Here is a 72089-nt window from a genome sequence, read left to right on the forward strand (position 1 = left end):
GAAGAGGATCTGAGTCAGAATTGGGGTTTTCCTGTAAGGGTGCATTAATGGGGAGATTCCCTGATCCAGGACCAGTTGACTCGTCATCACTGTGGGAGATTCTGAGACTCACAAGGATTCCTGCTGACTCAGTGGTTGGCTCCATGGTTGTATTTGTTGTGGATTCTGAGCTGAGCTGGAAACACCAAAACCAGCTGCAACAGATCACGTGTCAGCTTGCCTCAACAAACTCAACAGGTGCACAGAAAAGATTTTAGATGTGAAGATGTGGCAAGAGACACAGCAAGAAGTGTGAGTCAGTGTTTGCTTGGACTGAAGTGCAGCGTTGTAACGAAACCCTGATGAATGAGGGAGCTGTGAACTCCCAGCTGTTCACGCCAAATCCTTAAATCTGTTATACCACGACGATCACGCCATCTTGATTCTAACTGCTTGATGCAGAACGTGCAAACCATAGACTGTATATAGAGATGGACGTAACCTCCGTGGCATCACCCATAGGTTTCTGAAGTGGTTCCTACCATTGCCATCTTGGCAGGGGCATGCGCGTCGTCTCACTCGGAAAATACAAATATGGGCAAAGAGGTGGAGCTGAGAGGCTGGGGGCTGTGAGCATCATGGTGGATGATTGACATCGAGCGAACTCCGAGCTAAGAGCTAACCGAGTTAACACCGATATAATGGGAGCTAACCAGCTAACGGAGGTAAGCGGGCTAAAGCTAAGTCACGTTGTTGTTGTTGTTCGCGGTTGTTCTACGTTCTTCTGACTTAAAGCAGGAGATTAGTGCCTGTCAATCAAAAGGACATGCCCCTATATATGCCGAACTTTGAGATTAAATTACTATTAAAAGGGCAAGTTAGAAAAAAATTCACTCCCCCCACAGTTGTAATGAAGGTAAACCTGACCTATTCAACCTAAAATGGATTTTTGTACCAGGCTGTAAGCATGTTTATTTCTGCCGTGAAGTTGGTCTTTTTAACATGGGAGTCTATGGGGATTTGCTCTGTTTTGGAGTCAGCCCCTAGCAGATGAAGGGGGAACTGCAGTTTTCTGTTTCTGTTTCTTTTTACCATCTTTCTTTTACAGTCTATGGTGCAACCTCTAGTGTCCATACAAGCAACTGCAGGCGAAGTACAGAAGTCTCCAACTCTGGTCCTCATGAGCTGCCATCCTGCAGGTTTTAGTGTTTCCCTGCTGCAACACACTCGACCCAAATCAATGGCTCAATACCAGGTGCAGAAGATGACAAGAAGATGCTGGTGAAGTTTTTTATTTGAATCAAGTATGTTGTAGCAGGAAGACACTAAAACCTGCAGGATGGTGGCTCATGAGGACTGCAGTGGGAGACCCCTGCAGTAGTACAACATATTACTAGTACTACTAAACTTTGGCAGATTTTTGTAGTTTGGTGCTAAACTGGTAAAGGCCTATTCATACTCATAGCCAAAAACAAATGCACTGGACAATTTTGTTGTTTATTTGCATAATTTGGCCCGTTGTCTGGGCCTTTAGGATCCGTTATGATGTTAATACTTGATAAGGTGGGAAAAAAAAGATTTTATTGAATGAATTAAATCAGGAAGTTTATATGTTTTCTTTGGTTCAGGATCCAAACATAGCATGTACTGATGTGAAAATTTTGGCCAATACCATAACCAATGCTAACTGATTATTTTCTACAGGTTAGGGGGATTAAATTGCATACAAGATGAAAGTTAATGTTAGCATCATTATCTTCTCACCATTGTTTGTAAATTTCTCAATGGTGGCTTTTCATGACATATCAAATTACAGGTGTTGAATGATTTGTCCTGGCATCATCCTTTCATTACTTTGAACTTGCAAGTATTGCACACTGCTTTTTGGGTTTCTTCTTTTAGCAGTGAAAAAACACAGCTCTGACATTGCTTCTTCTGCTTCATCCCACAATGATGTGTTGCATTACTATAATGGCAAATATGCAAATACCACAGAAACGGCTCTTGCAAACTGTATTTTGACATAACTAAAATGTCCTCCTTTCTTCAGACTTCCCCTGAAGCCACATCTCCAAAGCACAGAAATGAGCATTGCTTGTTCCCAAGGGTTCACGAGCGCTAGATAGAGTCCTTCACCATAATGTCCCTTAAGTTTAAGTGTGTACTTTCATTTCGATTAAGTGATTTGTGTAATTTAGCTAACCTAGCTCTGGCTCTCACTTTGTGGCCTTTACAAGTATTCCAAGCCTCTGAGAGCGCTCGTCATCCTGTTTTTTAGGGAGAGCCTGAGGAGGAGACTCATTTCGGCCACTTGTGTTTTTGATCTTGTTCTTTCAGTCACTACCCACAGTTCGTGACTGTAGGTGAGGATAGGAATGCAGATTGTCCAGTAAATTGAAAGCTTCCCCTTCTGGATCAGCTCCTTCTTCACACAATAGACCTTTGCTCCATCCTTCCTTCACTCGTGAACAGGACCCCGAGAAACTTAAACTCCTTCTCATTCTTATCTGGAGAGGACACCCCTCTTTTTATGCTGGGGACCATGGTCTTGGATTTGGAGGTTCTGAGACCCAATTCTGAGGTTACCAAACCAGATCCTCTAGAAATTCTGTCCAAAGAAGTTCTGAACAGAATTGGTGATAAATAGCAGCTTTGGCAGAGTCAAACCCTCACTGGACATAAAACCAACTTACTGCTGGCAATGCAAACCAAGCTCTGGCACCGGTCGTACAAGGACTGGAGCACTCCATGGAGCACTCCATGACCAGGATAAAAAGCCACACTGCTCCAGCTTTAAGCAGTATAGGACTAAATCGTCCTGGAAAACATCTCCTACCTTCAAGGTCAATATATTGGGAATCCCTACTTCAAATCGCTGCATAACGTCATTTGCATCTTCAGTTAAACCAGTAAGTCCTCGTTGAGGTATGTTCCTGACTAGTGGAAAGCTGTTACATCATGTTTACATTCAAAGACCAACAGATCAGTTGACAAGAGACCTGTTGTTTCCTTCTCAGATTAGCCGTTAATGACTTTCTTTGATAGTTAGTGTGTGAACAACTGCTGGTGGAGTGTTTTTAATGCCTGGAAAGGCAACAAACACCTGAGCAGGAAAGTCAAACATCCAGAAAGCAGAAAATATCTTGTACTAAATGAAAGCCTGTGCAAGCTTTAAACACACCTCTGTGCTGCTGGAAATGAAACACTGAGTCACACAAGCTGCAGGTCAGAGATCAGCTGTTTCCACCCAGAGCAGCAGGAACCAGAAACCAGAAATCACACAGAAACATGCAGTTAATATCAGGATTGCACACACCACCGAGGTCTCAAAGGACAAATACATAATACACCAACACAACCAGCCACAAATCATCATAAAGAGACGCCAATGTCCACCAGAGACAAAGACTTCAGAGATGGAGCTGCAGTAAAAAGACTGAGTCATTGTGAAAAGTCAATGCTGAACTGATTCTTCATCTCTGAAGCTCCACCCCTCACGCCAAGCTTGTTCTCACATGACGACCTTACAAAGCAAACACATCAGGTCTTCATTTAACTTCATCACATCCGGCGCTCAGGCCCCTGTATGAGCCACATGTAGCCAGAGAGTCTCATGAGTTCAAGCAAAAACCCAGCAGAGTTTCTTCCTGACGTCTCCTCAGACTCAGTTCCACCAACATGGACCTGAAGAAACCAGAAAAACCTGAACAAACAGATCTTTGAGGCTCCTCGTATGTAATCCATCCTGATGTGAACTTGCAGGGTGGTGGAGGTGGTGGGTGGGGCGGTCTGGAGAACATTACACTAAAACATCTCTGAGGGATCTGATGGGACCTCCTCTGACAGGAAACAGATGTGGAGTGGGGGGTGTGGTAGCTGTTAGTTTGGGGTCTAGCCTCCTCTGCATGAGTCTGATCAAAGTCTCAGAGTTCAGATCTCAGATTTCTTCGTCTACTCTGTGGTTTTACTGAGTTTTCTCTAATCCGTGGATCAGGTGGAGCTTTGAGTCATTGAACTTTCCTTCCTTCTGGACTGCAGTGTTTCCCATCATGCACCAGTCTCCATCACGTGTTCATCATATGATCTCCTCTTCTTAACACTGTTGATAAAGATGTGATCACGAGGAGAGAAAGATGGAGTGATGCAGGTCCAGAAAAGTTTCATTTCCATCTGCTCTCTAAACAGTTTTAGTTCCTCATATGCTGAAAAATTTGGTTTTCCTTCCCTGTGCAGCGATGCAGCATGGAAGGGAAAAATCCGACCATTGGTCAAACCAGCCCCCCCCCTCCTCACTTCCTGACCTTCATAGTCACACTAACCATTGTGTGGAAAGCAACACTTTACATGATACCTTCAGGGAAACTTGTCTGTAAAACAGGGAGTTTCCTCCATTATGAGAGTTCAATTTGACCCCAACAGTATGTCAGTATAATGAAAGTAAAGCTTTGTGGATTCAAGTCTTTTGTTAGTTGTTCATTATTTTCATTATCGCTAAGTTTCGTGTTTATACCAGACCTGATGAGGGAAAACTGAAGAAGAGGGAGCATAAAGAGACAAAGACATGACAGAAAGAAACCAAAAACAATTGTACAAGAGAAACCAGACAACCAGCTGATACACTTACCCGAATACTCAGCGGAAATCCTCCTGCTGCTTCTGGGAGACAACAAAGCAGGTAATCATCAGGAGCACCGATAACAAACTACCAAACCAGAAAAGAAATGAAAACATATCTGGTGATTAAACCTGCAGAATGACTCGGTAATGTTTGAGCGTCTGATTACTGGATGCAAAATATCATTTTCATGTTTAATGAGGTTGAACATCTGACTGGATTCCTGCAGGAAATGTGCCTCCATGACTTATGGCTCCTCAGAGGAGTGGGATTTTTTATGCATGTCATGGTAAAAGTGTGTTTTAGCTCTGGTTTGGTCTCCTCAGCTGCTAAATCTCCCACTTGCAGATAAAAGCAACAACAGATGGAACGCTGATGGCTTTTCAAGAGTCTTCTTCTGTGCGGTGACAACTCGCTGCCTGTTTGCTGGTTCCACCGATTAACGCTGTGTGTGTGTTCACTGGGACGAGGGCGTTTTCAGACATTCCTGTTTGTCCTCACCTGACTCTGGGCTCTCAGCCAATCAGCTCCGCAGCTCAGACACGCCAGGACCAATCGGCTGTGGTGCTTTCCAGGCCGATCCCGGTGGTTTGGATGGAGCCCCCCTCCTCAAGCACAGCTGCACCAAGCTGTAATTTAATTTTCTCTTTAATGATGGTGATGAGAGCAGCAGATTGGAAACATGTGGAGGTAATAGCGATGAGGGGACGAGCTGTCCATGAGAATAAAGACAGACAACAAAAACACACTTCTAGGTTACATGTACAAGCAGTCGCAGTTTCAAGGCTTCAAGTGTCGGTAAAAGACTTCATCTTGGTTCATTCTACATTATTTCTAAGAGAACAGTTCAGCTTAAATCCATTTTTACTGAGTCCAAAAACCATTAAAGATCTTCATTTAACGCTCGCTGCAGTCTGAGCATCTTTCTTTAAAATTAAAGCAGATCAAAACCCCAAAAATCGCCATGAGTACATGAGTTCCCATGCTGTTTTTACTTCTACTTCACCACATCTGACAGCTTTAGTTACTTTACAAGTGAACATTTCTGAACACAAACATGCAGAACATATACCGCATGGTTTGTAATAAATTCAACAATAAAACAGTTTATACAGAAACAAGCTAAACATAAGCTGATTATGCAGCAAAGTAACTGGAAACTATTTTAATAATTGTTTGGGGCTGTTAGAGGGACACACCAAATCAGATCGATCTCACTGAAGAACATGGAAAATGCTACAGTTGCCATGTGTTTAATGTGTTGTTTTCTTCTAGCTGCAGATTTGATCACATTTATGAGATGATTTTGATGTTTAATAGCAGAATTAACTGGTTCTGCCGATGCAAAACAAGCTAACATGCCACACACACATTAGCTTGTCATTAGGATCAATAATATGAAGGTTTTGTTTATGACTGGTGATATAAATTCTCTTTTAACTATGTAACAGTGTTTAACATGAAATTTGTACGGTACAACACACAGCTGAGCCAAAACACAGGAAATGAGTGGGAAACATCTGCCTGTTTCTCATTAAAATAAATTATTCCGAACTTGACATGAAACTTAATTTTAATGCACCGCACTTCATCTTACACAATTATGCTCATCATTGACTGGAGTTTGTGAAACTTCTCAGAGAGCTCGGGGCTGTTTCACTGTTAGAAAACCACAAACACAAGTTTTATGGTTGGATTTTACCGTCTGTATCTTCTTACATGAATAAACTCTCTGCTCTACAGATTCTCTCTGATAAAGGATGGATTTGTTTTGTCGTTGAATCTCCATCTGATAAGAGACAAGCTGGTTCCTGAAGTCAGCTGCTGGATCTTCATCACCAGCATTGGTTCTACATGCTAAAGTAAAGTATGAGGTGTTGGATCCCAGATTCCCCAAAAATCTCCAAACCTCCCATCAACCTGCCAAGAAACACAAAGCATCCCAGGAACTGGGCAGCAGGGCTGGGAAATTTCTGGACTGGCCACCCTCAGCTCCACACTTCATGTCCAGGCTCAGCAGGAGGATTTCAGCACATATTCACTCATTTTTCCACACAGAGCAGGTGAAGAGGATTGAAAGTGTTTCACGTCCAGTCTTCATGCATTTCCTCTGTGACTTCACTGGAAAATCCCAAACTGTTTTCGTAAATTTACTGAGCTCTAAAGCACTCTGACTTACTTTCCATGCTCCATAAAAACCAAAACCCTGCATAAAAACCGCAGAGTAGAAGAAATATTTACACATTTTTGTCTATTTCTGGCATTCATAGTATTTACACATCTCTTAAATGCTACAGAAATAATCAGTTTCGGGCAACTCATCTGTTGTGTCAGTCAAATATTTGTGGGGTTTGTCTTTCAGACTTCATAAAAACCAGTAACATGTATGAAACCTGCAGACATGCACAAGTATTTACATTACATATTGACGAGTTAAGGACAATCTGCATCAAGCCTATTTTATCTACATAATAAAAGTTTTTGGCAGTAAAGGAGACTAACGATTGTAGATTTAATGACATAGGCAGGATATGTACCACAGACCAGATGGTTAATATACAGCTGCTGTTTAATAAGGGTTAGGGTTAGGTATGGAATGAAATATATGTCTGCCTTACTGTGTGGAGTTTCCATGTTCTCCCTGTGTATGGGCGGGTTCTGTCAAGGTTCCCAAGACATGCATGTTGGGTTAATTGGTTAGTCTAAATCAGGAGTCTCTAACTCTGGTCCTTGTGAGCTACCATCCTGCAGGTTTTAGTTTTTTCCTGCTACAACACACTTCACTGAAATTAAATGGTTTTCCAGCAACTTGTTGTCACCTTCTGCACCTGCCTGGTAATAAGCCATTGATTGAAAATTGTCCCTAGGAGTAAGCGTGAATGGTTGTTTGTCTCTCTATGTTGGCCCTGTGATAGACTGGTGACCTGTCCAGATGTAACCTGTCTCTCACCCAATGATTGCTGGGGTAGACTTCAGGTCCTGCAACCCTGATTTGGACTAAGTGGTTTAAAAAATGGATGGATGGATATTTCTTTATTTTTTAATATAAATTATGATTTAAATGTGAATTGTTACATCTTGTTTTGACTGACATGAATGTGATTTTCTCTCTGATTGCATATCAAGACAAAAACCAGGTGGAATGACCCTTTAGAGAGGCAGCAGCTCTTCATGCCTTCATCGTGGAATGAAGCGATCAGCAGTGTACGTGAAGAGATTCCCGATGGGAACATGTTAATGTCTTCAGGATGCTGAAAGTTTCCAGTTCTGGTTTCCACACTGAGTGCTGATCATTTTCCTCTGACTCTCTGCTCTCTCCAATCCTCCGTCTGGTCTGAGAAGAGACATCCATCAGAAAGATGAGGCATCCATCTTGTGTGAGTGCAGGTTTTATAGGAGGAGAAACGGCGTAGTAAATCAGACCGAGGTGGTTAAATGGCCTGCAGGCGTCATTAATCTTCATTTCAACTGTGCTCTGAAAGGAACAGTTAACCTCAGATTCACCATCAGGAGGGACACCTTCTTTTTCTTTTACTTCTTCTGAGCAAAAACAGCTTCTTTTATTGTAAAATAATTCTGGTTTCACCTCATGGAGGCCTTTGTTCTGACGGCTTTTTGTAAATAAAGTTTCCTTCGCACCATGTGTCTTGAACAGGAGCTGTAAAGGTCGTGTTGACATTCGGAGCTCAGCTGATGCGTGAAAGGCGACCTGACTGACACCATGTTGAACTGCTGTGAATGCAGCTCTTTGTTTCTGCTCAACACCTTGAATCCACCTGAAACACTGTTTACAGTCAGAATCCTGACAGGTGATGCAGGAAAAGCAGCCAGATGAGGCTTCGCGTTCGGCCAACTGATGACAGCTGATGGAGCTTTATCTTTATAGAAACATGACAGGCATTTATTTGCAACTTCAGGATTTCTTCTGGCTCCAGTGTTTGTCCCAACTTGTCTCCATTTGACTCCCCCAAAAATTCACAACTAAGATATCTGTTTCATCCTTGCTGGGATGTGATAAAAGATTTAGTGACACTGAGGTGCTGAAATCTAAACTAAAACAGCATCATCTGGAGACATGATACAGATCTGACCAACAATGCTGTAGTTTCCATCGCAGGAGTTAGAAATCACCTCTGAAAACTGCAGTGAAATTGTGGGGAAAACGGACTCTTTACTGGCGCAAAGGGATCAAGAGGCGCAGCAGATCCTGAAGGTGTATGTTTAAACTCTGAACAGCTAATTCTTTAGAAAATAGCAAGCAGCTGACTTACAATCATCATCATCGTTCATGTTTGATGATGGCAAAGAAAATGCTTTTTCCTTCCAGTGTTTTTCTGGTTTAAAAACACTGTCAGGTGTTTGAAAGTCTTAAAGTCACTCCTAAAGCTGTCATTCTGATGGGATCTTCCGTGCAAATGATGTTTGTTCTCATTTAGCCAAGGAAAATTCCAGCGAACACAACCTTTATTGATACACAAAGATAACCTATGGACAAGGCATCCAGACATCCAGCATCTCAGATTCTGATCCCAGATTGGTTGGTGTGTACATTAATGAACTTTCAATTATATCATTCAAATGCTGGCAATAAAAAACACATATAGACTGTGCCAATCAAATGTTAATTACATTCAATTGTTGGTTATGTTGGTCAAATGTTGGTTATGACATCAACAGAGTTTGAAGTCAAACAGAATGGTCAAAGGTTATTTTTGGACCCAGATCAGTTCACTAGCTGCTGTTTATAAAGTCCTGGTGTTTGCTTTGGGATTACTTTGCTGTCTATATACAGTATCTGTGACTTCAGACCTAAACTAAAGAATCCAGAACAGAAAAAAGACAAATCCAACTCCACAGTTCAGTGAAACTTGTTTAAACTACCGTCTGACAAATGTTACTTACATCAATGAAAATGTGCAAATTTTCTTCAATCAGACATTATTCAATTCACTTCAGCTTTATTAGTATAGTGCCACTTCACAACAATGTTGGCACAGGGCACTTTACATACACATCTTTTCAAGCCAATTCATATATAGCCTCTAATAAAAACCAACTGATTGTATCGAATCAAGACTTCAATCCAATCCCCCATCCTGAGCATGTATGAGGCGGCAGTGGAAAGGAAAAACATCCCTTTTAACAGGAAGAAAACATCCGGCTGAACGCAGCTCAGGGAGGGCAGCCATCTGCCTCGAATGGTTGGGGTGGAGAGGACTTTGGAGGGGGTGTTATTGCGCCAGAAGTCTGGCACTGACATGGCTCTGCATAATTTGGTGCCAACATGTCAAAGTGTGTCTGTGAGGGCAGCACGAGCTGCCACACAGTAAAAGTCTTGTAACTTTTTTTCTCAATTATGTAAACACTTTAAAGATACACTTTATCATACACTTGGTTAACTTATTTTGTCACCTTGTCAATTTGCTTTGCTTTCAGTTAATATACTTCCAGTTCCTGTTTGGAGTTCCCAAGCCTGCCAAAGAAAAGAGTCCTGGCTGTACTAGAGCTCCTTAAATCAGGCTGAGGCCTAATTGGGCAATACCATCTTTTTTTAGGAGGGAAGTGTAGGAGAGGTTTAGGTTCTTCTATTGATTTGTCAGTTGTGCTTTGCATTATTTAGGAATTTCAGATTGTTCAGTTTATTGTCGTAACTGGTTACATGTAACACTTTTTTATAAGTTAAGTTTATGCTATAGTTGGTATAGAGTATTGTATTGTCTTCCCCCCTCGTGTGTCAAAATGGTCTGATCAGCCAGTGTATGTATGTGTCCCTTGTGCGTCAGTTAGGTAGGTCAGTTAGTATTTGAGTTCCTTATGTTAATGCCTAGGTTGATGTTTGTTTTCTTTGACCTCTTTTATGGGCCCAAAATTATTGAACTAAAAGATTTATTTTGACATTTTTGTTAAATAAATGTAGACATTATATTTTTCTAAAAAAATTCCTTGTGCTTCTCTGGTTTTTTCGGCTCGGTCCCTCACAGTGTCCAACAACAATGCTTCTACATCTGGACAGAGGAGAAGCATCACAGAAGTAAACCTAACCCGAAACCTGTTAAAATCACGTTCACCGAAAAAAATCACAGCTCCCAAAACGGACAGAATCAAACAGGAAGTTACATCGACAGCAACAGTCTGAAAGCAGCATGAGATGCCTCTGCTTGTGTCAGATTGTAACCAATCAGTGATCAAGACTGAGTTAAACCAGTGTTGGATCTCACATTGTTTGACCTGATCAATGCTTCTTTCTCTGGTTTTTATATTTGAACATCAGTTTCTTCAGCTCTAGATCTGTACATGAATGTTGTCTTCTTGTCCTCATTTGCTCTCGTACACTCAACAATTATTTAGGAAAAAAAAAACTACACAATATGTTTGACCATTTGAAAATCCTCCAACCAAACCTTAATCTTAGTGCATTTCCAGGTGACAGATCTGAATCAGTGATTGGGGATGTTTGGACGCCTCGCCCTTGGGCCATAATCGTGTTGTCTTCAGGCGGCAGATTGATAACGGCTGTGCTTGCTGGTATTTTCCTCTGCTAAATGAGAACCAGAGGACGTAGAACTGAGCCTCTGCAGTTCTTTTAAACACGGGTACAGCACACTCACGTGAGGCCTCATGTGGCTCTGAGGCCCTCGGGAAGCCAATTATATTTTAAAAGAGCTTTTTGAACAAATTCTTAGAGCTATAAAGAGCTCCGTGTGCTGCCCAGTTCAAGTTGGCTTCAGGTCGACGTATCATCTTGTAAAATAAGCTCAGAGACTGTCCTCGAGCCGAGATGTTTACTGCCCTTGTGTCGTCAGATCTGCCAGTTTACAAGCCAGAGCTGTGCAGAGGCATTCTGTCAGTGCAACGAAAACACTCCACATAAGTCCCCTATAAGCCTAATTACAACCACACACACCAATCGCACAGATGTTTTGGAAATGAACAAAGTTCTCGTCCTTCTGCACATCCAAAGACCTCCATTAAGACCCTCCTGCTGGGACTTTCAGCCCACTGATAACCACAGAGAAACCTCACTTACTGCTCAAAATGTCAGCTCAATCTCTCCTCAGCTGGCACTGCTTCATGTCTGTTTCAGTCATCAGCTTCCTGGACCCAGTGGACCGGTTTGGACTGGCCCCCGGCAGGAGATCCAAGGGCCAGCGCTGATTAAGTGATGTCTCTTGGCCGAGTTGGTTGGTTCAGGTTCAGGCTTTTGTTGGAAAGCAAGAGGAAAATCTCTGTGAGAGCAGATGCAGAGACATGCAAAGGAACAGAACAGCCGAGACACAAGTAAACAATATGGTAAAAACAAGTAAATAACATGACTGTTTTTCCTGTGAAAAACAGATTGCATTACACAGCTTTCTGTCTGTAACAGCAGCAGTGGATACTGATCCCACGCTTGAAATTCTGCTGGTTTTGATCAACAACTGATGCCTTTGTACATGTTTGTTATCTCAGTGCATGCTAGTTATGTCAGTCCCATGTAATTTATCTCAGTCACATGTTTATCTCAGCTTCATCATTAAAATGGCAGATAAGTCAATCAGTTATTGATTGTATCCGTCATGTTTGCAATATCAAATTATTATGTCATCATTATCATTATGTCATGTTTTGTTTAGGTTTTTTCGGCTTGTATCACTCAAACATTCATTATATCAGTAAAATTTCAGGTATGTCAGTTGCATATGGGGTATATCAATGAGTTGTAGGGCATGTCAGTCAAATGTTTTTTATGTCAATCAAATGTTATGTCTAACAATTATCAGGTATTCCAGTCACATGTTGTTTATTTTAGTCATGTTTGTATGTACATGAACTGTAAATCAGGTTAATCAAATTCTTGTTATGTCAGTGATATGTTCGCTATATCAGTCACATGTTAGCTATGTCTGTGACATGCCAGCTATGTCAGTCACGTGTTGATTATGCCAGTCACATGTTGCCTATGCCAGTCCCATGTTAGCCATGTCAGTGACATGTTAGCTATGTCAGTCACATGTTAGCTGTCAGTCACATGTTAGCTATGTCAGTCACATGTTAGCTGTAGCAATCACATGTTGCCTATGGCAGTCAAATGTTAGCTATGTCAATCACATGTTAGCTGTAGCAATCACATGTTGCCTGTGGCAGTCAAATGTTAGCTATGTCAATCACATGTTAGCTGTAGCAATCACATGTTGCCTATGGCAGTCAAATGTTAGCTATGTCAATCACATGTTAGCCTTGGCAGTCACATGTTGGTCATGTCACTTAAACATCAATCATATCAAACAGTTTTTGGTTCTTTTATTTAAATGTTGGTTATTTCAGTCACAATCTAAACAACTGACAGTTTAGTCTAATTTCTTTCTTATTTTGTTTCAGAAAAATTTCTGATAGTTTCTAAACTAGTTTTTCACTGCATACTTATGTCTATCAGCTGTGTTAAACTCCAGAGGTTTGATGTGCAGCTGATAAAGATTCTCTGTGTTATTTCTTGAAAGGGTGTTCAAAATAAAATGACGTCACCTTTGATCATGTGGGTATTGACCAGTGATCAAATCCGACATTTCACAAATGATTCCTGAATTTAGAAAAATTATAAAGCAGCACAGAGGAAGAAAGCAGATCAGGAATGAAGATGGCTGATTTTCCTTGGAATTCATGGGCAACAGATCCTGGACATGGACTTGTTAGTCTTGGATTATGTAACTTGGATTATGGTTTAGCTGGATACAGCTCTGCAGCTGAAGGACAAATGTCTCCTCAGGTTCTTCTGACACATGGACATCCTCCTGGTCCACGTGTTGCGATGTAAAGTGAGCTCCTCTCTGGTTTCTTGCGTCATCTCATAGATAAAATCAGCACCGGGATGAAGAGAAAGTACATTTGCTAGACACAAATATTCAGAAAGTTATGTTCTTGATGCAAACTATCAAGCATCTGTCAAACTCAAGTTGGTTCCAGGTGGTCTGGAGAGAAAACTGCTGTGAAACCTGAGCTGAGCTTCTCAAACACTGACTCAAGTTCCCCATATGGAGGGAATGTGCCTTTTACCAGGAGAAATTCTGTGAAATTTAGTGTTATGCCTGTTAAGGAGATGGAAACTAAGACAAACTAAATGCAGTTCCCAAACAACCCACAATCACTTTGGTTCCTGAATGCATCGGTTCTTTTGTGTAAGGCAGGAGAATAAGATGAGAATAAAACAAAGCTGCGCAGCGGTGCGTAAATCCTCTCACTTCTCTTGTTTCTGCAGAAATCCGGCTTCTCCTCCAGCCATGTGTGCCTGTCTTCTTCTTTTTCCACTGAGTGGCTCCATGTGTGCTTTGATGAACTGATCAGTATCAGTTTCTCACTGTCTTCCTTTGCTCTATATTTTCACCCTTTTAGCAAGTGTCAGCTTCAAGTTTTTCTGATTGATTTAAACCAAATTAATTTGTCTCAGTGCGGAACATTGCCTTTGCAGTCTGCCAGGTTTAAACTCTGGAGAAAGTTGCACCAATGAAACAGAGTTGCACAAATGGCAACTGTAATGTCATGTCGCTGTTTATTGGCTCTGGGAGGCCTCATTGCTGTAAAACTGTAAAGATTAGTTAAGATTAGACTCGACTTGAACTAAAATGTCTAAATTTAACGTAGTAAATGACAACAGGTCAGTTGCTGGTGTGATTTCCATAAAGATTCCCATAAAAACAGCCAGCTCTCTCAAAGAGTTTGATCTCTGACCCCAGCTGCCAGATTGTGATGGCCCCAAAGAGACACTTCACTTTCAGAAACTGAGAGTATGCTTCAGATTATGAAATAAATACCTGAAAAAGTGACAGAAGTGTTCTTAGTCCTAAAGAGAAGTGTCCTAAATATATGTGCTGCAGTGAGTCTGAGTCATGAATGAGTGATGAGGCGATCTGTGGCCTAATTTAAAGCCCTAAACTAACGCTGAGGCTAAATCTCCATGAACCACGACTCAAAGATGCAGAAAGCCCCTCACTGACTTCATGAAAACCTCTGCAAAAAATATTAGGTGGAAAAAATCATCACCTTCTGTAGCGTTATTAACCCTGGAGCCTCTCGCCTCCGCAGCATCCAGGGTTTCCCTGACTCACACAGTCCTTGTCCTTCATCACATCCTCCCATCATCCTCCTCTCAGCCCAGCCAAGTCTGAATTTCCTGAAACAAGGGAATCCCAGGCCAGATGAAGAAAGAGCTCCTCTGCATCATAACTCATCGGCAGAGAAACTTTGGGGAGGAAGATGGCAGAGAGAAATGAGGAAACAAAAGGACTTTGTTTCAGCCTCAGTTTTTCAAGTCCTCTGATCTGGAATCCAAATTAAAAGCCTGGACGAGTCCAAGAGGCCCATAAACTCACACATGATTCATTATCATGCAGATCTGACTTTGTTGCACCCCCAACTTTAACGTGACATGAAGCTACTGCTCAATTAAATCTGCAACTGATGACAAGGAAATAAACCTTTGACATCCAAAGTGAGGTCCAAAACAAAGCTTAAAGTAACCAGAAACATGCTTTCAGCTGAAAGAAGGACACGTTGCTGCTTTCTCTGGTTTCATGTTAAGCCTGACACATCCCACTCTGAGTCAAATAACATCATAAGACTGGGCCTGATGTCTGGCCCTTGTCAAGGACCCGCTTGTGGTTGTCCTGGTTGGTACCTCGCAGCTGACTTGGAACTGGTGTGGACCACTGGGTTGCGCACTGGGTTTCCTGTTATTCGTAGTCAATGATCTGAGTATCAATGTGTCGGGTGGTAATTTGCATTTTTAACAGGGAGACCAACTCTTTTATTGGGGACTGAGTCCCATAAAAACAGTCTTTGTTGCTGTCTAGTACACACAATGTCGCCTGAAATGTGTTGTACAGGCACAGAAACCTAAGTTTATGTTGTTTAAATCTAGGATGAGATCTGATCAGTGACCATCCTCGAGGAAAACGAAACACAGTGGTTTACACTTATCAATGGGTGTACAGACTGAGGATTTATTCGCTTTCATGTTGTATGCGAAGACCCTTTTGAAGAAACTTAAGAAAAGCGGCATTTGGCTGACAGCGCTGCCTGTGATTATGGAAATCCTCTCCATGCAAATAATTCTGCTGTGTTGTCAAATGACGGCTACTGTTTAACAAGTTTATTACAACTCACCACTATGAGTTAAACTCTTGGATGGGACACCTCTGATTATTGTTTAATGCTAGTTCTGCTGTACCCCAGCTTTCTTTGCTTGGTTATTAGAGGGAGGCAGAAACCAAACGGTCCTCTGGCCTTGCTATGGATTGTGGGCTGTTATATTTTCATGTACAAAGTATTGATATGGGTGAATGGTACTGATGTGAGATGTTAAACAACTCTAACAAGTCCTGGCGGAGTGGATCTTGTATACCTCATGGGACTACAGGAAACCTCTGAAAGGCTATCCTTTTGAAGATCATCCAAGGGAAGATCATGTGCCTTGTGCATCCCATTGTCTCTGCAAAGCCCTGGTTGTCTTTCCTTGGGCCATATCTGAATGATTTTGGCCAAATTCTGCATTTCAAACTAAAAAGATTTAATGAAGTACTCAAGCACCTTGTTCTAGATCATGAACAACAATGACAAAGTTTCCATTGACACATCAGAACCAGAGGAGGTCTAACTTCTACTAGGTGATCATGACAATGTTTTAGGACAGCAGAGATGCAGGCTTTTTCAACTTTCTACTGATAATAAGGTGGATGCTCCCTCTCTTCTTCGGTCTAAAGCTTGTTACATACTCCACGAGAAGCAAGAACTGAGTTTTCGTTCTCGACGCTGCAAGAACAAGAAAAAACGTCTTGTTCGGCAGGTCCATACATACTCCACGAGAAGCACGTCAGCAGTGGGGAGGGATCACTGCGGGGGGCAGATGTTTGCTTTCCTGTGCAATGAACCCCGTTGTTACCTCCGCCGAGAAGGTTGTTTTCCCTTTCGTCTTTTTGCTCAAGATAACTTAAAAGGTTACGGAGGGATTTTTATAAATATTTCAAGAGTTGTTGCAAATGTAAAAACGAAAAACTGATTAAATTCTGGTGGTGATCCGGATCACCGTTTGGATTCTTTAACATTGTGCTTGGCGTAGGTTTCCTCTATCCAAGTGCTTTTCTAGTTTCATATTTAACAAGCAACTTCGTCCGTGGCAAGGCGGGTTGTGCACGTGGCTGGCTCCGAGTGTCTTAATGCTACGTGTAAAAATGTTCGTATTTTCTCACCACCTTGATCAGCTGTTTTATCAAAACAATCCGTTTTGCCGGAAACAGCAAACACACGGAAGCAAAAACTCCGCTTCATGCTTTCTCTGTGTTAACGATGCCCACCTCCAATGTCCGACCAATCACACGATAATTCTCGCAGCCCCGCAAGAAAAAAGTTCTGCCAGCCCGGTGTGTCAAGAACTGTCCTCAAACATGTCCGTGAGAACAAAATGAGGTAATTTTCTTCTCGGAGCCTCGAGAACAAGAAAAAAGTTCTCGCTTCTCGTGGAGTATGGAACAGGCTTAAGACTGGCTTTTATTGCTGTGAATAATAATAGATGCCTGCTGCGACTTCGGGAACTGTATGCTCACATTTTCCTCCTTTGACACAAAAAACATGTTTGAATTGTTTTTTTATGTAACCGTATTTATGACAACAACCTATCCCAGTTTTGACTGCAGATTTGAGACAACCTCACAGTTTCACCCAGACCCCCCCTGTCTGGCCTCTAGGAACGACACAGAGCTGGTGAGTGTTTCCAGGTGACTCTATAACATCACTGTCACCTGCAGAAACACCTTTTTTTCATTTAATATAGCCAGCGCCAGCTTTCAGAGACCCTCTCTAATGTGGACTTGGTTGGGTTCTCAGAGACCAGGACCAGGTTTCAGACCAGTTTGATTGATGAAGTGTTTGGTGTTTCCTCTGTAGTTTGTCTTCTCCATGAGGCCCACCTTCTGCCTGTTCTGGGGGGATTTATTATTACTTAAGTCTAGTTTTGTGTAACTCTGCAGTGTAAATCCTCAGAACATAGTAGAAGACAAATGTAAACACTGCTGAGGACTGATCGCATAAAGCAAAACTCCAAAATGTTTGGAAAGCACTCAAGACAAGCAAAATCCAGCAAAAAGGTATGACGTGCTAGCTGATGTGGAGCAGTTTGTCTCAACAGAGAATCAGAAGTTTCTGCCTCTTATGTACATTTGTCTATCCTGACCTGCTACAGGCTTCCTTACAAATCTTCTCCACACCAAACTTTATAAAACACGGACCTTGTAAATCTTCCCAAAGCCTTTTAAAGATTTCTACAACCTTAAAAACAAAACAAAAAGAAACAAATAAAACCTGTAAGGAGCCTCTTTTATTGCTGTAGAACCTCTTTATCATCACAATGACTCATAAAAAGCTCATTATGTACTTCTTAAACCTCATTATTTAACTTTAAAACCTCCTCACAACCAATGAAATCTTTTTAATGACTCCTGGAGCTGCGTAAGCAGAACACAAACCTCTGAAGCACTCAACTTTCTTTAGACACTCCCCAAAGACCTGTAAATCTTCAACTCTTACACCTCTGTGACTATTCTCTAAAGCTCATTAAAAACTCCTCATCTTTGGATCCTTTTTAGATCTCTGAATCCTTAACAAAACCCACTAAAATCTCCTTAAATATTCATGGGCCCTCGTCAGATCTAAACAACCTCACGAGGGACCTTTGGAACGTCCTAAATTTTCTCTTGAATCTCTACAAGCTCAGTAAATACATCCTAAAGTCCCAGCGGGGCCTTTGTAAGGCTCCTAAATCCTCAATGAAGACTGGAGAATGAAAATCTAAATCCTCTGAAACTCCCTTATTACCTCTGGAAACTCTCCAACACTCTCTGGAACTCAAAGCTGAATGTTTTTTAAAAACCTGCATCCTCGAACCAACATCTCTTAAAGACGTCTACAAACCATTAAAACCTCCCAACCACAACATTTCAGGACCACCACGAGGCTTCTTTCCTGTGTTTCTCACCGCTGTTAATGACTCACATTTGTCAGTGCTGTCATGTTTTTGTTCTTCCAACCACCTCCCTCCTTACAGTTCAGCTTTCAGCCCAATGAATCCCTGAAATAAAACTCCTGAGCTCATGTAAAACAAGGTGGGTCTCCAAGATGGTGAGTTCAGCTGATCTCAGTACGGGATGTTTGATAATGCCAGGTTGGACTTCTTTTTTCTTTCAGAACTACAATAATTCTTGGTGTCAAAGACTCATTAAAGTGTTGGAAATATTCCTCAGAGATTATGCTGAATATTAACATAAAGCATTATACTGTTGTTGCGCATCCATTATGAGAATCTCCCGTTCCACCACATCACCATGAGAATCTCCCGTTCCACCACATCACCATGAGAATCTCCCGTTCCACCACATCACCATGAGAATCTCCCGTTCCACCACATCACCATGAGAATCTCCCGTTCCACCACATCACCATGAGAATCTCCCGTTCCACCACATCACCATGAGAATCTCCCGTTCCACCACATCACCATGAGAATCTCCCGTTCCACCACATCACCATGAGAATCTCCCGTTCCACCACATCACGATGCAGACGTTTCTACACCGGACGGCAGCAGAAAGTTTGTTTCACATTCAGACTCTGTCTCTACACCATTTATTCTGCATTGTTTGCAGCAGGAGCACATAAGTATCAAGCTGCTGCTTGAAAGTCCTGCAAAAACCACAACAAATGTGATCATCATTTTGTAGACTTCCCCATCTTGTAATATAAAGATCTTTCTGCACATGTCAGACTGGACCATTTTGCTTAAATGTCAGCGCATCTACACGCCAGATCTGAATAGATTAGTTCCCATGGAAACAGCTTCCCCTTAAACCAGGATGATTTTTAACCAAATGGGAAAAAAATTTCCATGGCTAGTGTTGGTCATTGTGTCAGGTTTGTCAGCATTTGGCTAAACCCTGACTTCCAAGTGAGGGTCTGACTTAAACTCAAACCTGTCACCTCTGTGGTGTCTGGCGGAGGCATGGCCTGTGGTTAAGGCCGCACAGCTGAGCAGAATCGGGATCATGCTCCTCACCTGCTTATAAGCCCCAAGCTGTTCACCAGTCGACGCTGGATCGTTGCCTCTCCTAGGTGTAAACCTCACCTGAGACAATCCACAGCCCTGCCCTGCCTTGCCAGCTCGGACCATCTCCCAGCCAGTCCTGTCTGCCAGCCTGGATCATTCCCTGCCTCCCCAGATTCTGCCAAGAACCTCGGACGTCAGCCATCTGGTCTATTTGGTGATTGCTCAATTAAACAGTTAAAACTGCTAACCTGTTCCGTGGGTTCATTATCTTTTGTGACAGAACCATTAACAGCAGCCTGAAGTGTTGATCGGAGGCAGGATAGATTCATGTTTTCATTATGTTTGTGTGTTCAGAGATGATATTCCACATCTTGGTTGGAAACAGCGCCTATTGGACTGCCTGCTGCTTTCTAATCATCTACAACCCGTCTGTCCATTCAGCCATGAGTCTCTTAAATCCTGGTTGAGCTTCACAATGTCTATGTGGCTAAACGCTGCCATGTGATTGGCTGATTAGATATATGTATTAATAGTACGTTGAACAGGTTATAGTGATAGATAGTAAAGCAGAGGGGTCAGTCAGGTGTTTCTTCTGATGAGAGGAGCTTCTCTTGATGAAAACTGATTTTTGTAACTACAAATCATTGTTATGGCGAAAAGCTCAAGAAAGAGGGAATCTTTGTGCAGGGCAGAGCTACATCTGGTTGCAGCCACATTCATCTCTGATCAGCCAGATTTGTGGGGATTCTGCTGGAGGACAGCTGGGCTTCTCTTCAGAGTTTTCATCACCACTTTTCAAAAGGCTAAAACCATTCTTTGCTGCATTTTGACTGTTTTTATCTGTTTCCCATCCTGGCATAAGTCATTCTTTATCTTCCTGCAGCTCTGATTAAAATGTTTCCAAGACTTTTTGACGATGAAACCTGAAACAGAGAACTATCTTGGCTTTTAAAGAGACAGGGAGCTCCTGCAGCTTTCTGAGACGATCCTGCTGAGCTGCAGAAAGCCGCTGGGTTTTTCTGTTATGTAACAAATCTTCAGGTTTCCTGCAGCTCTTCTTGGATCCTTCATGAGTTCTCAGAGTTCAGAAAGACTGCACATGTGACATCATTTCCAGTTGAACTGGTTTTACTGGTTTCAGAAAACTAGTTTTAATGAACAACCCTGCAGTTCTTCACCATCTGACCCAATTTAACAAATATGCAAACTCATTTTTGTGATAAAAGCAGGATCTTGACATCATTTTGTTCAGTGGAGGAAGAGACTGTAAGACATATGGGCTATGGAAGCATGAAGCTTGAGGTTAATCATTTTATCATCAGAGCTACTTACGATGTCCTCCCAACACCAACCAGCTGTACTCTGCTCCAGACCAGCCTCTCCCTGGCAAACACTCATTGGATGTAAGACTAGTCTCACCCAAAGATGACACACTTGTTGCCATAACCAAATCCTAAAGTGCCTTGTGGCCACTCTGTATAACAGATGAATTGCCATCAACTCCCTACCACCACAGGGAGCCAGACCCCCCCTTGGAGAAAGCTCTTCGTTGGTGAGGGGACCAAAGCAGGAGCTCCACACCATTGAAGAGAGAGAGGTCATCTGTGCTTAGCATGCAACTGGAAACTGCTTGCGGATACTGGTCAGTCGGATCTGGATAGTTTTAAATACTCCATCCCTCCAGTCTCTGCTGGGTGGGGAAGTTCCTCTTTTTTAAGTCACTGGGACTGGAGGTGGCGGAGATCTGAACTGCTGGTCTATTCAGTAGCACTTCAGGAGTCTTCAGGAGCGTGTAAATGAACAGATCTTGCTCAAGTTCAAACCCTGAACCATAGAAAGGGATTCAGTCTTTCCTAAATGAAATGATGATTTGTTCACAATGACATAAGTGTGTCTTCCTCTCACTATCATCCTCACGTTTAAAGTACTAAGAGACGTGCAGAGGCTGTGAGCAGCAACCCGAACCCAAACATCTCCTTTGCAGAAGGTACTGGGTGTTTGTGGTCCAAACTCCTGACAGGTTTGGACGGATGAGTTGGTGCTCAAGAAAAGACAGAATCAGTTTAATTTAGATGCAAACAGGAAAAACATTAACTTACAACAGTTTTCCTGAAGTGAGCTTGATTTAATTCTTGGTTCAACACCATTTTCCTTCAGGTTGTCTGGAATCATTCCTGCTCTATATCAAGCGGCTTGATATATATGGTTTCTGAGACATTTTGCATCCCTTTATTTTAGAAACTTAACTCAAAACCCTGTTGGTCACCATACTGGTCTCCTGCCCCCTGGTGGACACCAGAAAACAAGATTACTAGCAGTAATCATGGTGTTTATCTTCTACTGGGAAGAACATACGTGTTGGAAAGCAGAAGCAGATTTTGTCAAACGGCCAAATAAAGACTTTAGAAAAAAAAACAAAAAGCAAAAACCTTTTCTGCCTAGTGGTTGGGCTTTAAAGGGTCATGTGTTCTTGGCGGTTCGCCGCCAATTTCAGGACGCAGAAGCGTGGAGACAGAGGAAGTAAGCATCAAGCTAGTTTATAAGTTTAGAGATGAAAGCTGAATGTTCAGATAGAAAACAGAATGGGACGCATCATATAGCATTGCATATAAAACACTTTGCTGCAAAAGGTGGCAGGGCCACGTGAAATGTCATTTTCTACAACATAGATGTCTCTAACGCCAGATTGCCTCAACTTTTCCTGCGACAATGTCACCTGCCTTAAAGCAAATTATCTAAATGTAAAGAGATAACAGCTGCAATAAAACACGCAGCCAGATGTGGTTTCAGTTTGCCTCATTCCCATTAACTAAATTATTCTACTGTTGTTTCTTAGGCATTATGAATGGCGGCATTATGAATGTTTATGAAGTGATTTAGAGGCGATTTCAGAACATTTAGTTTCAGGTCATATCTTGCATCTCCAGAAACAATAATCCTTCTGAGAGACTCTGCCTCTCTGAAAAGCCTCTGTAACACCCAACCTTGTTATTGACCTGTTGCCAGGACACCTGATTAGTTGTTTAATGATCCTCCAGATGTTTGTTGCTCCTGTTCCAGTTGTTTATTGATGTGTTGCTGTATCAGATTAATAGTTTCCATCAGATAATAAAATGTTTCAGTTTCATCGTCTGAAGGTTTTTTTTTTGTTTTTATCTTCTACTGGGAAGAAAATATGTGTTGGAAATAATCAAATTCTGTTTTCATTGACATTTTTCACAGCGTAACAACCTTCTTTGGAACTGGAATCATAGATGACTTGATTTAATAATCAATGAGTTGTTAACATTGATCCAAGCTGGAAATCTGGATCAATACTGTAACAGAGACGTGGAAATATTTCCATTTACCAAAACGTCTTCATTGAATTTGATGAGGACCTAAATGCTTTGTCTCCCTGCCAGCTGATGGCTGGTCATTACCTCACCAACCAGTTGTCCCATTTCTCATAACTGGAGCGGTCTGGTTCCCAGTGGGAAAGCTGCTTTGTTACATAATGGTGCATTTCTCCTGCAGGCTGAAATTACAGCAGAGCTGGCTGTGCTGTGCTTATCCTGGTTATCCTGCTCACAGAGTCAAGAACCTGTCAGTGTTTCCCTCCCGGCTAAAACACTGCCCCTGGTTGCCACGGAGACACCCTGTGGTTTCAGAGCTGGAAAATGATGTAATCCATCACATCGCTGCTGGTGTTTCTAAGTCAGGATGTGGTCGAAGCTGGGACTCTGGGAGTGTGTGGGTAATATGAGGATAGATGATCCACTCTGCACATAGAGTTGATGTCAGGAACCTGGAATCAGGAAACACTGAAGAAGTGGTCTGGAGAGGCTGATGAGGACAAATATAAAATCATCAGATTTTTTGTAGATTTCAACCACATCGGGAGGTGAAAGCAACCTGCTGCAGAAGACATTGTCCAGCTCTTGAATCTAACTTCCTGCTGGATCTTCACGACATTTTAAAGTCAGATTTTGGCATAAAAAACAGGCCCAACATTCCCAGTGCTGGAAGATTTTACTCATCGTTTTCTATCTGTTTCATAAAGTAGCAAACTTCATTTACAGCTTCACGAATCTCTGGATGATTTAATTCTTCTCTACAGGAGACATGGCTGAAGCTTCTCTCTTGGGGTGAATCCATCACACATGTTCATCCATCACCAGACCAGCATCACAGTAAACATCATCGAGGCTCGTAAATAGATCACATGGCCTTCACATGTGGTCAAGCTTTGTTTCCAACTTGTTTTCCAGCTTGACCTGCTCGCTTTATAATACCAACCAAACTCCAGCTGAGCTATTTTCCCTTCCTGGAGCCTGGCCTGGAACAGCCTTTTCCTGATCCTATCTAACTTGATTGCACCTGCTGCAGCTTCTCTCTGCAAATGCTGCAGAAGAAGGATGTTAAAAGTGAAGCACTACAAAAGTCAAACACTTACCTGATGAAGGCTCTTAATCTCTGTAAGCTACATATTCTGTTCATATTTGCCCAAGTCTTGGAAATTTTCTGGTCCACTTTCTAGATCAGTTGCATCGATTTGCTTTTGGCAGATACATCAAGACACATCAGATAAAGATACCTCAAGAAGAAAAATTTTGTGGAAATGCAACAGAGATCAAGGTTCACCACCCAGTATCAACCTAGAAACCCCCAGTGGTAACAGAAATCTACTCAAGTAAAAGTAAAAAGTTAGCAAACCTACTTAGAAGGACTTTTTTTCTTTCAAAAACTTACTCAAGTAAATGTAACCTATTACTTGGCCTCACTTTGACCATATCACATAACCTAGCTACTGTATTTCAACACATTGGCCTTTTTGTGCATTATGGCTGCTTCATCAAAGAAATGCAAGAGGACATATTAAGGGAGGAGATCAAAGAGATAGAACAGGACAGAAGACAACAGTTGACATCTCATGACTTTTGCAGGCTAAAGAGGTCTCAGAGAAGAGACAGGCTCAATATGGATGCTAAATTAGCTTTCATTAAGGTTCTGGAAAACGTTATTTCAAAATAAATGGATTCTGGCCTTCAGACTTCAGACCAGAAAGTTGAATAAATTTAGACTAAAAGTGAAATTTGGAACAAATGGTGTTTAGAAATTATTTAGTTTTTGAAAGTGATCAATGGCATCTATAAGCATGTGATCTGGTGTTGTCTCCTGTCTAATAAGAGAAAAACAGAAAATTCTAATTTCTTCTCTGTTTATTGCATTTTGCACAGGTTTAGTAACAGATGTTACCACTTTGTCACTAGAAAAATATTCTCTAAAGTTTTAGATGTTCACCAAAAACACAAAAAATGCTACTTTTTTCACATAATGGTATGATCTTGGTGTGTGCTTGAATGTGATTGGCTGAATGGATTCTCTCTTTTCATTCAGTAAAAAGAATCAGCTTGTTGGTGAACCCCACTGAGTCATGTGATTGATGAAAGTTACTCATCTGACCCGGCAGCAGGAATGAAGAACCATGTTGGATATCGGATTTACATGATGACAGCTTAAGTGATTGCACTTGTGAGGCACTTTGCTGAGAAATATCTTGCTAATGTTGAACACTAATGAAAACCGGACGATACTTTGTCAGTGAAGCTCACAAACATCCGATCAGAACCAAAAAGAGAATTTCTACTTGTTGTCTGAAAGTATTTTTGCTTTTTTGTTTGACTTTCTTTTCCCTTGGCAAGCCCTGTTTACTTACTTTTCACAGAGTATTAAAAGCATCAGATTTCTTCTCAGTTCATTGCTCTGTGCATGTTCAGAGCTCTCAGAGGGATAATTCTGTTTTACGACTGAGTTGCTCCTCATCATTGTTGGCTTCATACATGAATGAGCATGTTTGGATCAGGTGGTTTATGCCTGTAAGGTTACCTGTTGTAGGCTTCTTTTACTAGAACTCAGTGACTTGTTTTCATAAATCTGCTTTCTCTCAAGAGGACTGCTAAAGATATTTCACAATGGAAACTATGATTACGGTTACAGTTCTCCTTTGATATATTAAATTAAACCTGTCAGAAAAGCTCTGGAAAATATCTGCAGCCCTTTTTATTCTTCCAGTTCAACCACAAATGTGTTTATACTGCAAAATGATGAAGTCTTTGCAAAGAGAAGGTCAAATAAAGACACATTTCTTTTTAAAAAAGGAATCAAAACTTCTTTATTGTTGAAAAATCAAGACAGAAACAAACATATGTAGAAAATCATCACCAGCAATACATTCTCATTTTCATACAAAGCACTCCTCTGTATTTTAAATGCTCCCTGCTGTATAATAAAGGCTCTATACATGAGTACAGTCAAGGCTGCAGCCGAAATTTAAAGACACAGTACACTGTTTTATGGTCAGGAAGCAGCGTTCCAGCAGGACTGTGCTACAACATATAGAGGCATGAGAAAACACCTTGCATCACTTTATTATTAAACCACGACGCACCGCTTCAAAGCATACTCCATCGCCCTCCACAGTACAGTTTTTACAGGACAGGAAATTAACAGCAGCCGCAAGCATTATATGAGATGTGTTGGAAAGCATTAGCGTGTTAGCTAGGAACTGTAATTTAGCTGAGTCATACCTGCGTCATTTCCTCCAAGATGATTGAGCTCGAACTACTGGACTGCGTTTCTTTTAGCTTGGTGGAAAAGTAAAGCTCTTATAAAGAAGAGAGGCCGTTTCGGTGCTAATTCAGACTAGTTATTTTAAACTGAGGACATCTTATTTATCGAACATTAGCCTGAAAAACAAGCCGTTTCAGTTCCTGTCTCTTTAGGAGTCAGTTTTATTATGAATTGTTAACTTCTGGAAGCCTCTACTCTTAAGTTGTAAAAGTCATCCAATATCATTTTGTTGTAAATGTTTATAGACATATAAAAAAATGCTATTAATGCCTTGCTAGCAGGCTGCATTGTTAGCATCCCATCCTGATTTAGCATGAAGCAAAACAAATTAGCAGAAGAGGAAGATTGTGTATACAGATTTGAAGCTGTGGTGAGAGAAATGCATCTGTAAAAATCCACTGAAAACAAACGTACATATACATATAAATACATTTCTGCTGTGCAAATTGCAAGTGTATAGGAGCTTCCACTGAAGCTTGGCATTGGAGCAACACATCTGATGTGTCGTCCTGTAACTATTGAGTTTGGGCAAAAACATCCCTAAAAACACAGATTTAAGCACCAAAACACTCCTGCATGTTATATAGTAAAGCTGCATCGACTCATCCGTTAATGGATTAGGAAAATCGATGAGCCTTTTTTGACACTTTTGTTTTCTTAAAAATAAATGTTACATGACATATTTACAAATGAATGAAAATAATCTGCTGATTAATCCGCAACGTTAGGTTGAAGAAGATCCTGATGTGAAAACGTCAGCCAACATTTCCAACACAGATTTGCTGTATTTACGTATTTTCAGTATTTTTAACATCAACATCGAGGTGCACGAAGAGAAAAATACCTAAAAAGAAAACCAAATCCCACCCCTACAAAAAAAACCCTGTGATGTCTCGCCTGTGGCCCTCATGAAGCAATGTAATCAAAGACCTATTGATAAATAACATCTCACAAGTTATGAAAATAGTAATCTAGGGAGCCAGCTTCCCATCATTTTACACAAAATAAAATTTATTTAACATGACTTTGAGCAAATGTCCTGTTCTAACATCACTGCAGCCTTGTTGCTTGATAAATAGTAGCGATGAGGCATGTTTGTTATATCTGAAAACACTCTCTCCATATGCTTCCCTGATGAGTATGTCCTCTATATGTTTTTACAGCACTGGGTAACACGATAAAGTGGAGGGGTGTTGGGGTCCAGCTGGTTTTAACCCCTACCCCTTGCTGCCGTCGCCATCCCAGCCGAGGCAACCCTTCCCTTCTTGGGTTTTTACGAAAGCAGCTGAGAGGCTGTGTCTACCATTTGCCGGGGATGGGTGTTCCACACTCATACCAGGAGACATAGTTGACGTGGGAATGTCCTCCAATCTGACCAAAGTGGACGGGCTCCTGACGAAGGGCTCTGAAGAAACCTGGACCAGATCGGAGACTTCACAGTTAATCGGCATATTGGGATGAGGTAAGTTATTAGAGATGATCACAATTATTAATAACTTCCTGTTTCTTATCCTAGAGCTGAATAATAACACCATAAGGAGGTGTGGGAGTGTTTACCAGTTCTGGAGGGAAGCTGGTCGGCTCTGAGCTGCCGGCCCGTTCGCCCATCAAGGAATGAATCCACAAATTGACAGTGGTCCTCTCCGAAGCCGCTTTGATCTCCAATATTGTGGAATTTACCTGCAGGGTAGAAATAAAAGGAGAAAACTGAGCAGCAGAACCGACATTGCTGTGAATCCAGGCCATTGATCTGCTGTCTGAACTCACCGTTGAGCGAGTCGCTCAGGTAGATCTTGTACCTGAGTGAGTTGCACAGCTGGACACCCACAAACTTGCGGTACCAGGTCCTCTTCACGTACTGCTTGCCGTGGCAGTCAGAGTATGAGTCTGTCTTGAAAGGGAACTGAGTCCAGATGGCGTCTTTTCCTGGACAGAGAAAAAGTTGTAACTTCTGCTTCGTGATGATGCTTCAAATGGAAACAGTGAGGTTTTATTTACCTGAAACATTCTCGCTCACTCGAGGGTCAGCTGCAGAAAGAGAAACAGCAGGTTTAACAGATTTTTATGTGAAAAAACACTGTGTTAACTGCATTGGTTTGAAGCTCTAACCATATAACAAATAAACTAACCATCTTATAAGGAACAATGTCGCATCTGTAATCTAACAAACTGTAACTAATTCAGTTTTACAGTCTGCAAAGAGTAAAACTGAATCAGCAAAAACAATCACATAAATGATGTTCTTGCATCCATCAGTTCCTTCATCTAAGCGGGTGATTTGGTTTTATATTGTAATATGGTGAAAGCACAGCTGGAAATTTTACAGTTCCTGAGCTGTTGGCTGATGGTCTGAAAGCCACAGAGAGGATGTGGACCAGGAGGACAGAAGTAAAATGTTACCATACCAGACTCTGTGTTGAAGGAAACTGGTTCGCTAGGAGGACCTGCACCATGTTCATTCTTTGGCTTCACTGTGAATTCATATCTGTGGGAAACAGAAAGATATTTCATTTAGAAGCATCATTTTTACAGATAAAGTCAATTAAAGACAGAGAACATGTTACTGGAGGATTCTTCAACATGCAGATTAACTGGTGACTGGCATGAAAGGAGCCTTTAGCAAGGATTTAGTCTTTTCGAGCGTTGATGGGTCATAAGTCACCAAAATATGTCCATCAGAGAATCATCAAGAAGTTCAACAAATATCAATGACTGATGTGATATGAAGAACTTCTGTCTTTCAGCATCTACAGAGCTGAATGTTTGGAACGATCAAGAAAGTCTGGAGAAATCTCAGAGTAGAAAGGACAAATGTTGGATGATCGGGATCTGCCAGCCCTCAGCAGCGCTACAGGAGAAACCATCAAAACACCATGATCAGTACAGACATGTGGACTCAGGAGAACCAAGAGAACCATTTTCGCGCAACAAAGTCCACCTCTGGATGCAGAATCACAACCTGAAACTAGAGGACACACAAGAAAGAATACTCATGAATTCTCTGGACACCAGATCATCTCAGATGGACAGAAAGACAATGGACACGTCTTTCAGACAGACAAGTCCACATTTCAGATGCCGTTTGGGAAAAGCTGATGTCTGGTTCTACATTCCAAAGATGAGAAAATTCATCCAGGTGGGACAGTTTAGTGGACCAGCTGTGTCCATGGAGGACTTCCTGTGTAGGACCGTACTGATGCAGAGGTGAATGATGAACAGGGACACGAAGGTTTGGAAAACCAGGCATTGGACAGTAAAGTAAAGCAGAGTGAATCCCTTCAAAACAGCAGATCTGATGGTTCTGAACAGATAAAGGCGGGGACTTTTCTGTCTCTTTACGCCCTTTTGATCCAACATACAGTCAGCTGGTCTCACCTGCTCTCAGGAATCAGGTTCTCCACAGCGGTGTGAGTCTGGTTGGTGGTCAGGATGGAAACCTGTTCTCCATCAGGGCTTTTAGCCGTGGAAATGACTTCGTACTCTGAGGAGAAGATGACAGATCATGAGACAGCGCTGCTGAAAATGTGTCATGGGACATTGTTACAACACAGCATCTTTATACCGGTGGTGTCATTATCAGTTTTCTGCCAGTCCAGGATGATGAAGGATGGACATCCCTCCACTGTCACTACGGTGAGGTTGGACGGAGCATTCTTGGGGACAGACGTCACGTTTGTCTCTTCGGGATCATCTTTGGGGAAGTAGTTAAGGGAGGAAGTAATGGAGCATGGCTCATCCGGCTTCTTGCCCGTTTGGTAGATGACATGAGGTGCTGTGAGCAGAGATGGGTGTCCATTGGTCAACATCACATTAAACATTGCACAGCTAATAATCGGGTGAAAATGGCCATTGCAGCTTACCGATGTAACGTTTCTTCCCCATGGCGTCGATGTCAGAGGTCGGGTGTGACTTGAATAGGTCCGACTCTTCCCAGGACTCCTGTCGAGTTGCTGAAAGTTGAAAGAAAACGCTGATCTCATAAAATGACAAAAAAAACAAAATCCACAAAATAAATAAGTTGGTGGGAATCATGAAAATCCTCCTCAGCTGCAAATGGGGTTACTGTGGCATCAAGCAACGTGTCATTCACCAATGAGCCGACTCAAAGAGATGAATCTTTGTTGTGTGTGAGAAGAACTAACTCACAACAGGAGCCAAATCTTTAGAAGGGGTGGGCTTTACTTTGATTGGCCATGCACCATGCAGCCAACAGACCCTTTTTATAACTTATACTATTTACATATTTATGATGAAAAATGCATAAAATAATAAAAGATATGTAAGTCGCTTTGGATAAAAGCATCTGGTAAATGACTGTAGAGTAGAATAGAATTAATATTCGCTTGCCAATGTACAAACCATTCATTTTAGCTAAATTAAGTTCAAGTTCTATTAGCAGAGACAAATCCTTGAATGCAGCCAGATTTTCCATCTCCAGTTTAATAATAACAAGAGTAGGAGGAATTCTGGTACCGGGAGTGGTTGGAGCAGCGGTCGTGGTCTTTCTCCTCTCCTGTTTGGTTGGCTTGGCGGTCACTGTCTGGATTTTGTCTTTCAGGATCTGCAGTTTGTCATTTTGTTTGAAGGTGTTCACCTTATCTGAAAAAAAGCCTAAACTTTAAACATTATTCACAAAAATGACCATTTCTCATCGACCATTTCTCTGCTGACTTCTCACCTGTTTCTCCAGGTTTTCCCACCTGGTTCGGCTTCTTGTTGATGGATGGACGGGCAGGAGATCCTGATCAACAAGACAACAGACATTAAACTAGAATATAGCATTATGAAAAGGGCTGTTTAATGGAAACAGTATGAAACGCTTTTTTTTTTTTTTTTTTTTTTGATGTGGAACATGGTAGAAATGTCTGCTGTAATCAGAGTCAGGTGGGATTTTAGCCCCCCGTCTCAACAAGGCAGTAAGCTGCACCTGAACAGCCACTTTGGATCTGGTTTCTACCCAGGTGCTTCTTAATCTCCTGGAAAATCTTCCTTTTTTATCCCAGGGTAGAACTTCTAACTTATTTCCAAATGCCAAATGAACCTGAAAACATAAACAATCTTGTGTAATTCCACAAGGTCTCATGTGTTTTTCATGCTAAATTCCAGAATCTGCAGCGAATTAAACCCCCCTCTCCTCCTCCTCCTCCTCCTCCTCCTCCTCCTCCTCCAGTTAAGATGAAGCCAAATTCTTCACAATCAGGGAATTGAATTGGTTCCAGAACTAAATGGAATAAATGCAAAAGCAGAAACATGAAAGATGATGGAGTCCTGCAACATTTTAGCTGGAAACTTGAAACAACAGAGTTTCATTCCTTTCAATCAGTTTAATGTAAATATGACAGTCAATCAAAATATTCAGTTTGCTTGACTTATTCCCACTTCTGAGAACTCTCATGCTTTCTTGGATTAAATTAGAAGTCTTGTAAACAAAAACCTGGAGGCATAAACTAAAACTGTGTACTGAACAGGATTGATTCAAATAAATATTGGTATGAATTCATATTTTAACACACAAACAGTCCTAAAATAAAAAAGAAAAAGAAAAAAAAAGCTGTTTCCATATTCTAATAAAAATTGCTAGATGCACACCATGCCGCTCGGGTTCGTACGAGGCGATCCCAAACACGCCGACATGTCTGCAGCTTATTGTGCTCACATTCAAGCAAGAAGCCCAGGCTGAAGCATTTGAACCTTGCTCAGGAAAATCAGACTGACACCAAACGGTCCAATCCAGACTTCAGTTTCATCACAAGCTAATCAGAAGCAGCCTCTTCCTTCAGTTTATGTGGCGGGAAAAAGCGCAAAGATCTGCACACTGAGGTTCTCTAAAGTAAGCTAACAATCGGGGGAGCTCATTCTTTCCGAGAAGAAAGTATTTTCCACTGGCTGTGCTGAAGACTTGGGCCAAAGCTTTCAAGCTGGCAGCCAGTATTTCCCTTCCTGGTTCCTTCAAAGATTCATTAGAGGATGCATACACCACCAAACCATGCAGCTGAAGCACTTGGCACAGGTTGGATATTCATATTGTTACCAACCATGAAGCCGTTCCTCTATAATCAGCCTCAAATGGCCAATTACGTCGGGAAGTTTGGACTTGCTCTCCAGCAGTGAGTTGTGGACTGCTGCCGGAGAGGCAATGCCATTAAAACTGGTCTCATCTTTGTTTTCATCGCAACAATGAAGCCTGACAGGGACTCTTGAGCTCTTCAAGCTTCCCAATGCTTTACATTTTTAACACAGACTCCAGAGGCTGCTGTGAAAATATCCAGAAATGACTGTTTCCAGATGTTAACTCTCAGAAAGACAAAGAAACACAAAACACTGAGCATGACTGCTACAAATCTGCATGCAGGATTTAATTTTTCATCTTTCAGCACGTGGATCTACTTCTGATTCTGGCTCAACACAAACATATACAGCTCAGATCCTGCTATAGGGTTCATGTAAATTGATGGGGGTCCATGCTGTAGTGTGGGTTGGTAGATTCTCAGGAGGGCTCAACAATGTACACAGCCAGAGCAAAGCAGGTTTTCAGTTTGCATGGGGCCCTCAAGGTATAACCCCAACTTTAAACAACTGAATTGTAACAAATGTACTGTGCACGCTGGGCTTTACTAACGTGCATAAATGTAAAATAATTCACCATCTAAAGTAATCAAAGAACACAGACCACACTACCTTAATTTAGGCATGTTTGCACAGCATGATCTGCTGTTAACTGGTGCATAAAATATTGCACAGGGTGAGACATGGTTTTCCAGCATAGAATTAACTCCCGAAGTGTCAAAACTGTAATACTACACCAAGCAACGTTATTGAATGAAATAGGCCATACCTGGAAATGTGCAAAAACTAAATATTGTGATAAAAAATTCAAATGAGAACACCTACATTAAAAAAAAAAAAGACTGAAATATTGCTAAAACGTTTTTATGCTCCCATTAGGTGTTTTTTCAGATGTTTCAATATAGAAATATATCGCAAAAGTGTAATGGAAACACTTTTTTCACATTTACGAGTCCCCGGACGTGACGTGGGAGATCGTGACCAGAACATTTCCGGTAAAGATTGCAAGGTGTGAAACAAACAACAGCGACTTTCAGAGTTACTAAAAAAATATGAGGGAGAAAAGCTTCAAAAGGCCATGGCAAATTCTCTGCAGCAACTAGAAAACCCCAAAATAGTGCTACGGCTACCTTGCATAAGCCACAATTCTTGCAAAATCTCATCACCCAAATGAAATTTTACGAGAACTGAGGCTAATGTGCTAAACACTGTTCAATGGAAACACCTGCAGATCGCAATTGTTGTTTGTTAAAACTAATGGTACTAAATTTGGCCACAGGTCATCAGTGATTAACTGGAAAATTCTCTTATTTATATCTCAAACCAACCTTATTCTTTCTAATACAGCATGATTACCATCATTATCATTTACATTAGTTCTTTGGAGGGGTCATAGGATGTTTCTTGACATATAAACATGTTGACAGACATTTTATAGGCCATGGAGACGTAAAAGGGATAAAATTAAGACAAGAGGGCAGAGGCTGTAACCTTGTTGAAGCCTGGATGGACTGAAACCTCAGCTGACATTTGTATCCACACCCTCATGGTGAAGACATACCACAGTGTTTGACAGTTTTGGAGAAAACATTCTTTATCCGTGCAGACCTCACAGAGCCTGGCAAAGTACAAACTGAAACCAGACAGCAAGATATCCACCACCATCAGCACATGAAGCACAGGCTGATCCCAGTTACTGTTGTTAATGGACTAATAACTCAAATAATCAAGCTCCACCAGCCGCTTGATTAAAGAAAGAAGCACTGCTGATGCTCTGCAAAAGCTCCCCTTGAGACAGTAACACAACAAGACAATGTAGACAAAGGAAACAATGAATGAATGAAAGGATGAATTGATGGCTGGATGGACAGATGGATAGATAGATGTGATGGTAGGATGAGAGGATGAACATAAAAAGTATTAATAAACACAATGAATGTGGACAAGAACACCAACAGGAGCTGCAGTGGAGATGAAGATGCTGCGAAAGCGACTGAAGGGTTAATGATGGTACACAGAAGGACAAACAAGGTCTGTTTTTACCCAGTCGAGGTCTGGACCATAAAGCCGGTTTGGGCAGGGAAATGCCCCGGTGTGGCTGTCCGTTTACTGTTGGGAGAAAAATGAGTGTTATGACGTAAAAGGAAGCTGTTTCTGGAAACTGAACCTGACACAAGAAGAACCAAACAAGGCCTTTTCCTGTCACCTTCAGTTGATTTTTTGATCTGAACCAAAGCAGAACGTTTACAGTTTTTTTGTCGTTCAGTCCCAGCAAATGCCCAATAACAGACCACAACCTGATAGGAAAGCATTCCTATCTTAATAATCGTAATGAAGCTCATAAACCTCAGCTACAGGGTTGTGTCCTCATTAAAATGTGCAAACTTTGTGTATCAATGTGCAATCATTACCTTTAAAGAATCTACTACCTCTAGTGGTCATGACAGGAACTGCATGTGAAGGGGAAAAATGACATTGTTGATTCTAATCCAATCAAGCTGCATGTAACCATAGCAACCTGAAATGGAGTTCATAGTTGTGATAGCATGAAGTAGTGCGCGTTAACTTCTACACGGCGATGCAACCAGATTTTCATTTAGTCAGATCTAGTCGGTAATGCGTGATCGCAGTTTTCTCAGGTATCTGGGAAAGTTTTGTTAGATTTGAGACAAACTATATGTCATGCATGGTCAGAATTTTGAAAACCAAGGACTTTCAGCTGCCATCAGAGACATATTCTGGGACTTTAGCTGATGCTTCTCACGCATCCTCACACTTTTAATACTCTGAATGGTTGTTTGATTATTCCAATCACATCCAAAGGCATTGTAGTATGCCGAGGGGCAGAAAACCAAGTCATCTGTTGAAGAGGTATTATTCATGGAAGTGATTTGTCTCAGAATACAGCCTCATTTATGCTCCCTTTTCCTATGTAAATAAGAAATGTTGAATGTTGTAAAATGTCACAGCCCTCATAACATAATTTACATTGGTTGTCCAGCAATACATCTAGGGCCGTGCGGCATTCAGAGCTTACTTCTGAGTGATGAAACCAGTTTCAGTCAATAGCAAACATGGCAACTGTTGTGGAGATTAGCATAGACAGAATGCAGACGTGAGTCTTCGTGGCCTTTAAACACATTGCAGCTTCTTCTTTTGAAGGCCACATGCCAGCAATATCACACAACACTACCCTTGTGTTTTCCAATGGTAGCTCTCTGTTTGTTGTGTAGAACATAATAAGACCTCAGGCACTAATGTGAATATGGCTAATGTACATAACTGTAAACAACTGTGTTGGGTGATACATCAGAAGTGTAAGGAGTAAAGGAGCATGGGACGGGATGGGGTTTTTGAGTTGTGAATGTTAAATTATATCACAATTGAAGGTAATTTCTGGATTGTTGATTTATATGTGGAAAACTATAGGGGGAGACTTGAAACAAATAATTTTTCTACTTTGATTCTCTGTTAGATCCATCTGTTGCATTTCCTGTCTGGTAGGAGAGCCCAAATCACAATAAGTCACGTTGGTTTGGATGTATCTATCTTTTATAGACAGTCCTTAGAACTGTAGAGACATTGGAGGTTCCAAACCAATTTACTCTGTTCTGCCATGAATTAGTTAGAACATGTACAAATATGCCCCCAACATGCTGAAGTTCTAAAAATTCAATTAAACCATGACAGTTTTGGCAGACTTGTTTGGTTGTTCAGCTCACAGGTTCATTTAACAGCCAACAGTTCAACAACAGAAAGTTTGACAACACAAAATTGCGCAAAAGAAAAAACTGTGACATGTTCAGATGTGAGTCACAATACTTCAGGATTCCTCTAGTTTCCTACCGGCTGATGCGACCCAACCATGAAGCCATGTTTTCAGCTGTGCTTAAACTGTTATCTATTCTCTCCAAGCACAATTTCCTCTGAAAAGGCTGAAGTGCCTTGAATTCTCCATCAGAGGAACCAAAATGAAAATCAGAGTTTGGAGGAGGTTTACCCCCAAGAATCCCTGAGGTTGGGGAGGATCTAGAGGAAGGGTGGGGCTGTCTGAAGCCGTTAGAGGGAAAGAGAGGGTTTCTTGATGCAGGCCTCATGGATCCGACCGCCATGGAAGCTCCTTGGCCGTAGGGCTGCAAGGGCAGCAATGGGCTCAGAATTCTTTTGCTGCCTTGACCTAAAAGATCAAAAACAGTTGCAGGGCCTGTGTTATAGTCTGATGTGCTCTTTATCTACACTGGCAGACAAGCGAGCAGCAGCCCCGAGCAGCGACGTTAGTGATGGACCATTGAGTCTGATGATGTTTAATTCATGGAATAAACACATAATGATGGGATCATGATGGGTATTTAAGCGCTCACAATCTTGAGAAAAACCACAGTCACTGAAGCTGCTGCTGATTCGCAGCAATGCAGCCATGACTGGAAGATTGCACGGTACATGCAGACGCTGGATGAGATGTGCAGCTCTTGGAGCGAGCAGCCAGACCTGTGGACAAAAAGATTCACTGAAAGCTGCCTGGAAGCTGGACAGAAAGAGCAGACAGACAGAGCAAGGCCACCTCTGATCAACAGGCACAGAAACAAGGCTGTGAGGTCATTATTACCCCAGGTGTTAGTTTTGGCCCTCTCATTGGCCAAAGCTGATCTCAGCAACGATGAGCCGTCTTGCGATTTGACGACAGCTGTATGGGAAAAAAATGGTTGAACACTGCAAAAGCCAGACATGTTTAAGATACAGAGATGGTCCATATCCTGTTAAATTAAAACTAGAGACAATTACATTTATCAGGTCTGTTCTGGCTTTGAGAACATGAGGCAGACATATTGAAAGATGGACTCAGAAACTCCTGTTAGAGCAGAGAAACTGAGAAGTTGGAAATGGAAATTACCCGCATGGTTATGAGGCTTCTCAGGTGCAATAGTGGGCGCCTTAGTAGTCTGCCCATGACGTGGTTCACTGCCGGAGGGAAATTTAGAGAGAGGGGAGGTGGATATGTTGGCGCGAGGGGCAGCGGTGGGCAGAAGTTGGGGGAGAGCCGGAGTCAGAGTGTCCGTCAGGCGGGTGCTGTTGTTTCTAACACTGTTTCCTTTTTCTGGGGCAGAAAGGAGAGAGGTACTATGATTATGGGACTCTGATCACATTTAGTCAAGAAGCCAATTCTTGTGATTCATTCTAACATTTTATTGTTGGTTTTTTTTGTTAGTTTTTTTTTTTTTTTTTGGAGTTGGGAAGTTTGGTCCCAGTGATCATGTACCTCATAGAAAAACAGAAAGTTTGGAAATCAATTTTCTTAATGAGGATTTTGCAGAACGACTTGTGTTGTCTTCCCCAGGGTGGGAAAGTCCAACCACGTCTGCGTCTGAACTGGTCAGCATGCAGTCTTGTCATGCAGTCTGATGGAAGGATGATGCAGCTAGCTCGCATGATGGCAGATGGACAGAGGAATGAGAGGACAAGTAAGAGATGAATGTTGAGTGAAATGTCATCTTCATTACCGAAATTTAAGCAGCTTAAAGGCAAAAGTTTCACTTTAAAACTGGGCTCTTAACATATTTTATAATTATGAATGACACGTTCCCAAGTTTAGCTGTCGAGATCTACCATCTTGCAACTTTTAGAAGCATTCTTCCTCCAACACACCCAAGTCAAATGAGTTCTCTCATCTGCATGTCATTCAGCTCTGCAGAGGTCTGGTGAAGAGCCAATCATTTGATTCAGGTATGCTAGAGAAGGGTTGCATCTAAAAGTTGAAAGATAATAGGTCTCAAGGATTGGTCTTGTGGCTCTTTTGTTTGGTTACTTAACATCTGATTTAAATCCAAATGGAGGAAGCAAAATTTACAAAAAATGCCCTACAATTATGATGAAAGGAAAGTGAATCAGACTAATGGTGGAAATTCAGCCTATTTAAATTCCTTCTTGTTCTCCTACAGATGGTCCAGAACTCTGAAACTCATCTGATTTTTCATCAACCAGAAAGTTCACATGACCCACCATTGGTAAGAACTCTATGCTCTTATTAGCTGTTTTAAGTATTTGAAAAGAAAAGAAATGAGTGTTTGGTCCATCATATCTTTGTTGCAACAAAATGTCTTGGTAATTAATGTTACACCATTGGAAAGTCTCTTTATTTTCTTTTAAAACTGAGCCACGCTTGTATGGAAAGTTTGCGGGATAAGCAGCAGAGCTGAGGATGTGGACTGGGATGATTTTTGTTTGGCATTATTCTTTGGACACACTGAACGTATATTGGCACCATCACACTGCCTTAACCAAAGGCTGTTATCCCATTGGTTCAATAGTAAACATAGGGTCTTCTCACATTCCTTTATGCAAAATCTGGCCTCCTCGCTGAATAGAACTAGTTCCTACACATTTTCAGCTTCTAGTTTACGTTGCTTACACAAGCGTGAACAGGCCTGATGGTGAGGGCAGTCATACAAGTTTTTTGGCAGCCCTATGAGACCAGACACTGGCTGTGTGCCATCTGTTCTGCATTGTCCGAGGAGACACCCACAGCCCATATTGTTCTGTAAGCCTTGCTAGTCTGTAGAAAACTGTCTGTGACTCCTAAGTGCTGACAGGGAGATAAAGGTGTCGTCTTCTTTGCACACTTATTTTGCAACATGTCCTTGAGATCTCCCGTTATATAAAACTTCAGTTTAGAGATGGTATCCAGGGCTCAAACCAGGTTCAATGCTACATGACAGATCGTTCAAACCTGACATGCTTGGAGCAGAGCCTGTGATCACAAGAGCTGCCAGCCAGGCAACTGATTAGTATCAACTGGGGAACTAAATACTCAGAACAGCAGAAGAAGCTGCTTAGTGTTAAATTTGTTTTGACATGTTATTCATGAGCACAGCCCACACACTCAGGACTGCTGCTCATCTAACAAATGCATTTTCCTTCCAAATATGGCTCAATTTAAAAGAGAAAAGAAAAGACTTTCCAACAGAATAAGATTAATTACCAAGAAACTTTGCTGCAACAAAGAAATAATTCAACAAATGCTGATTTAATGACTTGATGTGCTGTGTTCCTAACCTGTCTAATGGTGTCAAGTGTTTTGCATACGTTGGGTGTTAGATTAGAAATTCTTGTATTGAGATGACTTTCTAGCATACACAGTGTTATAACCATCACCAAAAATTCCCACAACTCCAAAGTCTGGAGAAACTGTGGTCATGATGTTTTAATTTCCAATGAGGTTTGTCAGACTTTTCTTGTCTGTAGGACAAGAACAGAAACAAAGTTGTGGAAAGACAGAACAGACAGAAGAAAAGAGTAACTGTGGAATCAAAGAAGAAGACGAAAAAGAAGAATGGTGGCTGATGGAGGCTGAAGCATCATGGTGGTCACATGACCTTGAATAACCAGCCATGGCTGCTGTTGAGCCAAGCAGAACCACATCAACTTACTGGTGACCTCCGGTGATGTCAAATCCAAACATAGACTTTCTGACTGGGCTCAGTGCATGCTAACATGCAACCAATCACAGCAGCTGCAGCAGCTGCACGCCCCAGGCCCCGCCCCCTGAATGAATGGATGAATAAAGCTGATGGTTAAAGTATAAACAAGCATCTGTCTGGTTACCGAACGAGCCGTGGGGAAGTTTGGGCTTGGCAGAGCCGGGCAGAGGGATAGTTTCCTGCTGGCTGTTGGGGGACACTGTGGGAAACAGTACACTGCCTTTATAAGAAGAAGTATGAAGGAGTGGAAAAAAATACTAGATCTGTTCCAAAGAAGCAACCACAGCTCAGGTTGGACTGGTGAAGTTTCCTCATTTTAGAGAGAGAAAATAACCCTCTTCTTTTTGTAGTGGTATGGTCTCCTTTTCCTAAACTGGCACACAGAGGGTCATTTGGATCGTTGGAGCACCAATGCTCCCAATCCCGAAAAGAAATAAGAAGAAATACGATGGAGCAGGTATAGGGCCGAAACATGTTGGATTACATGAATCATGTTCATGTTGGAGGCTGCTTTAAATAAGTCAAACCGAGCTGGGAAGTTTCTGAGGTACAACACAACATCTGCAACCCTGGGAGGAAAAGGGAAGAAATTTTGGAACAAAGGAGAAATAATCACCAAAGGAGGTGCGCGGTGATCCGGAGAAACCAGGGTTATTCAGCACTGTTGAGATTCTGGTCCTCGTGCCATTGTGCAGAGCTGCAAACAAGTCAACACTTCTTACTCAGCAATGACAGCTGTCTGAATCACAAAAGCGTTTTCCCTTTGTAAGACTGATGGAAATGTGCTGCTTTGTGGGCTAAAGTCAGTTAAGGCAGTTTTCAGAGCAAAGTAACACCGATAAAGACTTTCTGCTTAATTTTTATTCTGTCAAATTCTTTACAGTGACAACAAAAAACATCACAAATCTCACCAGGGCGAGGAGGGAAGAATGCTGTAGGTTTCTGAAAAACAAACAAAAAAACAGAAAAGCATGAAAATAAATAAAATCAAAGCAGGATGTCAGATTAAAAGTACAATTCAAATCCCATAACCCAACATTTTATTTAAAATTAGATGGTTAAACCAAGAAATTTCTGTTTTGTGGAAAATATGCTGATGGCAGCAACATGTCCCAGAAGATTCAGATGGAAAACAAAGTTTGGAAAAGTAAAGGAGCACCTGGAGGAACGTGCTGCAGCTAATCAGGTTACTTGTCATAATGTCAGGAAAATAGTTGGACATAAATAGAGCACCTTAGTTGCAGAGTCCCTCAGAAATAAAGCTGGGCAAGCTGACGTGTAGTATACAAACGGAATCAGTTTCAGAACAAGGTTCACGTGAAACTGAAGACTGAATCTTCCATCGTCTACAGGAAGACTTCCAGAAATTTCTGCCAGTAAACACAATTCTCCCTGAAATCCACCCCTGCAGGTTAAAGCTCCATCATAACTGAACAGGATCCAGAAATACTGCCATCTTCTCTGGACCAAAGCTCATTTAAAATGTCCCTGATGAAGATGTGGAATGCTCTGCGGAAATCATGGATGGCGTGTCCTGCAGACTAGTTATCAGTGGACAGTTAAAAGGTTTCCACCATTCCAACCAGTTCAGAAATACTACAAGCTTAGGACTAGACTGAGTCTGCATCATGACCTCTTTTCCTTGGTTTGATTCATTTTATTTGATTTGGGTGTGTTGCAGCAGGAAACCATCCAGTACCTACAGGATACCACTCAGGCTTTAAGAGCTGATTCTTTTCAACAAATAGGTTTGACTCAGTTCATAAGAATCTGAAGAAGAGCGGGACTTTATTATGATTAGTACCTCATACCTCCAGTCACAGGAGAGGAAATACTTTAATTAAGTCATTATGTGAAAACAGGAAGGGAGACAGACTCAGAGACAGGGACAGTAGTGGTACAAGTACATAGCGACATAGTGATGGGAAGCTAGATTTAAGCACAAGTGCATCCAATTGCTGCATCGGTTGGTCTGTTTTGAAGGGGCTTAGCTATCAGTCACACTAAGCAGGGAATAGAGGAATATTATCTGAAATCATGGGGGCAGTGTTGAGTTGTATAGCTGACACACAACCACCGAAAGGACCAAACCAGAGAAGAAGAAAAGGAACAGGAAGAAGCCAATGGAGAAACCATCAAATACAACACATCAGAAGAAGAAAACAATGCAGAATTAAGTACAACAAAGAACTTTGTGGTTTTATTCTTCTTCTGTTGTTTTTGGATGGTTGTAAAGAACTTTAGCAGTATGTTACTGCTACCAAGTAGTGTCAAAATGTGGAAGTAAACTGAACTCAGCACTGCCCACTACTGGATGACCTGACCTAACAACCATTGCAGCATAAAAGATGCATGACAGTACGAGGACATTTGAAACAAAAGTTCATGTTTACCTATCTAATGGAACATAAATGAACCTTAAAGGAGTCAAAAGCCAAAATAACTAAATAGAGCCAATCACTAACCGCAGAAGCACTGCCTACAGCATTAGCAGCAGTTCCATGAGATGTTAGAAATATAACAAGGTAAACACAACAGCTGTTGATATTCATACGTACCATCGAATTTATGTGAGGATTCCTGTACGTTTTCTGACCATTTTTATCTGTGAAGTCGAGAACGGATGGACATCAGATCAGGTCATTTGTAGTTTTGTTAATGTTTTTGTATTGACAACAAAATTCAGTTTAATGTTTAACGTGATATTCTCAGCAGTGGAAGAGGACATAAGAGGCTCTTACTGCCCAATTTGGTGTTGTGGATAACAGGTTTGCTCCACATGCCACTGCGGTCGTCCTTGTTGGAGCGGACACCGAACTCGTACGGGGTGTTGGGCTTCAGGTTATCGATTACAGTGTCGCTAGTCGGGCAGGTCTGATATATCCAATTCCTGTTCCTCTCCCTGTAGCGGATGGTGTAAAACCTGTAAGGATGATGGATAACATGGTTTTACCAGCGGGAAGGTGGAGAAATAAATCCACGGAGCCAACCAGACACAGCACAAATTGTTTTTAGGGTTTTTCAGGGCTTCTTCTTTCGACCTTTTACATTTGTGTTTACCATTATGATACTGTCTGCGATGGCCTGGCAACCTTACCAGGGTGTACTTGCCTCTCGCCCAATGATGCTGGGATTGGCTCCAGCTTCCCCGTGATACTTAATTGTATTAAGCAATATAGAGAATGAATGAAAACTGTAATCTAAAAAGATCCTCTAAGGTTTCATTACTTTTGAGTGTTTTGTTTTTCTTTTACAGTAATTTCAGAGGGAGAATGAAGATTTCTGACAGAACAATTTACTGTCCAGTCATTCTTCCAGGTTAACGGAAGTTGTGACATTATCAATGCTTAGTGCTGATGTTGACCTGACAGCAGAGAGATGTTCAGTTTCACTAATCCAGCAAGGAATTACATAAGGTGTGCCTCAAGGCTCTATCCAGGATCTCTGGGAGTTTTACGTTGAGATGAAATCATGTTTCAAAGGAGATTCCTGATCGTCAATAAAGAGACTGATGGTTTTAAAAATGAGACACATGTGTTGACAACATCTTCCAGTGAAATTAAGCCAGATAAGCTTTATTTTAAAACTGATGTGTTTACCAAGAGAATTGGTTTAAACAGCACTGAAACAAACAGAATCAAAGTGGTTTCTGATTTGGATCATTTCTGTTTAAGCTGCTTTCTAAGAATTAGAATATCAGGAGATTAAAAAGTTCCCCATGTGGTCAAACCTTTTAATGCAGCATGTTGTTGTAGAGGAAAAATACCAAACTTAATCACTCGTCGCCTCTGTTTGCGTACCAGCTAGAGTGCTGCAGCTTGATGACGTCGTCACGGTGTAGTGGTGTCCCATTTCTTAGGGGAACATTTTCACCACTTGACACTTACCCCTCCACAGGGGGGCCGAGGGATAGGGCGAGGGCTAGGGCTAGGGGAAGGGGTAAAAGATAGAATTGAGACTTAGCCTTAATCTCCTCTCAGCTGCAGAGCTGATGGGAACTCGCTACGGGATGGAAAGGACATCTACAGTCTGTATGATATGATTTAACACTAGTAAAACGTTTGTGTTTGAGCTTCTTGTGAGGTTTTACAGAAAGATGTAAAGTAAACTTTCAAATCTGAGCCACATTCCTACATGATGAAGCTGCTAAATGTTCTGTGGTTCAAGTCCGCATCCCTTGAAATTTCACTGACTACAACTCCGAAGGTGTTGGGTTAACAAGACGCCGAGATTCGACAAACACATCCAACGCCAGCGTCTCCTGGACGTGTGGTTTTTCTCTGGCTGTCTGCAACCGCCATGACCTCACCGTGGAAACAACGCCTCCCATTAGACGATGTTAATTCTGGCCGCCACGCCAAAAATCTCTGCTTTCTCTCCCTCAAGTTGTGTTTTTTAGAGCAGAACTCCAAAAGAAGCCGAGGGAGCAGCCAAACACTGCAGAAGGAGCTGACGTTAGCTTTTAGCAAGACGCCCGGAGTCGACGGCTGGGTCAAGCTTTCCGATTACTTCTCCAGCTCGTCTGGCGGGGAAGGAAAACAGAGGCAGGAGGAGCTCTGTTTCAGATCCCTGATAATCCTGATTGGACTGACTCAGAGTGTGTCTGAAGGTGACTGTGTGACATATGCAAGGCTCTCTCACCCGTCCTCCAGACACTCATTCATGATGTTCCCTTCATACGGCATCTTCAGGTGGTTTCCCCAGGACAGCAGCACCGCCGTTGGGCTGACAGAACCGATCACCAGGTGCAGCGGCTTCTCCAGGTTCACCTTACCTGTGAGGACACGTGGAGGTAGGTTGAGACTTCCTGCTAGACCTCACGGTGGCTTAAAGGGAAGGACCAACGTACCTGTGCAGTGTTTCTTCACATCGTTGGCTGGGATGGGCTGGACCGCCACCAGGTACTTGGGTTCTGCATCTGAAACCAAAAACAGACTGAGGTAAGTGTTTAGTCTGCTGTCGAGGTCCAAAAAGGATTAAGAGAAATGCAGTCAGGCATGAAAATAGTGCGGCCCCTTGTTCGGACAAGTTTTCCACCTCTAACATGATGCAAACATCTTCATCATATCCGTGTTTCCACCGACACGCGACACAAGATGAAACCAGAAGACATGATGGCGATTCTCTGCAGCGGTGACATGAACATGTGAGAGGTAGAAACATGTGAGGAATGCTGGAAACATGTAGCCGTGATGATGATGATGATGTAATGGCAGGAAGCTATAGCCACCCCCATCTCCCACCTTCCCCATTTCCACCAGCAGCACATGGACAGACAGCAGACACACAGATGTAAGCAATTAGAGAGGAACTTTCTCTGCTGAAACAAGACGATAACAGTTTAAACATTCGAACATGGAAACCATCTGATTTGCATCCAAGTCAAACGTCTGCTTCTCTTCTCTGGCCTGAAACTCTCATGTCACCCATTCCTTCCTGCATTTGGTTTTGCTTTTGGTTGTAAAACAAACAACAAATGAAGGAAATTTCACACAAAAACATGCAAACTCCTCCACACAGGGTTCAAAAACCTCTCAGCGTCTTCCCAAAACCGCTAATAATTCCATACCAGTCCAGAGACAATAATTCTTCAGACTTAAACAGCCATATTTGTCATTTTTCGTACCTTTACGTACAACTCATCGCCTGAATTAGTTAGGCTCCGCCCCCACAGGCAGCATGATGGAGTTACAACCCGTAGAAACGTTTCCACATCAGAAAATACCACAAATGTTCAGGCCTGTGGTTTGCAAAGCAATAAAAATAAAATCAGATCTAATAAAATGATATTTTTCTCATAGTTGTTCCTAATCCAGATTTCCTACTTTAACCCACCAGGATGAAATAAAGACTGGTTAACGTTTATTAGAGTCAGATGTTGGAGCAGGGAAACATCTAAAGCATCCAAAACACCTAAAACGGGTCCAGAGGAGAAACTGTAAGGAGGAGGTTCCGAGCTCTGCTGGAGACTAGAGACATGTTAGACCATCACAGTCCTCAAGGGCCGGTGTCCTGCAGGTTTTTGATGTTTCCCTGCTGCAACCCCTGATTCCAGCAAAATGCTTCTCCAACAACTTGTTGAGTTCTGCTCAAGTCCGTTAATGAGCCGTTCATCTTCCAGTCTGAGGAAGTTATGGATAAGATGGAGGAACTGGAAAGTGCATTTCATTCTACAGTCTGGGTTTACTGGCAGGAAGCAAGCGGTGACTGTGTTATTAAACAGATGGGAGTGAAGCCATCAGATCATGTCACGTGTTAATAAAGTGGGATAATGACGGTTTTACGTTGTGTCTGCATGTTATTAAGTCGCATACACGCGTGTCCTGAGGAAGAGGAAGAAAATACCTCCTAAAGGTGGTAAACAGCAGAGTCAGAGCTCCAGGACCAGGATGAAGATCAGATTGCTGCGTCTGAATCTGAACAGTGGAACCTGGACCACACCTCTGGTTTCTAAAACCAGACCCAGGTCTCTAGACCTGCCAACATTCCCAACTAACACAACCTCCACCATGTCTGTGCTGCGTTCAGTGACCATGTGAAACACCGGAGCAGCTGCACCACTGAGAGCTCATACAACACTCTGACCAGTGTGGGACTTTAATAAAACACAAATAAACTGAATGTGGGAGCTGTGAACCCCTCCGGCTGCATTCACTGCCCACTGTCAGCCATTAATCCTCCCTGAAGCCTCTGTAAAAGTCGGGTTGCTGCAGCAGCTGCAGCTTCACATTCATCACATCACCATTTTATTTGTGATCAGGCAGAAGGACAGGGGTCCTCACAGTTTACAGACACCATCATGCACTTGTGATCATCATCTGACGGCTCAGGCTGAGCTGCAGGCCGGTGTGGTTTAACTCTAACATCTCCTTTCATTGCAGCCATTTCCCTTCAGAGGAAACTGAAATATCCCAGAATCTTCCTGAAGCCACATTTCTGTCTCATGTGGCTCAAAGATTTAAAGAGTCAACACTGCGGCGGGGCTGCTGATGGATGATCCTCCACTGAGGGCTTTAAACCACGAAGGTAAACACCACATGATGTGTTTAAGACCTGCTCCGACACCACAGCGCCGCCAGACTGACAGGTGACCTCAGGACGGAGACAATTAAATTAGACATCTCTCCTCCTGAAAAGCAACTGTTTATTCTTTTCCCTCCCTTTCATTCATCCTCAGAGAGGAAACTGAGAGGCTAAATTTCCCAGCAGCACTTGAACTTGGCTTGTTTTACAGAAAAATGACAAACATCACATATCCTGCTATTTTCCCTCCGTCTGATGCTGATGACGAACAAACTTCATCTGGTGGATTTTAAACATCATGCAGACTGATATCTCTGCTTTTAGTAAAACATCCAATTAAATACAAGAGCGTTTTAATGAACAAAAAGTCAGGACGGTAGAATGTAAATAAAAAGATCATGATTTATAAAACTCATTTGGACATATTTTATTCCCAGTAGAAGATAAACATTGTGTCAGATGAGGAAACTGAGACATTTAATCCTAAATGTTGAAGCAGGAGCAGAAAAAGGCTGGAAAAGTAACATCTGGAAGATCATTTCACCGCTAATCATGTTAAATATCAGCAGGTCAGTGACATGACGGGTAGAAAAGGAGCATTTCAGAGAAGCAGAGTCTCTCAGAAGGAAAGATGGACAGAGCTTCACCAGTCTGAGACAAACTGGATCTAAAAGTTCTGGAAAATTTTCATAAAAACATAAAACTGTAAAGATGTTAAAGATCTACAGTGGATTATATTAAAAGATCCATAGAATCAGGAAGAATCTTTGTGCGCAGGGGACGAGGCTGATGGTAAAAATAAATGAGAAATATCCCCCACAAATTTGTTAGTTTTTGTTACTGACCAAATAAAGATTTTTTTTAAATTTTTATTTTAAATTACTTTTCTTATCATTTTTTCTGTGGGTCAGAAAGCTTTAAAGGGTTAAAACTTGGTTTTATTTTAACAATAATTCTACGGTAGCAGAAGTTTCCTAACATTAATCTCCAAATAGTATCTGGGAAGTAGCCTGAGATGACAGGTGGAGGTGATTTTATGATTTCATAGAGCAGACTAAAAAGGAGAGGGAGCATCCAGCTTGTTATCTGCGTGCATCTCTGATGGGAAGGGGTTGCATTAGTGCCAATGGTGTGGGCAGCTTCCAAATCTGTGAAGCTCCATCAATGCTAAAAAGTAACATCTGCTCCCATCCAGAAATCTGCAAGGTCTTCCCATCCTTTCAGGGAAGACCTTGCAGATTTCAGCAGGACCATGCTGAACCACATCCTGCATCAGACTTAAAATCAGGTCACATAAAAATGATAACGTGTCTCAGTTTCAGCATCTAGTTTGTAGTTAATGTTCTGCTGGAAATAAAACATTTTACACAAAGTCTCAGCTTTTGTAAAAAGCAAAGTTTAACATTTTTCAGATTAAAAACGTCCTCCTGAATGTTCGACTCGAAGCAGAACAATTGAAGATGGACAGCTTTCAGCGGGCTGATGAGTCCTGTCTCACTATCACGACTTTCTGTTTGCTTGGTGTGAGGGGATGAAAATTCTTGGCCGCGCTTCATAAAAAGTATCAGCAGCACCTGCCGTTGCTGCAGACACTCGTTTCCCACGAGTCACACAAGTCATTTCATCAAAGATGTCAAACAGATGTACTTTATGCCTGAAGGTCAAATGTGAAGGCATGAGGATGAGGAAGGTGTAGAAAGGAGAAAGAAAGCTGGTTGATTTCCCTAAAACTTATGATTAATGACATCATAATCATAAGTATTGGGACATATTGCTATGAAATCCAATAAAGATGCGTCCCTAAACTTATGAAAAATAGTGATATCAAAATAAAACTTAAAATGTAACTGAAGAATAAATGTAAACATGGTGCTTACCCATCTCGGCCTCGTAGGGTTGTCCGTTCTCAGGCAGCTGGATTAACTGTTTAGAGAACATGCTTCTGCCGTAACCCAGGATGTAACCCTCCAACTTTACGTCTGGGCTGGGACGTACAAACTTCATGACGATGGTGTCGCCGGTGGCGTTGATCTGGACCTTCATGTTCTGACGGCGAACTGAAAAAAAGCAGGGAGAGAAGAAAAACTTAAAATGATGTAAATAAAGACAATAGTAAGAGGAGATCTGAGGTGGATTAGAGAAAGACTGAAATGTTACATTATGATTAAATTTTGACCCTGAAATAGTGAAACTTTCTAAGTGTAAGAAATCATTTTAAAAATCTTTTTTGTATATTTGTCAATTATGAGTGCGTGATATGTTAGAATTACTGTTTTATTATCTCCTGGCTCTTGGATTTACTGTAAAATATGCTAAAGATCTCGGAAACTGTGTCACATATGATTCCTGCAGCTTTAAAGGTTCAGATTTTTTAGTTTTTAGTAAAATGACACTTTTCATGACAACGAAACAAACAGAAAGTTAAAGTAAAGTTAAAATAACAAAATATGAAAAAATAATTCATTCTTCAATATAATATATAATATTAATAACATTAATAATTTGGACGGAGCTTGAGGGTCCTAAACAGTATCTTAGCTGTTTCTAGGACTGATCTCTTCTGGATGGAGATGTCTGATGTTTCACCAGGTATCTGTTGGAGCCACTTCTCCAGTGTGGAGGACGCGGCTCCCTGTGCTCCCATGACTATGGGTTTCCAGGCTTTCTCCAGTTCTTCCTTAAGGCGTTGGTACTTCTCCAGTTTCTCATGCTTCTTTTTCCTGATATTTCCATCACTGGGGATGGATACATCGATCACTTCGGCTTTCCTCTGCTGCTTATCCATGATCACTATGTCCGGCTGGTTGGCCACCACCAACCAAATCATCTTGTTGGTCTGAATGTGGAAGTCCTACAGGATCTTTGCCCATTTATTCTCCACCAACTTGGGAGGTGTCTCTCACTGGGACTTTGGAGTCTCCAGTCCATATTCTTCAGATGTTTATACACTATGTGGCTACTTTGTTATGGCATTCCATGTATTCTTTGCCTGCCAGTATATTCCATCCTGCTGTGAGGTGCTAGATTGTTTCAGGGCTTTCTTTGCACAGTCTGTACTTGGAGTCCTGCCTAGTGTGGTAGATCTGGGCCTGAATGGCCCTGGTGCTCAGGGCCTACTCTTGTGCTTACATGATTAGCACCTCTGTGCTGTCTTTTAGTCTCTCTAGCCAATGGTAGGACTTGTTTGTATCGGCCACTTCAGCGGCCAGTTGGTGGTTCATCCTATGCAGGAGCTTTTCCTCCCATGATGGTTCTTACATTTTGTTCTCCTGGTTCCAGTGCCTAAGGCCTTTGGGACCCTCCTGCAGATGAATTCATGTATCTGGATGTTTTGTCTTGGATAGTGGCCCTGATGCTTCAATTTATTGAGAAAATATAGAAGTTTTAACTATGTAATAAACTCAAATTAAGAGTATTTCTATGTTTAAATGTTGGTTTTACTTCCGCTGTAAACTCAAAGTTGTTTTCTGTTCAAATTTATCATCAACGTTAATAAATTTGTCAAATTTTTGCCTTCAAGTTAAATTTCAGTCAACAAACATTTCTGTCCAGAACTGAAAATGATGATAAGCAGCGAGTTGCGTCCTGACAACAAACATCTGACCAGCGTTCCCAGCTAACCCAGTCCATCAACCGCTGGAAGAGAAGACAAAACACTAAAGTCTGATGTATTTGGATAAAAAGACAAATTGAAAGATTTTTCTCAGTCATAACAGTTAATCATAGAGAATAAACCATGTTTTTATTCCATCTGTTCAGCCATTCTTTCCTTTTTCCTGCCGTAGTGCCAGTGAGCAACAAGCCCATGCAGACGCCACCATCAGCAGAACTGAAATGCTGACCTGCAGATTGAAGTTTTCCACTGTGGTCTCTGGATCCTCCACATGTTGGGACGTCTCTAGTGGACAATCAGAGAGAAAAACCTGAGACCAGACTGGTGGGACAGAGACGCGCGACACCAGCAGCGCCGCGGTCAGAAGCGAAGTCTGCTTGGTTCATTCAGTCGTATCATAAAACTACCCAAACCCAAAGCAACACGCTCAAGGGGAGAGGACAAAGGTCCGTCCAGCACAGTGTCCACCCAGGATTATAAACCCATACATTTACTGGAACTGATTCCAACTTATACATGTTGTTTACATATAGAACTGGTCTCACACTGGGGGTCAGGAGCCTCATCAGGGTGGAGGCTGCAAAATAATTTATCACTAGGCAAACATAAAAAATATCAAACCTACAATTATCAAATAATTTGTTGTGATCACACCATCATTACTGATTAATCTGCTAAATTAGCATCTTAATGCTTCAACATGTTGACGTGTCAACATGTTAACATGCTCATGTGTTAACATGTTGATGTGTTTACGATTAAACAAACACGACATATTAAACATCTGAATTGGTATTATCTCTGAGAGAAGCTGGTTTCTGGCATGGAGGTGCCTTGTTACAGCAGTGAACCAAATCCAACACAAACCACTGATACAACTGTTTCAACTAAACTTTATTTAGATCAAACTGCAATGATGTACAAAACAAACATCCAGCTTCCGTCTCTCCCAAAGAGCCTGTAGTCTGCTCTGATTGGTCAGCTGATGACCAGGTGATGGCAGCGGCTCCTTTATTACCTAGAGGTGAATTAGCATCCGGATGGTCCACGAGATCCGGTGTGATTGGGTACTGGATTTATCCTGGACCTTTTAAAAAAACAGTTTCAGTCTCCACCAGAGGCGAGATGTTAGGGATCTGCATCAGATCCTGGTGGTCTGGTTATCAGATTTCTGTCAGAACCAAATTTTTTCAGGTCTGATCGTGAGCTGTTTCTCCCACCCAGAGCCATCTATATCCCCCAACCTGCCTGTATGGTTGTGGTTACCCACAATGCACTTTGTTTTGCAGTCTGTTTCCTGTTTTCCGTCAGTTTGAAAAAGGGTAATACCTGCATTTGAAGACGAATGGAGTCCACGTCTTTGATCTAGATCAGAATTTGTTTGCGTGTTCACATTACCCCCAAACGAAATGGACTTTCTGAACAAACCGACTCGGACTCGAAACGGAACAGCTGCTGTGAAACGCACCTTAAACAAACCCGTAAAGCTGCATCACAGACATACTCCTGAGTCAGAATCAGCTCGCTGTGGACTCCCCCGTCAGTAATTTGCACACATTTTACTTCCCAACACATAAAACGGCAGATTTGAACCGAAACGTGGTCTGTTCATAAGGAGTTCATACCGTGTTTATATGATTCCCTCTGAGCTGCCGCAGGTTTGGCGCCTGCAAGCTGACCTCTCCCCCTGCAGGGTTCAAACCCTGCGTCACGGCCCACTTTTACAACTTTAACAAGCACAAAATGTTTCGCTCCTTCAGGCTTTTCTCAGGAACTATAAAGCTTTTTATTTTTCCAGGACCAGAAGTCTGATGGTGCACAGACACGCAGCAGCCGCAGGTTAAAACCCCACATTCTCAGCATTTCCACTGTTTTCTGGACCTTATCACGGAGGCTCAGAAGCTGCTGGTTTTCTGTTGGATCCACCACCAGGACGACACGTCTGCCTGCTTCTTCATGTGGGAAGCAGAACAATCTAATCAGCCAAACCAGCTCCTCATGTTTCCACTTGTGAGTGTGAAGAAGCAGTCAAAGGAAGCGGAGAGGCTTGAAACGCTACATCTATCATTAAAGCCGAGAAAATCTGCCAGCAGAGGAAACTACCTGCTGGACTCTCACAGAATCAACAGGTGAAGTGGAGTCGGAACCAGACGGAGCTGTTTAGGTAGTTTTGCATTTGTTCAGCTGTTTAACTGCACGGTGAAGCCATCAGGTCCAATCAGGCATTAAAACTTCCTACAAGCTGCAGGAACAGCACGTGCCTGATTGTTACAACAATGTTTAACTTTTCTTCCTTTTGGCTTCCTCATTGTGCTCAGTTCATCAGGTTTGCTTTGGGATGTTTGTTTTACTGCAGATCAGCTGGAGGAGCTGGACGAGTGGAGTCATGTTTCTAACACGGCATGAAGGATTCCTGGTGCAGGATAAACCTTCAAAACCTGAAGCAAAGACCCAAAAGTTCACACAAAATATCAGACTCAACACATTGTTTAACATGCTTTTAAAAAATAACTAGAGAAGACCCAGAAACCAGAGCAAGCAGAGCTACAAGAAACACACAGCAGACATCTGTTGGTAAAAAGGCATAAAAAAAGTTTTAAAAAAAGACCAAAGTCAGAACGCAGAAGAGTGTTCAAAGAACTGTAAGAAAATACACGTAAGAAGGATTTAAAGAATTGAAAATTACGTCCAAACACTGCAAACTACTGTAAACTGCAAGGTACTCCAAAGCAAACAGAACCAGAAATAATCAGAAACAAAGAAAAATCTGAAGTTTGGGATGAAAGCAACTAGAAATAAAACATGAAGCAAAAATTCCCTTTTTCCAGAAAAACTTGTATTTAAATCCAGCTGCAACAGTTCTCTCAGCGTGAAACCGGATCTGCATTACGACACTTCCTCGTTCCTTTTTCCACTTAAACGGCATGAGCCCAGTCTGTCCTTGCATGTGATTGGCTGCATGGTGAGCCAATCAAAGACCATTCTGTCTGCAGGAGATTCATCTCTCTGACATCGTCTGTTCAAGTCGGCTCATTCATGAGCAACACTTTAAAGATTTGATTTGCACTGCTAGTTTTATTTTTTATGTTTATTCTATTTTCATTCTAGTATATTTACCTACTAGTATATTTATGTATCTGAAGTGTCCTGCTTTCATGTGTGCGTTAAGCCAAAAGCTGCTGAACAAAATTTCGTTAGGCGTAATGACAATAAAAGATTCTTGAACACATCACTGCTAGACGTGCATCTGTACAGCCAGAGGAGCACCCAGCCATAGACTTCCAGCACTGCTGCTCCTCATTGTAAAGTTCTTGTATGCAGGGATGCAGTCGTTTCCATGGAAACCATTAGTATGAACATCCACCTGCATCAGGAATCAGCTGCATTCGTTGGGATAAACGTCTGCACTCTCTCACCTCTCTGCTGAAGCCTTTTATGGGAAAAACCGTTTAGCTAGCAGGGCCTGGAAGTGTTTGTGTAAACAGTAGAAAACACTGTCAGAGTGGCTCAAACTGTAAAACCCAGTGATGGAAACCACAGTCTCCTCCATCTCTGCTCTAATGAGCTGCTGCTGCTGCTGCTTTTCTGGAGTTTATTATCATTATGAGGAGAAATAAACCCTGAATTTAAACACAGCGAAGAGGGAAACCTGCTCAGAGTTACAGCCTGAAGCTGGATTCTGTTTTACTAACAAACATTTTAGCCAACATGGTAAATCACAGCTCAGCTGTCAGAAAACCAAACAGCAGAAAAGTAAAAACCTTAAAAGATCCAACCTGCTTCGTACTTAAGGCAATATATAAAAACCGATGAAAAACAAAAGGAAGATGTTACTGTTGTAGCGCCTCCTGCTGGTCTGATGACGTATTCACATGAATCTCATTGTGAGCTAGCAGTGATCAGAAAGTTTATATTAAATCCCTATGTAGCGATGGAAGACTCAGACTTCCTGTTTTTAAAACAAAATCCAGTGTTTGTTGAACATGATGCAGATGGTGTTAGCATTAGCCATGCTAGTAACTCATTAACGAATGAGTTAATGAGTTACTAGCATGGCTAATGCTAGTAACTCATTACTAGCATTAACATTATATGATGCATCCACTTGCAGTTATAAGTGATGTTTGACAACCCTGGTTCACATTTTCCAGTCGCACATCCGTTTTCATCCGCACAAAGAGACAAAAGCCTGAAATGTCCTGTCATTTTCTAAATAACAGTCACTGTTGCTCTCAGCATTAGCTAAGTGGGCTAATGTACTAATGTTGTGCTAATGTGGGGAGCTAATGAGCATGAAAAATAGTGCAAAAAAAGTACACGTTAAAGCTTGATGTTGTTTACACTCCAACTTCATGCTGCTGTACGGCATCTTGTTTTTTATACTTACAATGAACAACAAAAAAAAAATTCTTTGCACATGCACAAGTATAAAGGACAAAAATAATCAGATTTATGAGTCTACATACACAAAGACATTGAAGCTGAACTGAACGCCCCTGCTGGTCAGCGGCAACAGATTTTATTTAGACTGAAATCCTCTCTTAAACTCACTAAACCTCTAACACTCCCACTGAAACCAAGAACTCAATGTCGGAAGACTTACATAGATGCTAATGTGGAACATTTTTCATGCTTGTTAGTTTGTTTGTGGAATCAAAAGGAAAAACATAGACCAAAGCATCAGGACAGTTTCCAGTGGACAACAGCTGAAAAGTTTAAGACTTAACATCAGAAAAAATGTACGAAAATAAACTAAAACAAATTGGAAAACCACAAACATTTGAAACCAGATTAAACTTATTAAACAGCAGCTTTGGCGCCACAAGATTACCAACAACAAACCTAGTTAAATACATTTTAATGGTTCCAGAGCCAGTTCTGGGTTTGGACTGAAGTTTGACATGAGCGACAGGACAGCCAAAGTTTTCTGTTTAACTTTGCTAAATTAAAAATAAACAGCGCCCCCTGCCTTTCAGCTCCAGCAATGTCTTTGTGTATGTATACTTTGCACAATTGTTTTCTAAAAGAAAATGAGCTTCCAAGTTTTTTGGTAATCAAACAAACATCCAGACGAGTCCAGAGACATTTAAAACATGGAGCTGTTTAATCCTACTTTTGTTAAAACAAGAGAAAAGTCTAGACTCTAAACCAGCCTCTAGCGCCCTCTATTGGCCCAGCAACCCATCTACTGAAACTTCTTGTATCCCAACTGCAACCAGTAATTATGGTGATAACACCTCATTTTACCCTGCGATCAACCCTCAGGACAAGCTTTACATCCACTCATTACTTCTCCACATGAAGAAAAACACCATAAAGCTGTCACGCGTGCACCAGTATTCCCTCCTAAACATGTATGTTATGGTAGGCCTGTAGAGAAACACATGTAAGAGCGACCACAGCCGTGCTCAGATAACAGCCGGCCGAGCAGCAGGACACAGAAGCTCAGACAGATAAGATTAAAGACGCTAAACAGCTGGTTTTCCTCTCAAATGGACTTGATTGGAGGGACGATGATGACTTAAACATGGCAGACAGAGGCCGTTTCGTCCATCAGAGCTGAAGGTTCTCCAGTCTGATCCTGACAAAGCAGCTGAAGTTTTACCTGAACTCGCTTATTAAATGCGCCTCATTACTTTCATCTGACATTAACTTTCATGTAGGGAAGAAAAACCAAACATGGAGCCTGTCAGAACATACACAGTTCTCTCTCTCTGTTGTTCTTGGCAGTCTCTCGCCCGGTGAGGTAATCCTCCCTGAGCCTTCCCATCAGATCACTGTCTCAAAGTTTCTCCGTCTACGAAGAGGATATCATCATCTTACATAACATTAGAAAGCTCAGCCAGGTGGAAAAGTCACAGTTACATCATGGGCGAGCCCCGCCCCGTCCGGATGAGCAGCACACCTGCCTTGTGACAGAAATACACCTCAGCAAGCTTCATGAAGCAGCCGAAGCTGCAGAAGCTGCACCATCATGTGCAGGCTGAACGGGTTCACCTTGCTTTCATTAAAAATAAACCTTTTTATTTTCATCCAGCTTCAGCTGAGTTTTTAATTAAACATTATTCACTTTAATCTGCTCTGACATTGCCCCCTCACCTCACTAAATCACCTTTAAATGCAGTTTTTCAGCGTTTTTCACTTCTTACTTTGTTAATTTTTCATTTATTTCCCATTTTTATGATATTAAATGGATTTATATGTTTAAACTTGAAGTGCAAGTTAATTTTTCCTTTTATTTATTTAGACTATCTACCCAGTAACCATGTTTTCATGCGTTCCCCTGATGATGGCATCTCCAGCCCTCCCATTATCCCCACCGCATTCCCACTATGAGCGGCTGCACTTGCCTCGGACCCTTTGAGCAGGGATGCCACTGATGAGAATCATCCCTCCGAGCAGCAGCAGGAAGGATCTGAGGAGGAGCGCGATGCCCGCCATGACCTCTCAAGGCTTCAGCTTCCAGGAGACGAGGAGGATGAGGATGGAAGTGAGGGTGAGGAGTGACCAGGAGCTGGACAACTTCACTAAGCGCCTCTCCCCGCAGTCGGTCAGTCGGTCTTAGGACTTGTTCAGCTGTTGGACGTCCTCGCTTTGGAGAGGGGCGCCACTGCAACATCAACATCTATAGGCTGTGCAGGTGGGTGTGGCCTGGATGCCATACAGTACCCTCCCTCCACTTCATCCTCCTCCTCTTGCAGCCAGATCTCCTCCCTCTTCTCTCTCTGGATCTGAAACATGATTTTTTTCTCTGCTAGACTCAGGTCTTTTCATTGTGTACATCCCCCCGCCCCCTGCCGTGTTGTTTTGCTGTGGGACACTCTGTTCTGCATTAATGCAGAAATCTGCAATAATCAGAAACACACTGGTTCACACTCAGTCTTTTCATTTCCAGTATTGCGTTACGTTGTGACTGGTTGTTGCTTCAAGTCAGAAAGCAGATGAAGTCCTGCGGTTTTCTTTGGGTCAGGTTCAGGGTTTCTCCTCTCTGCTTTGGGTTTACGTTCTTCGTAAAGGGATCATTTGCAGATTTTTCTGGATGTTTTCAGTCTTGTGTCACTTTCCTGCCATCAGCTGTCCTTTCTGACTGCCTTTCCTGAGAGTGTGAAGAATTTTCCTCCTCTTCTCTCTCGTTCTCAATTCCTCGCTGGACGATTAAACTCTAACTGGAAGACCAAAAGAGCACCCAGTGTTTTACAAGTTATTAGTTTTTCTCATCAGGGGTTCAGTAGCTGGTAGCCGCAATGTCTAGTCCTGCTCAAGCTGGTTACCAGTCTGAGCCATCATTTCCACAGCTGACCAGTGTGGTTGAGTTGGTCATCAATCCATCTGTTTGTCCATCCATCCATCCATCAATCCACTATTTTTCACAGGGAATGTCATCCTGGAAGTTCTAGAGGTTTTTTCAGACCAGCAAAGAGACAATGTCCCTCCAGTGTCTCCTGGACCTCCTCCCAGGTGGAGGTGCCTGGAACACCTCCCCAGGAATTATCCTATCAGATACCTGAGCCACCTCATCCTACTCTGGATGATCTGGAGGTTCTGTTCTGATCTCTTCATGGACTGATCTTCTCATCCTGTCCGTTAAGGCTCATTATGTATGTTCACTCTAAAGCATGAATTATGTGCGAGGGAGATCCCAGACTCCCCAAGGACGACACCCATTCATGATCTCGGTCAGCAGCTGGTATGAGGGTTGGACCACAGAGTGACCGGTAAATCACCATTTTCTTTAACCTCCCTCTTCAGACTGATGTAACATCTTCATCACTGTGGATGCTCCTCATGTAGATCTACTGTTTCTAATAAGACCTTGAGAAGGTCGATCGCCTCCAGTCAAAGCAGAATCTCATTCCTTATTCAGAGAGGAGAGTTCACCTTCTACCAGATCTGCCATGATCCCGGATCTGAAGGGAGGCAGCATTGTCATGGAAGTAGGTCCCAGATTCTGGAGATCCAAGATCACCACTGGCTCTGGAACCTCATTCAGACATGTTTGTCCACCAGGTCCACGTGTGTCTAACACACCAGGCAGCAGCTGCATCTTAAAAACAGAGATGAAAACACACTGACGAGTCTGGTAGGTAGTTTATATGGAAACATGATCCTTACATGTTCTAACTCAGTGGGATCCTCATCAAGCTCTTCATCAAGCTCTTTTTCAGGCTCTTCATCAGACTCATCGGGTTCTTCATCCCACTTTTCATCAGGCTCTTCATAAAGCTTTTTATCAGACTCTTAATCGAGCTCTTCATCGGGCCCTTCATCTGGCTCTTCATCAGGTTCTGCAGCCATGTATAAGTCATTAAAGGAGATGAATGATCGGTGCTGATATTTCTGCATATTTTAGCGAGAAGTTTTCTCTCTTCCGTCTGTGTGACAAACTGGTGCTTTTTTTTTTTTATCATGAAAAGCTTCCGTAAATGTTCTGTGCATTTTTCTTTATCATCAGTTTGATCAGAATATGGTATTACATCCATTTGATGTATAATAATTCAATGTTTGCTGATTTATCGAATCAGATTTGATTTGATCTATCGATCTGAAATGATGTTACAAGTAACTGAAAAGCAGATATAATATTATTTGACATGTTATTTCTCAAATCAGGTAGGTAAATGAATTAAATCAAAGAAATAAACTGCACTGGGACGGAGTGAAGACCAGTCCAGGTGTACCTGCCTCTCACCTGACGACTGCTGGGATAGACTCCAGCTTCCTGCGACTCTGAACGGGACTAAGCGTTAAGAAAATGAGTGAAATTGTACGTTTAACAAACAGAATAGGAATAAATGGAAAATGACATGACAGGAAACAAAGTTATTTTTAAAGTCATTTACATTTGATGAATTGTTGTATTGATGTCTGCATTTTGGATCAATGCCATTAGCTCATTGACCACATAACTATTGTATCGTTACAATCGATGTCTCTATTCTATTCTATTCTATTCTATTCTATTCTATTCTATTCTATTCTATTCTACAGTCATTTAGCAGACGCTTTTACCCAAAGCGACTTACATATGAATGTATTACCTATACTCCTAATATCAGTGTTTGTTGGGTTATTTTGTACATTTTTGTTGTTTAGTATCAGTTTCCTTTTTATCTGTTGTTTTTATGTCTGTCATTGTTTTTTATCACAGCGATTCTGTTATATTTTTCTGTGTTTTGCCTTTGCTTTGTTTTCAGTTTGCCTTTTTCCCTGTTATTGTTGCCACGGGAAACCTGAGACCTGTGACTCTCCTTCAGATCTTGACCTCTCAGATGTGAGCTGCTCATTCAGTGGTGGCTTGTTGTGGACCAGCGGTGAGGGATGGACTTAGATGTGGATGTTATTGGTTCCACACACAGATTAGCATAGCGTGGAGAAAATCAGAATGTCCTCAGTGGCCCTGTCGCCACTCTGGGCCAAACCCCGCCCACATCTCGTCAGCCCACTCAACACGTGCATTCTGGGAGCAGACGCAGAGCCAAGCCCGCTGAAATGTTTTCTTCAAGCTGAGCTCAGGAATGATGAAGAGGAGGAGGTGAAAGCCCAAACTTTGGCTCTGGAGTCTGGATGTGTAGATCCAACACGTGCCGTCACATGCGACAGGATGGAGGCAAAAAGTAGCGAAAGCAAGAGCTTCATGCTGCTCATCGGGGGTCAGTTCGAAGGAAAACTGCTTTCTGTTTTCTACTTATTTACCTCACACGTCCATCACATCAACCCTAGAGGAGAAGAAATAAGTGTGTGTGAATGGTGCAGCTCTGTGGAGCTGTGTTAAACTGACAGCTGCAAACAGCAAGCTTCAACACGCGGCTGCCAAAGTCACCCCCCCTCTTCTTTTCTGTCATGTCTGCATCCATAAAGTTTGTTTTCTCCAGCGAGCAGCCAGGCGGTTCCACACCACGTCCCGTTTGGCGATCCCACATCAAACGGCAGCGAGCCTGGACTAATTAAGAAGACCATTATAACAAACATACTGGCAGCCTGAAGCACATCATTCCCACCGTGCTCTGCCAATTAGGCTAACGATGCTAATGCTGCCAAATAGGCCAGCGGGCCACTGTTATCCTACGGCCAATTAAAAGTCAACTCCAACAGAAAACAAGTTCATTTACGCTTGAAGACTGAACTCTAATGGTGGTCAGGCAAATTTAAACATGTTTAGCACCACAATTAGTGATACCATTACTATTAATACTAATAACAATGTTTAATGTTTCCCTTCAGCTCCAACATGGTAACAATGACGGTTAAATTCAGCTTCATGGCAGCAGAATGATGGTCTGGCTGCCACAGTGAACCAAACAAATCTGTGTTATCAAGCAGAACTTTATGGACATTAAAAGAAAACAGCTTTGAAAACACTTTTCTTTGTTTTTACATTAATTTATTGCAGAATTACAGACTAAAGCTGGACCTCACAGGAGAAACAACAGAAAGCAGAATAAAAGAAAAAGAGAGGTGATGAAGACAGAAACGATGGAAAACCACAACTACAACAGTAGAATGAACCAGACTAGCGAGCAGCTGCTACACCTGGACAGAAGCGAACAGCAAACATGCAGGGAAGCGAACCAGCAGCTACGTTTAATAGTTTCCTCAAAATAAGTTCAACATTTCTGAGATTTCAGCAATGTGCAGCTCTGATTGGCACAGAACAGTGTAATTCTCATCTTTCTGAAGCGCCCCTCTGTCATTTCTCATAATTCCTTATAAAACTCTGCCTTTCACTGTTGGTGCTGTCAAAGATGGCGGCCATATTTTTCTCCTTATTAATTTGTAAAAAGATCTTGGTCCATCCACACTTTACTTGAAATTAACTGGTCATGTGACTCCGTACGTGTAAAGCTTGTTACATACTCCACAAGAAGCAAGAACTAAGTTCTTGCTCTTGAGGTTGCAAGAACAAGAAAAAACTTATTTTTCGTCAGGTCCATACATACGCCACGAGAAGCAAGTCTGCAGGGGGCGGTGTCTGCTTTTGTGTGCAATGAACCCGGTTGTTACCCCCATATGTTGTGGTGTGAAGGGAATTTTAAGCAATATTATAAAAAAAAGGCTCCTGTAAGACATCTATCTTGGCTTTAATCATGGTTAAAGGACTTTTCTAAAAACAGCATGACAGTTATGGTGAAGGCCAACAAAGTATGTAGTAAATGAAGAGATCCCTGTTCATACAGAGAATTACAGAGAGAAAATATCCAGAAGTAGATGTCAGAGGTCAGAAGAGACTGGATGGACTGGGTGGAGATGATAGAAAGGCAACATGAAGTCAAATAAGCACTGGCTCCAACCAGGATACGCAGAACATCAGCTCTGAACAATTAAAACTGAACAAAGACCAAACATCTGACCTTTGAGTTTAATACTTTGGAGCCTCAAGAACTAAAAGGTGAACACTAATTTTTGGTATATTTTTGGTGTCTGTCCACCTCCTCAGAGCTCTCTAACCAATCAAACATCTCCCATTGCCAAGCTTGGAGGTTGACTCAGCTTGCCAGAGCCCACGCAGCACCTGCATCGCATCACAGTGATGAGCGCTGAAGCCAGAGCAGAGAAAACCCAGCAACACTTATATAAGCTTTTCTTCCAGAGGAAACCTCTGCACAATGCTGCCTTTGTCTCCCCCCAGGCCTCAGCAGCAGCAGCGCTGAAAGAAAACACTAAAACAGGCTCAGAGACCTTTAAAAGGCTGAAATATGCCGCTTTCTAATGTATGCCATACGCAACATCTTATCCTTTAAGTGTCTTTGCCGTTAAACCAACAATAATCATGCAAACTAACTTTTTCATTGTTTTAATAATGAGCAGAAAAATAATTTAAGGATTAAGTGCAGTTCTAGCTGTTTACAGATGTTATTAGTGGTAAAACAGCCATTAAATGAATCCATTTAATGAGCCCTGAATGAATAGCTTCATCTGGAGTCAATCTGAATGGAAAATGTTCTTTGTTTGGTTCCTTAAAAACTGTCAGCATGCTGAGTTCTGTCCTGGACAAGCAAACATTATAGAACAAGACATAATATGTGTTTTTTACAGCACAAAATTGTACAAAACACTAATCCTTGAATAATTTTCCATGTCCAACAAGTGTTTTCTTTAAGCCACAATAAAAACCCAGTTTCTTTCAACTGGTCAACCTCTGGAAGATGCAGAAGCAGCACTTGCCTCTAAACAGCTGTAATCCTTATACTTCTTGTTGTGTTAAGTGTCAGAAAGAAGTTCTGCTATTATCCCCAAGTCCTCAAAAGAAATGTCCACAAAGATTTGAGCTGAAGACCCCATCCCCAGGTGCAGGAGGGAAATCCCCCCTTTCAGAGGCCACATGCAGATGTTGATGGTGACTATCAAACACTGACAGTCTTATATAACATCTACTTTCACTGGTGAAGTTTAGATCATATCTGATTTTTTTTTTTTTGCATTAGAAATCAAAACTACTAGGTTTGAGTTAAAATTTTCATGCTCAGGTCAGAATTATATTCTTTCTGCTATGCCGCTCTATAGGCACATTCCCATCAGCTTTCTGATACGAATCCAAATGCAAATCCTCATCCGTTTGCTCGGAAAGTCCTCTTTGTTTGGAGAAATGTGAACGCACCAAAGGAATTCTGATTCTGACCAAATAAGCAGACTTGGTCCGCCTTCAAAGGCACGTCTCGATCTGTTTCAAGCGGACTAAATACTGGAAGAGGACTACAAAAAAAGTCACTTACTGCATTTGGTGTACCATGGCATTGTGGGTAAATACATAGTGATGGCATCCTCTGCCTCGTCTGTTGTTCATACTGCATCCATTGTTGCTGTGTATGTCTGCAGTATACTTGCATTAGACAAAATAAAACACAGGTGGAGGAAACAAAGTTTTCTTCTTCACGTGGGTCTTGTCCTCGCTTTTGCTAAATACTAGTGCTGCACCTCCTTTGGTGGGAATGGGGATATATTATAATGGTTTGGCATGGTGCATCATGTACACAATCTCAGTCCGCGTGGATACATCCCCATACAACTGAGCCGAGTCCCCAATTGGACCAAGTCTCGCAGACTATCCTGATGTGAATGCACCTTATGAGTATATCATGGCATGTAGTTTGCATGTTTGAAGCTTCATTATGCTGGAACCAGTTGTCTGTTGTGCAACGCAGGGGAATCCTCCAGTAACTAGCATAGTACAAACAAGTACTATGTAAACATTTACACTCATGTTGAAGCTGCTTGAATATGAGCATGAGCTTCTAAGGCTGCAACCATTCTTGGCATTAAAACTGGGGTAGGTAATGTTGGGGAAGTAGTAAGATTTGAAAGTGGCACCCTGTCTTGGCTCCTCCCCCTCTGGTTTGGGTTCTTGTGTGATCCAAGGCTTTTTTCTTACCTCACAACATGAAACACATCATGAAAACATCATATTATGACACTCTGCAGCCCTATGGTTCTCTAGGAAGTCAGATAAATAAGAGGACCATTAAGACATTTTCAAATAATAACCAAAAAAATAAATTCTGAAACAAACAGGGAGCCGATGCAGCAATTTTAAAGTTGGCGTAATGTGATCCTCCACTCTGGGCCTCGACATAACTAGCGCCGCTGAGTTCTGGAGTAATTGTAAGCTTGACATCATGTTTTTTGGAAGACGAGAGAGCAGGGTCTAATAGTAATCTAATCTGCTAGAAATAAAACCATCAGCACCTCTGTGTAAGACATGAAATGGACAGACTCTGGTGATGAAAATCCTGTTTCGTTACATTTTTGATGTGTGGAATAAAATCCAGCTCAGAGCCATAAAATGATTTGTTTCTTGTCTTCAGGACAGATAAGTAAAAGAAGAAGGAGACTGTTGTGACACCAGGCAACATATGAACATCCACAACACAGCAAAGATAATCTTTTTAGGTTTACTTCATCTAATCTAGAGAATCTAAAAGAAAATCTGTCAAACTTGTAACAAACAAGTCATGTGTTGCACAGCAGAAATGGTTAAGCTAACCATTCAAGTGAGCTAGCTAAAAATTTGAACTCACAAGCATCTGATTTATAGCCACAACACATGCTAATTATTCTTAGCATTATTGCACTTAAAGAGTTCATCTGAATAAGTTTTTGAGACTTTTTTATCTTCTGTTTTTGACCTGAATAATCAAGCAGAAAAAACATTTAACTAGAATTTATGTGTTTTATGGGGACATCAGTCAGTAGTTTTCTTCTACCTTTCTGCTTCAAGTTTTTCTTCTGTAATACTGATTAGCTAAGTGATCCTCAAACAATATGACAATACAACAACCCACAACCATCTCAGTCGGGGTTATCATCTTAGCAAATTGCTAAATAGTGTTTCACTACCACCTGATGTTCTGTGCAGCTAGCATGCTAAGTATTCTTAGCATTACCATTAGCAATAATCCACAGAAGGTACATAAAAAATAATCTGAAGAAGATGTTAGCTATTTTTTTCATCTAAACTCTTGGCTAAGTGAACAAAAACAGCATTTCATAAAACTGGTGGATGGATAGGTGTGGGGAGGGGGGTTTTTAGTTCTCTCTCCACCTGCTTCTTGCTACAATTCATTTCACATTATTGCTGAACTGCCAGGATGGATGAGGTGTACCGACGCCTCCCCTAGCACTCAGGTGGGCTGGTAATGAGGTAATGACCAGAGCAATTGTCTGGTATTTCTTTTTGAACGGATTCCCAGAGACACGTGTGGACTGAGAGCCAGGAGCCTCGGATTCCTGTCAGATGGTGAAGGGGCTTCAGATCCAATGGCAGACCAGACAAGAGAGGAAACTTTAAAAAAATAAAAATAAAAAAAAAAAAAGCATAAAAGGCTCTTTGGTCCTTGTCTGTGCAGCATTCAGGGGCTGCTGGGAAGCTGCCGGAGGGATGAAGGGAAATGATGATGAAGCTCGGTTCTGTAAACGAGTTGGTTTCTGAGGTTGACCCAACTTGTTAGGAACAGAAAACAAAGATAAACTCTGAATTAAAGGCCATGTAGTCGGCTGTCAAACCCACTTCAGGATCTAGATTTCCACAGCAACAAGCAGCCATTTGGATTATCTTGTTTACACTTAATCAGCTGTACGATTTGATGGAAACAACTCTGTGCTACCTTAAACGTCTCCTCGGTTTTCACTCTTCTGTGCTGAATATGCAGCAACAATAGGCTATTTGTGAATGTTAACCTTAAATTCGCAGCCGTTATTAATGGCAGGAGCAGGAAAAGGGATGGATTCAAGAAACAAGTGAAGCAACCCTCAGGTCTTCCTGCTGAACCTTCAAGCAGGCATAAAGACTTGGAGAGAATGTTTTTATGTGCGTGTAGCTGTGAGGAAATCTGCTGTACAAAGACACAGCAGCTTTTTAAAGAAAGCCTGACTAGTTCTGGTGCAGAGGAGCAGACCTCTAGTTTCATCTCGGGATCTTATGGAGCCATAAATCAATTCTGTCTCCATCCATCACCGTGACTTTCCACTCTGGAAGTAGCTCGGGCGGTTATGTAGGTCAGCGTGGAGCTGGAGGTTCTTTTATCACCTCCGTCCGCAGCTGCTCAACAATAAAGTCCAAATAACAGAACCTGAACGGTCCAGGTTCAGATGTGGGTCTTCCAGGACGCCACATTTAACTGGTCCAGATCACATTCTGACCTGGATATAATTGGTGGGAACTGAAGGGAACAACTGCGTCCGCTGAGGGAAGATGTTAGAATACAATTGCATGATGTCTGGCTCCATATTTTAAAGGAGAATTTTATTAATTAATTCATTAAAAAGGGACAAGATAGCACTTTAATGAAAACAAGTACATAATTACAAAGATAAATGTGGAACAGACTAAGCCTAGCAGCTAGTTTGGATGTGAGTGTCTGCCAGCAAGGCACAACAGTAAAGACAACAACAAGATGTAAACAATAAAATGGAAAGTTCAGAGCTAACATCATAAATAGTGTAGAAAGTGAAGGAGCTGGAAGTATCATGTCCTCTGCTCTGCTCTGCCTGGGTTTAATCAGCACATTCAGTTCACCTGGGATCATCTGATTGCCACTCTGTTTCCTGCCATGGTTTCCATTCTGACAATCAGTTCAACTCATTCCACCTGGATTTCCCAAACTGCCACCCGTTCTCCCCACTATTTAACCTCACCTCCTTCTCTCCTAGATTATCAGCACAGCTTCCTGATGAGTTGAAATCCTGCATTCTCTGACTGTCTCCAAGATTTCCAATCAGCTTTGATTCTCGGTTTTCCCCTCTCGCCTTGCCCTTATCGCATCCCTCCTGCCTAACCTGGACTTCTGGATGTCGACCCACACCTTGCCTCTGGACCTCAAACCACGCCTGTCACCTTGATACCTTTTTATAAGAACTGTTTGCTTCTGGTTACTGACGTTTGCCTGATCTATGGAGCGACATTTGTTTCTTTATTAGAAATAGAAACTCTGCTGTAATTCACCAGCGCAGGCCCCACCCATCAAATGCAGTTAAATTCGCAACCAAAACTTTAGAACTTGCAAGCAAAGAGGACTAATTTGCAAACAAAACTTTATAACTAGTAACCAAATGTTTTTAACTGTAAAGAGAAGAGGACTTATTTTTATGCACAATGGTTGTAATTTTTAACTTACAAACATTAGTTTTGATTGAAGTTTGAGAAGTATGCTTTCTCATATATATATATATATATATATTATATATATATATTTATTTTTTTTAATTGAAATGTAATTTGTGTCTCTACAAAAGGGAATTGATTCTCACTTTTTTTTTTTTCTCTCTCTCTCTCTCTCTCAAAAATCATTTTTGGTTTCAAATCTAACTTATTTGATTGGATAATAAAGAAACAAATTTCTCTGCATACTGATCCATGACTTTATAGATTTTTCAGCTTCCCTCCGACCTTCAGGACCAGCCAAGTCTTAAAGACTTGAATTTCCAGGTCCTCTCAGTCATTTATTACAGAAAGTGTGTGATATTGCAGACTTTCCTGTATAAGAGCATCCACGTCACACAAACTTTTAATCTCTGGATAGCCTGCTGGATAACAAAAAAATTTCACATTTTGACATCTTATCTGGGTATTCTGAAATTTTTTTTCACAACCCAGATTCCAAAATGGCCAGGACACTCTGAGCCACTGTGAACCTGGTGCAGCAACACGTCTGTTTTTTATTTTTGTTTTGTTTTTGAAAAAAGTTCCAGGATGATGTTTAGCATCTTGCCTTCTAACATCTGTCTGTAAACATCTGCTGGAGTTTTAGGAGAGGAATGTTGTCCCGTTCTGGTCTGATGCAAGATTCTAGCTGCTCTACTGGACCCTGTTGCTGGATTGCTGCTTCCATGATGCTCCAGATGTTTTGTACTGGTGAAAGGTCTGGACTGCAGCAGACTAGTTCTCCTGTTCCACCATGCTGCTGTGATGGATGCAGGGTGTGGTTCAGCATGGTCCTGCTGAAATCTGTAAGGTCTTCCCCATTGTCTGGGTGGTAGCAGATGTTACTTTTCAGCATTGATGGAGCTTCACAAATGTGGAAGCTGCCCACGCCATCGACACTAATGCAACCCCATCCCATCAGAGATGGGAACATACAAGGATTGCTTCTGATTTTCTGAAACTTTTGGTGATAATATCCATTGTAGATGGTGGGCTCTTCAAAGTCTTCACAATTTTATGTTGAACATTTTTCTGAAAGGATTCACATTTTGTATATCCAGTTTGTCTCAGGCTGGTGAAGTTCTTTCTATCTGAGAAACTCTGCCTCTGAAAGGCTCCTTTTATACCCAGTTGTGTCACCAACCTGTTGCTAGGTAACCTTATTAGTTGTCAAATGATCCTCCAGTAGTTTTTGATTTTACCAATTACTTTACACCTTAATGTTTGTGCTTTTATTTATTTTTCTTTGAGCAAAAACAGGATGGATCTTTATGATGTGTTTCTAAGAACGGTTCCTGGTTTGACTTAGATTCCATTAAATATTTGGGTGATCCGAATCAGCACCTGGATGCAGAATGTTGTGAAGAATTCTTCCTCATTGTGAGATAGGACCATTTTCATTATATTTGCATATAACTCCACAATAAATGGTGAAGTTCCCAACAGGTTGTCCAAGATATCAAAGATAGATGTGGATCCTAGGAACGTTCTGGATACCACCATCCAGAACAGGAACAACTTCTCATCATGGCAAGAGAACAACCATGCAACAAACACCATTGTAACCAAGACACTGTGGATTCATTATCCATGGATCTGGAATCTAATAGTGGATCCATATAAAAGGAATGTAGGACCAGAACATCGGCTGCTTTGAGATCTGCGTTCTCAGAGTGCATTTATTGTTGCTCCTGTTCTAATTTGTATTTTACCGGTCAAACTGATTCACCTGTTGAAAACATCTGGTTTTAGCAGAAGCTGAACAGATATCACACTAAACATTGTTGTAGATCAGATATGACCTAACCTAACATTTTGACTGAATTCACACAATTGAGCCTGAATACTTTCAGATTTTACTTTGTAGGTCCATTTCCTGGCAGTAACGTGACATTTTTAACTCAGACGTTAACATTTCTCCATGTGGAACTAGAACAGATCAGATGGTGATCGCTGTCTGCTGGTTCCAAATGGTTTTCACTGTGAAGGTAGGAATAATGCCTCTGCACAGTTTCTTACATTCTCCTGAAGACGGATGATGCATGAGGCCGTTAGCTGCCCAGGAGAACGGACCGGGCCAAAACTCACATTAGAGACGGCTCCGGTTCTCCTCCTCGGCCAGTGCAGTGATTTGGAAAGTGTTTGCAGATGTCGCCTGTGCAGACCAGCGCCACCATGTCAGCTCCCCCACTTGGAACGTCTCAGGGTTGGAAAGCCGAGTGGAGAAGATGGCTTATTTTCCATGCCAGCTTACATGAAGAACAGCTCAGTGAGGCCCCAAGAGGACACTTCCACCACAACAAGCCTGCTCTCCAGCTGCCACAAAAAGACATAAATAAAAAGAGTTCTTCCAGAAATGAAGGAAATCCCCCAGAATACCACATTCTTTACCCAAAGGATAATTCTGTGCGTCTCTTTAGGTGGATTTGTAATGGTTCCTACAATAAAACAGAGAAAAATCCCGTCAAAGGCTCCAACTTTGTCTCATAGTTCAGTGTAAAAGCTGATCCGTGCCACAGCTCTCTGAGTGACGAGATGATGCAGCTGTATTGTCAAATTAATGAAAAATATGTTTCCCACTTCAGTCATCGTTGCAGCTGCAGCACTACGAACCAAATCATTTAAAGTTGATTCAGCAGGAATGTTGGCAACATGGAGGTGAAGTGAAGGAGTCCTCTTCGAGCCTCTCAGGGCTACACAGGATCCATCATGTTCATGGGTGGATGGAACCATTTTAACTGTGGAGTTGCAGCAGAGAGGTGTGTTTTGCCCAGCTTCCAGTTCTGAAGCTTCCGGTGCAGCTGCCCAACCATCTGGTCCTCACCGGGTCTTCTAACGCTTCCAGTTTATTCTCCAGCAGGATTTTCCTTCACGTTTCTGTTTTTATTGAATAAAATGTCGCTTTTCCCCAGTTCCCTCACAGAAAAACCACGTGCTTCACGTGCATCCTAATGTGATTTTGCTCATGTAGAACACATCTGAAAACTGTATCTTTTTTTTACATCATTATTGTAATATGTTGAACCCCTGTATATTCCCATGAAAAGCGCATAAATATATATATATATATATTGTAAACATGTAAAACACATGGAATTTTTTTGCATAAAGGAATCAGACCAAGCGGCAAACTTCAGCGGTTAAAAGTGATGTCAATGTGGAAGTGCAAAAAACAGAGGTCCCCCCCACCCCAAATAGAGTCCCATGTTAAAAAGGCTAACTTCACAGCAGAAATAAACGTGTTTACAATCTGCTACAAAAAACTATTTTAAATTTAATAGGTCAGGTGTACCCTAATGACAACTGTGGGGGGAGTGGATTTTTTTTTCTAACTTCTCCTTTTAGAACTAATTTCATATCGAAATTTGGCATAATTAGGAGCATGTCCTTTTGATTGACAGGTACCCGATCTCCATAAGAAGAAGGAATGTAGAACAACTGCGGTTTTTAGCCTGTGAACAATGTGACTTAGCTTTAGCCTGCTTACCTTCATTAAGTGGTTAGGTCCTGGAGGCTCCCAGTTAGCATGGTTAGCTCTTAGCTACAGGCAGGTCAGAGTTTACTAGATGTTTACTAGATGTCAATCATCCAACCCCACACTCATACCCCCCCTCTCAGCTTCACCTCTTTGCCCATTTTTGTATTTTCTGGGAGAGACTAAACACGTGTCACTGCCAAGATGGTGATTGTAGGAACCGCCCAATGAGCTTTAGTTCAGCTCTTCAGAAACATATGAGTGATGTTCTGCCCATCTCCTATGAATCAAACACGTTTTGAGGAAAGGAATGTTGTTAACATTTTAAAATTTTATCATATCATTCAAAATCCATGTAAATTCCCTTGTGAAACCCATATGCTTACATGTGTAATCCACATTTATTCACATGTGCAATACATGATGAAATTCATGTACAAAGGAATGATGGACTTGAAACATTAACATGGTATTTTGTTCAACAATATTTACACGAGAAACTCGTGAAATACATATGATGAACTTGGGAAAATATCTTGGGAAACATTTGCATGGTTATAACATGTAAAACTCATAAAAATTCTGAAAACTGCACATTAAAAACATTATTTGGAAAATTTTCAAGGTGATAAAATGTGAAGCCACAATAAATTTCAATGAGGACAATGCCGTCACATGACAAGCATGTGTAAAACATTATTTGTATGCAAGAAACAAGGTTTAGTGAAACTCGTGTAAATTCCCATGTGAGACCAAAGTGTACACATGTGAAGCATATGTGGCTAGTAGGAAACCTGGTTTTAGAACATTTTCATTGTAATAATGTGATGCCTCTGAAACAACCAATGAAGTCACATAAGAAGCACATTAAACTTGGTGATAACATGTGAAACCCATGTAAACTCCCATGTCTAATCCAAATATTCACATGTGACACTAATGGAATTACATCTGTGACTGAGTTTTCAAAGGTCACATTTTACATGTTTAAATTTGAACTGATTGTGCAAGCAGGTGTGACAGGTAATGACTGAAAACAGGAAGTAAAGAAAACAGAATATACAAATTAAAACCCTTGCAAGCCTAGACAGCAACTTAGCCATCGGTAAATCCAACTAACCCCAGACCAAAACCTGATCATGACAGAAATAACATGTAACCACATGGGTTCCACATGTAATACCATTGGGTTAACAAGGGAGTACACAGGTTTAATGGGAATTTCCATGGATTTTACCTGATACTATCACAAATGTTTCTCATCTGTTAAATAAATTCACATGTGGTCTACATGTCTCAGATATGCAAAACCACACTGGGTCACACGTAAAACACGTGGCTGTCCTGTAATCCTACGTTTCAGGATGTTTTTTAAACCTTCCTGATGTGACACACTTAGTGGGAGGACCAAGCAGGATCAGGATTTGTTTCCCATCATGTTGTTTTTAGGAACGTGGAGTCCTTAACAACCAGATTCTCCACACGAAAACAGTTATTTTGTCCTGAAACATTTTTGGAAAACATTCATGTGTAG

The 72089-nt window shown here is 41.7% G+C and overlaps 1 protein-coding gene across 4 annotated transcripts; it reads right to left on the bottom strand.

The window, feature by feature from the left end:
• Positions 1–25803: 25803 nt before the first annotated feature.
• abi3bpb (ABI family, member 3 (NESH) binding protein b) lies at positions 25804–57023 on the bottom strand. Of its 4 annotated transcripts, XM_079263741.1 has the most exons (23): positions 56798–57023; positions 48712–48891; positions 44661–44729; positions 44453–44585; positions 42553–42734; positions 42370–42416; positions 40723–40753; positions 40428–40508; positions 39936–40010; positions 37228–37431; positions 36943–37020; positions 36337–36513; positions 34380–34445; positions 30949–31011; positions 30744–30869; positions 30131–30220; positions 29833–30042; positions 29646–29751; positions 28676–28755; positions 28269–28298; positions 28038–28196; positions 27828–27950; positions 25804–27685 (listed from the first exon to the last, which is right to left on the bottom strand). In XM_079263741.1, the coding sequence occupies exons 1-23, from the start codon at positions 56886–56888 to the stop codon at positions 27570–27572; spliced, it is 2517 nt and encodes an 838-aa protein (XP_079119867.1). In that variant the 5' UTR covers positions 56889–57023; the 3' UTR covers positions 25804–27569. The 4 variants fall into 4 exon arrangements, with proteins under 4 accessions (XP_079119867.1, XP_079119868.1, XP_079119869.1 ...); XM_079263742.1 differs by lacking the exons at positions 36337–36513; positions 36943–37020; XM_079263743.1 differs by lacking the exons at positions 36337–36513; positions 36943–37020; positions 37228–37431; positions 39936–40010.
• Between the last annotated feature and the right edge of the window lie 15066 nt (positions 57024–72089).

Source organism: Telmatherina bonti (assembly GCF_933228915.1).
Source record: "Telmatherina bonti genome assembly, chromosome: 24".
Taxonomy (NCBI): domain Eukaryota; kingdom Metazoa; phylum Chordata; class Actinopteri; order Atheriniformes; family Telmatherinidae; genus Telmatherina; species Telmatherina bonti.

Excerpts from the sequence above, each read along its gene's own strand:
- abi3bpb (XM_079263741.1), bottom strand. The coding sequence starts at position 56,888 with ATGGCGGGCATCGCGCTCCTCCTCAGATCCTTCCTGCTGCTGCTCGGA. Across the intron at positions 30,221-30,743 it reads CGCTGCTCCAACCACTCCCG|CAACTCGACAGGAGTCCTGG; the intron begins GTACCAGAATTC and ends TTCAACTTTCAG. Across the intron at positions 27,951-28,037 it reads CCTGAGCGACTCGCTCAACG|GTAAATTCCACAATATTGGA; the intron begins GTGAGTTCAGAC and ends TCTACCCTGCAG.